This window comes from Patella vulgata, chromosome 2 (assembly GCF_932274485.2).
Source record: "Patella vulgata chromosome 2, xgPatVulg1.2, whole genome shotgun sequence".
Classification (NCBI taxonomy): Eukaryota; Metazoa; Mollusca; class Gastropoda; family Patellidae; genus Patella; species Patella vulgata.
In genome coordinates, this window is record NC_065880.2 from 53,732,759 (window position 1) to 53,804,847 (window position 72,089).

The following is a 72,089-nucleotide window of genomic DNA, read 5'->3' on the forward strand; positions in this document are numbered from 1 at the left end:
TCCATATAACTGTGTTAGTTCAGTTTGTGATGTACAAGGTCAACTGCGTTTCTAAAGTCAGGGATAATTGATTTTAAGAATAACAGAACACAATTTTTATGGGAAACAATCACTGGTTTTATTCTATTAGCACGACGTTTCGACAAGTATCCTCTTATCGTTATCAAGCTTGATAACGATAAGAGGATACTTGTCGAAACGTCGTGCTAAAAGAATAAAACCAGTGATTGTTTCCCATAAAAATTGTGTTCTGTTATTGTGTACCCCAATCACTAAATGCCACTTAAAGATTATGATTTTAAGAAGATTGTTATTTGGTAGATCTTCCCAGTATCTGGGCGGTCCAATTTCTTAGCATTTCTATATTACTTTTGCACTTAAACAAAAGTTTATCCATGTTCAAACTGTGTATCTGGCATCCGTCGAAATAAATATCAGTAGATCGAGTTAAATTCCTTGGTGGAATAAAATTTTATCAACCGAACCACATGCTTCTAAAATGATCTTTTATTTTGTGATCAGATGATTCGCAATTACATATTTTTAAAGCCGTCATCTGAGGCTAGTAATGCCGATAAACTAGAAAGCTGTGTCAGTGATAGACGAGAATGAATGAAAATTAACATGCTTAGACTTAACGATAACAAAACGGAAGTTATCAAATTAGGTCGGAATAATCAACTTAGCAAATAGTGACTAACTCAATTAAAATTGGTAATTCTGACATTCCTTGTGTTCAATCTGTAAGAAATATTGGTATTCAATTCGATTCTAACATGTAACTATCATCTTTATAAAATAGGTACATTTCGTCCATATATCGATTTAGAAGCTTGCAAAATGCTTTTGTGACATCAAGACTGGACTACTGCAAATCGATGCTCTATGATCTTCTAAAGACATCTATCCAAATCCTGCAGAACATCAACCCCAGGACACACCACTCCTGTCTTAAAGCAGTTGCAGTCATTGTACGAAAAGATTTTAAAATATTGTGTCTAACTTATCAATGTGTGTAATTGATCCCACTTGCCCGAGTACTTGTCGGGGGTTATCCACCCACACATGCCCCCTCGTTCTTTAAGATCTGCTTCCAATAATTTGCTTGTAACACCAAGAACTTCACCGGTAGTTTGCTAATAGGTCCTTCACTTCGGCAGCCCCAAGTCTGTGGAATGCTCTAACCCAACAAACTAAAGATAGTTCTACCTTGGAAATTTTAAAAGCTAGACCCAAAACCAAACTTTTAAAATAATAATAACTTTTATTATCATTAATAACTTTTAATTATTGTTTTATTAAGAACTTAACACTGATTTTTCTAAAGCCATAATATCTTTAATTATCGTTAATAAATTTTAAATATTGTTCTATGTTTATTTATTGAAAACTTAATATTGAACTTTTTATAAAAACTTCTTAATAATATTTAGTTTAAATTTATTCAGGTTGTTGTCAATCGAACGAAATATCAGTAGATCGTAGCAACCCTGACACCGTAACATCCACTAAATATTTCTTTCGTTTAATACTAAGTTTAATATACTCGTCTCTTTAATATCAGTTGGTCATTTCTTATGGAACTGTCATTGTATTTTATCACCCAATAATACATTCTACAGTAGATATCGCTTGTGTGACAAACTTCATAATCTACTGCGATATGAATTTGATTGGTCAATCAAAAAGGAACTATTTTTTTTTATTTTCAAAGAACAGTTCATTTTTTTTTTATTAAAGTAGCTAAGTCTCTAACTCAGTATCGTCCAAAGTCTTCGACACTCAAAACACGGATTATTATTCAATTTAAATCAACATTGATGTTGGGATCTTACAGTGAAAAGATGGACTTCTGATATCCAATATTTAATACAAAATCAACATTTTACCATTGGTACACGAATCGTGTACCATAATGCGTTTCAGCACCACTTGTAACAAGGGACTCGACGAACGAGGCTAGACATTCCACAAGTCATACCAAACGGCGAGAGAATGCACAATAGACTGGAATAACCAGACGCTCGAGATTGCTATTCGATTGAGACTTATGGCGTAGTTCGCTGAACACAACTGATTTAAAATTAGAGTAAATACATAAACGATTGAATGTAAATCAGTTTGTATACATTCAGATTATATTATTATATCCGTTGTGACCCATTTGTGTCAATTTCTAGGTCTCAATTATTAGCGATTTATCTCCTTTAAAAGTAACTTCTTTCTTATTAAAAAGGAACTGTTTTTATTTAATTGACCTTGATGGAAACACTGGGTCAATATAAAGGACTTTGCAATGGTTGAATTGCTGTAAAAAGTGATGTATCACTACGCCATAATGCAATCAGGTTCAGTAAAAAAGTGAAATCTATAGTAAAGAATTACATTTATTTATTTGTGCATGTAAGAAGGGATTGGGTGATAAATAAAATCTCCTACTCGTTTTTTTTTTTACTTTATCGACTTGTGTTGATATTTTTTGATATCAAAAAGACTCGTAGGAGATTCTCTATATGGACACTGCTGAAATATTGAATGCTTTCAAAATGCTAGATAGCAATCGTTGGTTTAGATGTTCGATTCCAACATGGCGCTCGAAAGAAGATCAATCATCGAAATATCGGACGAGCAATTGGGACCGAATTTCAGTCGATTGATGCAAGTGATTGAATAGCAGTGTCCGTGTCCATTTTCAAACGGTAACGTTTGGCTGTGGAAATGCAAGTTTTCAAACATATCTCAATTCCGCAATATCTCGTAGCGAACACCCTCCATAACGAAATGGGTGGGTTTTTTTTATTTAAGGCACATCTATAAATTGATAATGCAACAATTCTGCGAATTTTTTCAGAGAGGTTGCCTTCTCTAGGGAACATTAGTCGCCTCCATAGCACACCTATGTTAGTCAAGGTAAAGTGTCGATTTCACGCTAGACCCCATATTATATATTTGCAGAGTTCACACCACTAATATTCGATGTACTTCTTCTGTATCCATTATATAATCCGAGATGGATGCGATGTCGTTAAATTATGACCATTTTCGTCCGCTGATTTGATTTAGATAGACAAGAGTGTACAAAATAAATTGTGATATTTCATGAATACAAAATACATGAAACAGTCGTTTGCAGTTTAGTTCCTCCTTGAACTCAGTCATGCCATTTGCTAACGAATATCTATACAAGTTAGAACACTCTATCTTAATTAGACGGAGGGGTGTTATTTTGCAAAACGATTGACAAACCCATTTCAATAGCACTCTTTTTGCTCTGATAAGCTGTGGAAAAAACCCCGAATCAACTATATGTATATAATGCCGTCTAAAGTCGATGTGGCGTCACGTTGACTTATTCAATTAGAGTTAAATATACTTATCATTAATGGATATTTAACGTCCACTCCTAATGATACCGCAGATTAACCTGTATTTTGCTATGCGAGGAAACCGAGGTGCCCTAGTAAGGCGCCAGCCACTAGGCCGCCCCGACCCCTTTCAAATCCTTAAATTCATTATGAGGATATTTATATACCGATAGCCACCGATATGATCTTTAACATGCGTTTGTTTTATATTTTAGCATATTAACTAGCTATAATTCGTGAACAAATTTTCTACAAAAGAGAAACAAAACCCAACCAAATGGGAGAAAAATGGCAAAAATATGACGGTAACATATTCAAATTGATATCTATGATAAAATTACCATAATTTATTGTTGATTACTTCATAATTTAACATAAATAAAACCTTTCGATCCAGAATTTTAGAATCTATAAACAAAACTTGTTACTTCTCCCAAACTGGATTTATACAGCTGTACAATATGTACACATTATAAATTAAAATAATAGTTCGAAGCAATTATTCTTATCGCAACGTAGTCAAGGTCACTATTTTATCTTCATAGAAATTTAATAAAGAAAAAACTAACATCCAAGGAAATCGAACGGAATATACAAAACTATTTGTAAATAAAGGCCCCATTAAAACCAGTTTATAAAGGATTATAACAGAAATAACACGTCCACAGCACCGGGAAAACCTGTTGGGGTCTTTATCATCTACATATACTCAATACTGCGGTATTAATGCTCAATATTTCCTTATTACACTAGTGATATTAATTACATACTAAATATGATACGTTTAGAAAAATCATTTTTTCTGGCAAATACGAAATATAATATTTAATCTGTACATCATAAGTCATCCAGATTTAAAGGTTGTTCTGTAGCCCTCTTTCTTCGATGTTCATCGAGAGCTTTTTCCTGTTGTTGTAGCAGTTTTTTTAATTTTTCGATGCGAACTTCTTGTGGGGTTTTGGGTGTCGATGCGGGTGTAGAAACTGGGCTGTCAACTTTAGATACGTCGTCACACGAATCAGTTAATTCGTCGTCTATGGTAATGGTGTTGCGATCTGAATTTTCATTTGGTGGTAAAGTAATTTGCGGTTCTCCAAGATCTGGTGGACCTGGTGAAGACGGGTCCATTAGTTCGTCTGTATCCTCCCCGATTACCACATTAGAATCATCTTGATACGATGTAGATGGTTCTGTAGAAAACACGACACTCGGTTCCAAAAGAGGCGCGGTTCTTGTCATCTCCTTTTGAAAAAGCGAAGGTATTGTAGATTGTAAGGAACGCGAAACATGGGTTTGTAAGGCATTTGGAGAGGCAGCGTGGGTGCTAGTGTCAGCTGGCTTTGGTTTTATTGTCGAGTGGGCTATTGTTCTTACTGGTGGTGGAGGTACAGATTTAATTGTTGGTGATGAGAAGGTTGTAATTGTAATATGAGGAGTAGCCACAGTTCTAATAACGATTGGAGACGATGAACTCACACTGGGGACAATAGATCTTATACCACAGGGTTGATGTATAGTCTTTAGTATGGGATTTGTTATGAATCGTGTCTGCGCTGGTGGTCGTGTGGCTAACCCTTGGAGTAAACTTTGCATGTTAGGTGTAGTATATGTAGTACGACTGGCGGAACTAGTAATTGCAGTTGATAGTGATGAAGACCTTGAAATCTTAGGGGGCGAAATTTCAGGTTCATCGTCCCCATAACCACGTGTGACGGGTTCCTTCTTAATAACAACCCCAGGAGGGAGAGGGTATCTTTCAGCAAGCGTTTTCTTTCTTTTCCTAGCTGGGGGATCATCTGCAGTTATCGGTGCTGTCGGACTATTTGTCATCTTGTTGGTAATCTTAGTCTGTGTTGCATTAGGACTTAGGTTTGGAAGAGGTAATTTACCAGCTGGTTGAATTGAAACTGGTGGAGATCCTGGTGCTGGTAATGCAATCTGCTTTTCGGACACTACAACTTGTCCTATACTATTGGGTATGGAAGATATAGCTGATTTTGTAGTAGTAGTTGTCGTTGAAACAGGGAAACTCGAACCAGAAATGGAAAACGTCGCAGTGGTTGTAGAATTTTGACTGCTGTTTATCTTACTATATGTGATGTTGGCTGGGGTTAAGACGGATGTGCCGTCTTTGTTTGGATTTAATACAAACGCCTTGCTATTTATGCCCGGTTTTTCTGCAGGTATAAGCACACTTTTACCACCCACTTGCATCAAGAAGTACTTGGTGCTATTACCAGAAGCCGATGGACTAGTTAGGGTACTGGTTTGATTTTGGGATACAGTCCCGGGCGCTAAAATGACATTCGGTTTTATTGTTTTGACTAAGGCTTTCGGTTGTTGCGGCGTTGGTACTGGTTTCAGTGAGTTTATCCCAGTACTAGAAATATTCACTATATGTGGATATGTAGTTTTGACGGAGGTTCCATTTTGTTGCGACGATGGGGCCGTTTTAATAGTGTTGTTCATAGAAATATTGACCACATGTGCGGATGACGTGGCGGATTTTGTAAAATGACTAGTTGATTGACTAGGTACAGTGGTGAAGTGATAATTCTTAAGTAATGAGTTGGATGTTGTAGGAAGAATTATCCCCAAGGGTTGTGATGCGCTCTGTTGAATTTTAGCACTTTGTGTTACGGCTGTTGTCGCCGTAGAATTAAATTTCAATGTCTGAACATTATTTGAAAATGTTACATTTGGAAAATGTTCGTTTACCGGGGCTTTAAATATTATGTTAGTGGATTGGTTAATTTCAGAATTGGGAGTAACTTGAACATTCTCCTTATTTTGTGTCTTTTGCCCGATTGAACTTTTCGCTGAACATGATGTATGTTCCGTATTGTTATTCACACTGGTTATATGTACAGCGTCAATAGGCACAGGGGGTGGGGGGTCTTGTAAGCTCACTTTACTGCGTTTTACAACTGTCACCGTTCTGTTTTGATCGGGATGCTTGCAGTCTAAAAGATTTATACCACACATATAATTCAATGTACGTTTTCGACAATGCTCACTACACTGCACCTGTAGCTTGTTTTTGATATTGTTTTCTTGTGAGTGGTGAAGTCTTTCAAGAACCACATAACACGGTTTACATTTAACAGTTTTAAAATCTAGAACTATCTTATACGATTTCTTCATTTTCTTTTTCCTTTTCTTAGTTGGCTCATTTGAGACATGATCCACATTTTCAGTAGCTGAAAGAGAAAACACAGAGTCTATCCGAATACTCAGGGGAATGTCCTCACAGGGAGGTTCTTCGGATTCAGCTGTAACTGGTGAGTTTTGAACTGTTTGTGGTAAAGACGACTGTCGTGGGTTTTCATTTCCTGGAGCAGTTTTCTGGATTATTATAGGCTTCGTTTTATCAGCGTTAGTTTTTACTATAAATGATTGTAAAGCTTGGCTTACTGGATTCTGGGAAGGGGGCCAAACCTTTGGTACTACTGAATGACCCGTGTAAGGAGGACGTAAAGGTGGTATGCTTGGGTTCTTACAGTAATATGAACTAGTAAAATTATTCTTTCGATAATCCTTAGGAAAAACAACTACAGGAATTAAACTACTATTTTTCGACTTTGAGTTCTCATACTTATCACTACCCATAGAAGGGAATGAGGCTTGTGGCTTTGCACTAAAACTTGACAGGGAATGAAAACTCTTTGATATAGGTTGGTGATTCGCTTGAACAGGTGATATACGTATTGTCTGAGGTGAATTTTCAAACAACTTCTTTTTTTCTGTATCAGCTACATGTGCTGCGATGGTGCTGGCAACATCGATTATGTTAGCAAGAGGGTCTTCTGGATCTGGAGTAGCAGTTCTGCTACTGTTGTTAGAATTGGACACTTGAGATTGCTGGTTTATAATCGTATTAAGTTCAATTAGTTTCCCTGCATTCAATTTCCCAGACGGTGAACTACTTAACTTCACGGCTGAGTCTTTGGAGAAAACTACAGCTGGAATCAAATCACTAGTATCACTGATGTTGTTTGTAACATCTTTACATTTTTCCAGTGGCTCTTGTAAGGCGTTTGTTAATTTGGTTATTGTGTCACTGTTAGAATTATCAGAAGCTCTCACAGTTTTTTCCAATAAAGATACATTGTTAGCCAACGTTTCTTTTCCCGGCCACGTTTCCGATATCAATTTAACTATCGGTGGATTGGGGTGCCTTTTTGCACCCAAATCTAACTGATTTTGTTTCTGGATGATAAGATTTGTCAGATGACTGTTAGTACTTGGCTGAGTAACTGGAATACTATTGAAATTACCGGAAAAGAATTGGGCTCCTTCAGAGTTTGCTGTAGGCTTCAATAGATAGACCTCTGATGGGTTACCGGTTGGTGAATAATACACATTCATTTGTCCATTATCAGAGCATGCCGCGAATAGCTTGTGACTGTCTTTTAATCCTGGTGTTGGAAAATTTTTAGGATCTGCCATCAACCGAACAGTTCCATCCGCGTTGATCAGTAACTTGGCAGTACCAGTCCTGAAATCAGAAAAAGGACATAAATGAACTGTTTAAAAGTACTAATACGATCTGGATGTATAGATTATACAAAGGTCTGTAAATGACGTGTTAGGTGTAATGGTTGGATTTTAAAATTCGCAAAATTTACTCATCTTGGTGGTATTATTATATCTACTGAAGGGAGGTTGAATGGCCGAATGGTTAGCATGTGCGCGCTGAATCATAAGGTCTGTCATTGAGTCAGGTGGCGTGGTTTCGATTCACCGGTTGTACGTTACAACGAGTAGGGTGGCCTGTCTGTTTTCTCCGGGTCCTCCGGTTTCCTCCCACTGCTAAAGACCCCTACGCACAAGCGAATTATTCAAATAAAATTGAACCATATCTTAGTCCCAAAATGGCCTAGTTTGTGTCGAATCTCTCTCTCTCATAGCTTAATATTATTTTTGAAATATTTTCCACGTTACTTACTGCCAAAATGTGATGTATCGCCACGCCGTAATGTAATCAGGTTAAATTAAACCTATACCAAAGAATTATATTTATGTATTTATGCGCGTAAGAAAGTTTTTATTATTATTATTTTATCGACTTGTGTTGATATTTTGTTGGCATTAAAAAGATTCGTTGGAGATTCTCAATATATTTTTAAACTATAATACTTTAGTTTTGAGGATGCAATACTTAAGTTTTGTGAATTAAATACTTACTGTTTTGAGGATGTGTTGGTGGCAGTTACTGGAACAGTGGTCATCTTTAACAAGTACTAAATCTGAAACATTTCAAATAAGACTATAATTAATAACCAAAACAAGCCAGAATTTAGTTCTTATAATCGTTTTGAAAAGTACAGCCGTTCTTCTGCTTCTTGGCATTAACGCTTTTAACCAGCGACCATTCCCTAGTGAGTCTTGCAATACATTTAGAATCTTTGATACTTCAAAAGATAGGTTGCCAGGCAACGAAACATACCCCCACCGCAGCTAAATCGTCCGGGCGTCAACAAGAGTTGTCGCATATTTTTACTTCTGCCGGTAATGAAACATTTATAATGCACAAAAATCGGATTAAGATTAACAACTCATTAAGTAATTATCAGAAAATCATTAGAATTTGTTTGGCTTTTATAAAGTTCTGCCCCATGCTAACGTTTAGTATACGAAACATTTAATATCATGGATTTAGCTGTTCAAGTTATCAATATACTTTTTCGTCTGAATACCCTAAACTCTGTGTATCAATCTAAAGTGAGTCTGGCGATAACTTTAGCCTGTAGAGCGTCCACAAGATATTTTAAAGTGATCAAGTTCCATAACTCTGGCAGTAGTTATCGGAAATCGTTGAAAATCAAAAGAATTCTTCGTCTCATGACCTCAAATACTGCGCATGCATTAAAAGTCAATCGGATAATAACTTTAGCCTCTACAGCGTCCACAAGATTTTTCAAAGTGATCAAGGGCCTTAACTCTGGTAGTAATTATCGGATATCGTTGAAATTCAATTGGATTCTTCGTCTCATGACCTCAAACACTGCGTATAAATTTAAAGTCAATCGGATATTAACTGTAGCCTCTAGAGCATCCACAGTTATCGGAAATCGTTGAAAATCAAAAGGATTCTTCGCCTCATGATCTCAAACACCGCGTATAAATTTAAAGTCAACCGGATAATAATAGCCTTTAGTGCTCCCACAAGATTTGTTCAAAGTGATCAAGGGCCATAACTCTGGCAGTAATTATCGGAAATTGTTGTAAATCAATAGGCCTTATCGTCTCATGACCTTTAACACCTTGTATAAATCAATTGGATATTAACTTTAGACTCTAGAGCGTTCACAAGCATTTGTGGATGCCGGACGGAAGGACCGACGACAATATACGGCCACATTTCAATGTGGGTGTTTAAATAGGTAACTTCTTTATTTAATCAGCGTTATACACGTCGAATGTTTTTCGACAGGAACTAGTCCCCATGCTCTAATGATCTGGTTCATGGGGGTGACGCGTTTACAAAACGCCAAAGGCTCCACCAATTTAAGTACGATCGGCATGAAACTTGACACGCTTGTTCCTTGGACAATTTTAGTTAGCCTGAGAGGAGCAGTAAACTGGGACACTCGTCCAGGGGCTCGGGGTCTAGAGGAGCCGGAGGTATGCCGAGCATTTTTTTAAAGAAATTTTTTTTCGTTCTAATTGATACACCTGATACCCCCCCCCCCCCCGCACACACATACACTATTACTCGATCGTAAAGTAGATGGAAACTGGTGACTTCTGCAGGAATAGAATCCGATTCTGTCAGTCCACTTGTTTTTGAACCAGCGGCTGTCAGGCAGGATACGCCCACATTTTACAAGAGATGCATAGAGAACAAGGTAAAAACAAACGCAATTTTTTGTACAATCAGGGGCAATAATCCAGAAAGTTATGGCCTGAAATGTGCAAATATCAAAAGGGGCTGAGATCTTTGGGATATAAAGATATATTTTAAGTTTCATCAAAATCGGATAAAAATTGTGACCTCTAGAGGGTCCACAACCTTCGTATTACACACTTCTACACAATTTGCGTACACAGAGCGGCCATTTTATCGGGCAGTTTCATTTCGATTTTCCCGAAATTCGAATTCAATCTTCATTATGGTGAAATGGTGATGCATTAAACCGGGTTTTAAAATCGGAAAATAATTGTGACCTTTAGAGAATCCGCAAGCTAAAAATGCAATTTTTTTTTAACAATCAGGGGCCACAATCCAGGAAGTTAAGATCGGGTATCCGCGATTATCAAAAGAAACCAAGATATTAGTGTGTAATGGTGATACATGTATATTCACACGTTTTTGTAAATCGGATAAAAATTGTGACCTCTACAGGGACCACAAGCTAAAAATGTGATTTTTTGTTCAATCAAAGGCCATAATTCAGGAATATCGAAAGGAACCAATATCTTTGGGTCATAGACATGTATTTCAAGTATTTATGAACTCTAGAGGGTCCACAACATCGATTTACCAGATGTATACACTATTTACGTACGAGGGGCGGCCATTTTGTCACGAAGTTCGAATTCAACAAACATTACTGTGTTACGGTGATATATTCGAACGTTTTTTAAATCTGATAATAATCCCTCTAGGGGGGACCACAAGCTAAAAACGCGATTTTTCGTTCAATAAGAGGCCATAATTCAGGAAGTTAAAATCCGATATGCATTTCAAGTTTCATCAAATTTAAACTTAGACAAAATTACGGTGTAACGGTGATATAATCGAACATTTTTTTTTAAATCGGATAATAATTGTAACCTCTAGAGGGACCACAAGTTAAAAACGCGATTTTTCGTACAATCAGGGGCCACACTTCAGGAAGTTACAATTGGATATGTACGAAAATCGACAGGAACCAAGATATGTGGGTTATAAACATGCAATCAAAGTTTCATCAAAATCAGATGAAAATTGTGACCTCCAGAGGGTCCACAACCCTGATACACAATATTTTGACACTATTTGCGAACGAGGGTCGGCCATTTTGTTCGTCAGTTTCGGTCCGATTTTTACGAAATTCGAACTCAACCATCCTTAGGATGTAACGGTGATATATTCAAACGTTTTTTAAATGGAATAAAAATTGTGACCTCTATAGGGCCCACAAGCTAAAAATGCGAATTTTCGCACAATCAGGGGCCATAATTCAGGAAGTTATGGCCCGATATGCGCACATATAGAGAGAAATCGAGATCTGCGGGTTATAAACATACATTTCAAGTTTAAACCAAATCGGATAAAAATTATGACCTCAATAGTGTTCACAAGCTAAAAACGTGATTTTTCGTACAATCAGGGGCCATAATCCATGACGTTACAGTCCGATACATGCCAATATCGAAAGGAACCGAGATCTTAGGGTAATAAACCTATATTACAAGTTTCATGGAAATCGGATAAAAATTGTGACCTGTAGAGTATTCACAAACAATTGTGGACGGATGGACGGACGGACAGGGGCGACGACAATATACGTCCACGTGAAAATGTGGGCGTATAAAAATTGATGAATTTAAAACTATAAGCCACCTGCCCGGGCCCGGACGCCTCCTCTTTCCGCTGTAGGCTCTCGTCACCGTCAGGGTATCCGGACCCCTTTTCCGTTTGAATCCAGTTCAATTTGATTTTGGGTATTGAAAACAAAAATTTATGTGACGAAAAAATTTTATTTTAGTTATTTTGGCGCCTGATGGTCACGGTTTTTGTTTTTCCATTTGTTTGTTTGCTTAAATGTCTTGTCAAAATCGTGTTCGTCTGATTATTATTACATCAGTAAAACTAAAACGTAGAACATGATTTCGGTATGTCGTGTTAAAAATCTCAGTTTGTATTTTAGCAAAGTGACCTCTAGTTACCCCACATATATGCCAAAATAACGCTAGAGACCATGTTTCTTTCAAAAATGTTCGAGCTCAGACGGAGAGATAGTACCTTAGGGTTTTGCAGCCTGATTCCTCCATACGAAAGTTATACTGTCTGTCGGTCTACAATTGGCTCCGCCTGAGAACAGGCACTAAGCTAACTGACCGATGTTAATTTTAGTCGTAACACTAAGTATACTTCAATACTTTAGAGAAATGTTAAATATGGCTTCCATATCGTGAGATAGGTTGCCAGGCAACGAAACATACGCCCGAATTAGCTAAATCGCCCGGGCGGCCAACAAGGGTTGTCGCATATGTATTCTTTTGTAGGTAAGTGGGGGCATTTACAAGACAATTTCATACCGATGACATTATAATTTTTTCGTTTGCGGGTTCACGGGGTTCTAAAAACTAAAACAAGGGCCTTAACTATACAGGCGTTTTCGTTTTACTAATTCAAACAATGCATATCAATTTCATACAGATCGGATAATAACTTTTGTCGTTCGAACGTTCACAACGTTCAGCAAATTATTTAAAACAAGGGCCATAACTCAAGAAGTAATTCTATGGGCTTCTTCGTTTCACTAATTTAAATGATGCATGTAAATTTCATAAAGATCGGGTGATAACTTTTGTCGTTCGAACATTCACTAGGTCCAACAAAGTGAAACAAGGACCTTAACTCTAGAAAAATTATCGGAAATTGATGAAATTCTATAGCCCTTTTCGTTTTACTAATTTAAATAAGACATATAAATTTCATACAGATTGGGTGATAAATTTTGTCGTTCGAGCGTTAACAAGGTTCAACAAAGTAAAACAAGAGTCATAACTCGAACAGTTAATTGACGGAAATTGCTGAAGTACAATAGGCTTATTCCTTTTACCAATCTAAATGATGCATATAAATCTCATACAGATCGGATGATAACTTGTGTCGTTACAGCGTGCACAAGGTTCAACAAAGTGAAGCAAGGGCCATAACTCTAGACGTAATGAACGGAAATTGATGAAATTCAATAAAAACTTCTTCGTTGTACTACTACAAATGATGCATATAAATGGCATACAGATCGGATGATAACTTTTGTCGTTAGAGCGTTCACAAGCTGCAACAAAGTGAAACAATGGCCACAACAACAGACGAAATTAACGGAAATCAGTGAAATTAAATAGGATTCTTCACCTCACTAATGTAAACAACATATATCAATTTCAAAACAATCAGATAATACATGTAGTGTATAGAGTGTTCAGAAGAAATTGTGGACGATGGACGATGGACGGGCGGGCAGGTGAGACGGCAATAGAAAATGTTTATTTAGTCGTTGTGTGTATGAAAGATATAAAACTGCTTAGAACCACATTTCAAAATAGTATACTAATTTTTGAATCTGATGGCCATTCAGAGTAGAGATAGTTCACTGTGTGCATAGGTTTTTTTTTTCTCTTTTCAGCAGCGTGTACGCAAAATATCCCCTGGCAATTAGGCGGAAATTAGGTTTGCTGGGCAAAATGACTCCCATTGTACACTGCATGACACATTCCAATTTTCATTCCTCGTTTTAGTGCAGAAAAGTGTAACGTTAAACCACATTTCATTTCGTTTCTGGTGGGGGGGGGGGAGGGTCACGGTAGCTAAGTGGGTAAGACGCTGCCTCGCTAGCCTGGAGGTCGGGTGTTCGATCCCTGCATTGGCGAGAAAGTTCATCCAAATTTTCCGGCGTGGCTCCCCCTTGTCAGTGATGCAGGACGGAGGGCCTAACAAGGACAGCTGTCTAGTCGTTCGGATGCTGCGAAAAACCAAGGTCCCGTGTAGACATTGACGTGCACGTAAAAGATCAATTGACAGTTGGAATTCGATATAAAAGTAGGCCGTAGTGACGCTGTCCGGGCAAAATTTCACTCATAGCACACTGCATGGCGTATGTCCGTCTTCATTAGCCCAGTTCGGAGCAGAACAGTAGGACGTTAAACTCCATTTCATATCATATCTAGCCAGGTCACTGAAAATCGTTCCATATTACTGCCGTTAAATCGGGCTTTTAAAGATAGGTTGCCAAGCAACGAAATATACGCCAACAGCAGCTAAATCGGCAGCGCAGTCGACAAGGCTTGTCGCATATTTATTCATTTGTAATTATAATAATAATGATAATAATGTATATTTGTAAAGCGCCAATCCATCCATAAATGCATGCTCTAGGCGCGTACTATGTACTCTATGGTTACTATTTGTAGGTAATAAGTGTGTGTGTGGGTGGGGGGGGGGGGCATTTACAAGACTATTTCATACAGATCAGATTATAATTTTCATCGTTTGTGGATTCACAAGATTCTTCAAAGTGAAACAAGGGCCTTAACAGAAATTGCTGAGATTTAATATGGTTTCTTCGTTTCACTTATTTAAATGATGTTTATAAGTTTCCTACAGATCGGGTGATAACTTTTGGCGTTCGAGCATTCACAAGGTTCAACAAAGTGATATAAGGGCCGTACCACTGGAAGTAATTAACTTAAATTTAGTAGGATTCTTCGTTTCACTAATTTTATACAGATGGGATGATAACTCTTGTCCTTAGAGCGTTCACAGGGTGCAACAAGGTGACACAAGGGCCATAACACGAGAAGAAATTAACGAAAATTATGAAATTAAATAGGTTTCTTCATTACGCTGCATGTGACGCAGAATGTCAAAGAGACTCGTTCTATTGACAAGTGAAACAATCAGATATTATTTGAAGGAAATTACGAAATCCTACACTGTAGAGTGGTTACGTTGCAGACGGGTGGGCAGATAGACTGGGGTGACGACAGTATACACCCATTTAAAATAACGGGCGTATAAAAACCTGCTAGGCATACTCCATAAATGGCATTGAATATACAATTACTTCAGTGGCCTTGAACTTTAGGCACGTCTACGTAACAGCCAGTTCTATGTTGACTAATAATCACCGATTTGTCTGTAAGGTTAATGTCGAGACAAATAGTAGTGATACTAGATCGATTTATTTTAACATCCAGAATAAGAAAAGCTATTATAAATATGAGAATTTGTCTTACCAAAACGTATAATGGATCAAATGTTATCAAAATCTGCCAATTCTTACATATTACATACAATGACATTCACATTACTTTCTACTGATTTCAAGTCGCCATCTTTAATCGAGGGGACTGAACGATAACTCACTCTATTCACTCTATTTACGAACATCGAAGCCAAATGGTACTTAATATACAGTGTTTGGTGTAATCGTCTTAATTACCAGCATCCCTTATTTCTGTTAAATAAGACAAATGTTTATTGTGTCCTTTAGGACGAGTCTTAGATACTGGGTATCAAAACTCCAAAATGTAAATAGGCTAAATACGGTGTTTCTTGTGTCTGACACATCAGCTCTAAATAATGAATATTTCCACAGGGAAATTACTAAGGTTATATTGGCGAGGGCTCCTTTGCAGTCATACTTGGAAAAAATCGAGGTTTACAAACACTGTGCCCGGGCCAAAGAAAATGCAATACGTTATTTTTAATTTCAGAACTTTTGTTATCTCCAATGTTTTTGTTTACAAAATGAGGTCATGTGTATCTCATCTGTTCAGGCTATTCATAGGAGCATGACCCCCGACCTTTGCATAAAATAATCTGATTATTTGGTGACGGGGAATGCTCTAACTCTATACAAGTAAACGGGAAGTTTAATTTACTTTCTGTTATTGTTTTTACATTGTGGCGTGTTGAAAGAAAAATTAGTTTTATATTACCTTTGACAGAATCTAAGCCTCGGAATGTTTACAGATGCATTATGTAAGATTTAGATAAAAAGTTGACTGTTTTATCGCTATAATAGTTTAAAAAAAACAGATAATGAAAAGGGGATATGTTGAAAATTTCATTCAAATTACATCATTCTGTGTCATGACCGTTCGAAGAAAGGTATAGTCTCGATTGTCATTGCTATCGTTGCTACAATTATAAACACTGTTACGATTATCCATTTTTTAATTATTAACTGGCAATCGTGTTGAAATCCGTTAAAAATCGAATCCATCCGATGGTCCAGAGAGTTAGTTTAGTTTAAACTATTATAATAATGCTTATTAAGCACGTGAGAGAAAATGTTTAGTATTGTTTTGTTGTTTTATATGTGAGCATGTGTATACCTGTATTCAGAAACAATATCAGATTGTATAATAAGTAACGGTTTTGAATTACTGCCAAAGAACATTTTGTCACAATCATGCAACATATTCTTCGCTCAAGCCATTAAACATTTGGCGTCAAAAAACAATTCCAGAGTAAACAGCCATATTAGATCCCGACATGGATAATAATGGTACGTTACGGATCATGAGGGTATGGCGGCGGGTAATATAATAGTAGTACGTTACGTATCATGGCGGCGGGTAATTAGAGACAGTGACTTTTATTATAAATTATGCCCATTTTGCCGAATTTTGTATTTTTACCAAATAATATAATGGGTTTCTATGATGTACTTTTCTGTGCCAACCGGGATAATTATGACAGACATACACCATGCAGCATGAATTTTACCAGGCTAGTGGCGTCTCCGCGTGCTCTTTCTTGAATCCCAACAGATACGGTGTTCTTTAACATTTACGCCAACGTAAATGACGTTGGCCCTCGTCCGATTCATGTACCACTGGCAAGGGGGAAACCAATTTGGACAATCTCGAGGAGCTAGGGGATACCACGATTGATTATCCAGTGGAAGAACCTTGGCAAACGCTTTGACCGAACCCGGGACCTGGTGTTAGTGAGCTAGTCACTGTGATTCCCGGTCCTAGGCCTACTATAATATAGTATGACATATACTTATAAAACACACCCTCGCACATAGCTTCGTATTTGGAATTGTCACACATTCAAGTTCAACAAGCATGGACAAATAAGTGTAACTAGTTACAAACATTTGTGTAAATGTCTGCCTACTTTACTTATGCCATTTCAGGAACCAGCATTCATATTTTAAGCACCTAAGAAAAGATTTGAAATTACCCCAAAATATACATAATTTTAATTTTCCTGGAAGTTATGAAATAGACTACTGGCTTAAAAATTCACCTGTAACAATTTGGTTTCAATATCTAGCCTACTTGAGAGTGATTAAATTTCACACATGCGCACTGTAACAATAATATCTAAGTCAACACATGTAGGGCCTATTATTGCATTATAAACTTTGTCTCTGGGTACAAACTTACTTTCCACACCACATTACAGAACTATGTAAAGAATAATTTACATCGTAATAATAAGCTAATACAAAACTCTCTAATGTCATATAGAAGTCACAAGTTCCCAACCTCGAAATACGTTCCGTACAATCGTAAATCTATAATAACACAAAATGTTTCAAAATAAAACTCATTTTATGGCATGAATAGGTGTTTATCAACATTCGATGGAAATTGTATAAAATTATTCGTCGTACTTACGCTTGCATTAAAACTTATACGTTATATATTTCATCGTTTCAATTTCTTCTCGAACATTCTAAAATTATTTTCTCGATGAACAGAAAAATGGCGCCCGAATTCCTACCCACAATTCTTTAGCAATCCGGATGTAAATTAACAAACACGATCATTTTACGAGGGGACGCCACTCCCCTGAACAAGCCTCGTTTTCGCGTTTTCTACGCACTGACTGTGACGTCAGCAAAGCTTAGACAATATGGGGTAAATCGGTAAGAGACAAGTAAATCGGCTCGTGTATCGATCGCCAACATTTAGCAGGTCTTTCTGGTAGCTTAATATTGAAAGTTAAGAATATGCTGTAACCCAATGACCCCACTTAACACTAGTCGACAAGTCCCAACCAGTTAACATGTGTGTATCAAGGGGGTAGTAATGCACCATATGTTAATAGTATATAACAAATGAACTAGGACAAGAAGGCTGGTTAGAGTGAGCGTAATGTTTACTTCCGTAGTATGATTCGGCGCACTCGGAGGTCGCGTGAAAGGGGAATATTAAGCCCTGACATTGCATATGTGGGTCATTTCTCATTCGGTGAAGTAAAATAACAGACTGGTTATTATTATTTACTGAGTACTAGAATCTCTGAATCATACCATGGCTAGTTTTTATGCGAGGATCGAAGCTCCTTTTAAAAATATTAATTCACACCCTTTTAAATCTTCAGCATAACAGTTTAATTTGGAAACTATAAAATTGGCGAATGGAATACCACACCAATTATAGGCCAATTATCCCACTCTTTTGAAATGTGAATCGTGACTTTAAGGTAGATACAGTTCTCATATTCAAATTCTGAAATATGCTAAGGCCTATTGCCATTTCTTGCAGAAAAAAAACATTTGGTTGGAAATTAAACTGAAACTGAAACTATTTGTGTCGTTTATTCAAACACGTAGTAGCTTGAAGTTGTGCCCATTTAGCATTGTTCAATCACGTTGTTTTATTAATTTTAAAAAATAAATTCCACACGACACGAGGTTCGAACATGTTCGGAGAATTCGATGACTTTGCATTGGCAAATAACAAGAATACCATATCTATATGGCGTACCATATTTGAAATTATTAAAATTGAAATAGATGGTCTGTACCGTATACAGGTACACCATTTTATTTAAACCAAGGTTACTCCCGTTACTTGTATGCACATTTGTAGCCTACATACACTTATCATAGTCTTATTTGTATCAGGGGGGTAGATACTTGGATGACCGAATGGTTAGCGCGTACGCGTTGTATCATAGGGTCTATCATTGAGTCAACTGGCGTGGTTTCGATTCCGCGGTTGTAGCAGTGGGAGGAAACCAGAGAACACGGAGAAACCCCACGAGGTTGGACAGACGACCCTACTCCTTGTGTCGTACTACCGGGGATTCGAAACCACACCAGTTGATTCAATGACAGGCCTTATGATACAGCGCGCACGTGCTTACCATTCGGCCATCCCCCCCCCCCTTGTACGTGACAAGGTTTCCTCCCACTGCTAAAGACCCCTACGCGCAAGCGAATTATTGAAATAAAATTGAACCATACGTTAGTGTCGAAATGAACTAGTTTGTGTCGAGTGGAAGTTAAACCCCACCTCTCTCTCTCTCTTTGTTTCAGCCTGGAGGTCGGGTGTTCGATCCCTGCATTGGCCGAGAAAGTTTATCCAGATTTTCCGGCGTGGTTCCCCCTTGTCAGTGATGCAGGACGGAGGGCTTGGCAAGGACAGCTGTCTAGTCGTTCGGATGGGACGAAAAACCGAGGTCCCGTGTACACATTGGCGTGCACGTTAAAGATCCCTTGACAGTTGGCGTATGCCCGTCTTCATTAGCCCAGTTTGGAGCAGAACAGTAGGACATTAAACCCCATTTCATTTCATTTCATTTCTCTCTGTTTCAACAGATTACGAAATTCCAATCTGCTCTGGAATAGTACTAGTTATCCCCCCTTAACACATAGAAAGAACCAACAAAATGGCCCGACAGACGGCATGCTCTGAGCATAGAAAATGGTAATCCAACATAAACAATACATATGATGAATTGAAAAACATGCACATAGATTAAGAGTCTTGGTTAGACCTGCCATGTACATAGATTACGAGTCTTGGTTAGGACTGCCATGTTTATAAATGTCTAAATAATAAGTTAGTTTCGAAAATGTTCCGTTATATTTTCTGTCAAAATGTTTGTTTTGTTTTGTTTTGTAATTTGATAATTCGGATTCGTTGGAAATAATTGTTGGATTAGATAATTACGTTGTCCAAGTTTTACACGGTACTACGCTACTAGGACTGTAAAATCTGAATATCGATAAGTTTTTATCGTCGAGATCAGGTCATACAGTTAAGTTTTTGCATATGATTGCCAAGGAAAATAGAAATACAGGTAGTCGCTTTTCACAGAGGCAGGGGCGGATTAAGACCCAAAGAGGCCCTTAGCACTTACAGGATTTTATTACCCTGAAAAGGAATATAATATACAATTCAAAATATTTTAAACAGTATTAAACCATAAACAACCACCAAGCACGTGATTGGAGTTTTTCTGGGGTTTTATTACACGTCATTATTAATTGCGACAAAACAGGTCACAGTAAGAAAAGGCAAAAACCTTAAATTTGGTAGCATACTAAAGCAGACATCCTGTGGTACCCCCATTCCCATGATGCCCTAAGCACTTGCTTATTTGTTTAAAAGACCAATCTTGATTATACTTTGGAGAATAAAACTGCTTAATTTTGTGTTAAAAGCCCTTAAAATCCTCTACCTTCGGGCCGAGCAACTAACTGAATATACATGATACGTTTTCAAACAACTTAAAGGACAATACGAGTCATACCTCTATATTACTGACTGATGTGACGAGTGATAACAGATACACGGCCGAATTTCTGCTCAATAAAAATTCCTGAGCTGAAATTTTGAGACATTCATCTATATGTTGGCGCTTAAATTTCATATGTACACGGACTTTTATTTCTGAGACTCTGTTAAAATCGGGATGGCCCCTTTAGTGGTTAATCCAACCCTGTTCTTATATTTAGAAGAAAAACCCATGCCCTTTCTGTGCGACGAAATACTAAGATCCCAATATTTTGCACTACCAGACTGAATCCCCATACTTTGAATGTCAAATAGATGTCCAGGTATATATTACAATCTTTAGCCAGATAAAAAGGTTTGCAGCTTATAGTTTTAAATTGATCTTGTTCAGAATTCTGTGTTCAAAACATCGCTTTAGATAGCGGTAATTAGTGATGGATGTCGGCAACTGGGAAGAGTATGATTATTCTTTATAGAACACTTGTTTGGGTAATTCACATAGATAACAAAGTTTGTTTACTTTTGATATTAGAACATTTAGGACATGTAGTGCTTTTATCAGGTCACTGTCACCTTGTATATATTGCTTACAAGATTTCATGTTAAAATCGGGGATCACGTGGCTAAGTGGGTAAGACGCTGGCTCGATAGCCTGGAGGTCGGGTGTTCGGTCCCTGCATTGGCCGAGAAAGTTCATCCAGATTTTCCGGCGTGGTTTCCCCTTGTCAGTGATGCAGGAAGGAGGGCCTGATAAGGACAGATGTCTAGTCGTTCGGATGGGACGAAAAATCGTTGAACTCCAATGTCTCGACCAATCAAATTGCTTACCGCTCTGCTTAATCCGAGCAGAAAATGCTCATTATCGAACTTAGTCACGGTATTGATGTGATGAAACTATACATTTGTACAATCAAGGGCCATAATTAAGGAAGTTACTATACCATATACGCGAAAATCGACAGGAATCAAGATCGTAGGGTTATAAACATGTATTTCAAGTTTCATCAAAATCGGATCTCTAAATTGGGACCTCTAGAGGGTCCACAACCTTGATATACCAGATGTTTACACTACATGCGTACGAGGGGCGGCCATTTTGTCCGGCAGTTTTGACCCGATTTTCACGAAATTCGCACTCCACAAAAATTACGAACGGTTTTTAAAATCGGATAATAATTGTCATCTAGAGAGACCACAAGCTAAAATCGGATCAAAACCAGGCAAATGTGTTTATATAAAAAAGTAAAACAAATACTGGCAACTTGGGAAGTGGTATGAGGTATTTTGGAAAGAATAAGCCTAACCTACCTCGTACACAGCGCCGATCGGACGTTGATTTCAGAAGCCGGGACTACTACCCATCCGGCATACTAGATAACATTTCTCTGTAAAACCACACCCACGAAAACAAAAATTACAAAGGGGCTTAAAATGTGAAAATCGGGTCTGAAATAAAATCTGGATAGGCTACAAGTTTGCAAGAAATAAAGCTCGCGTTCATAAAGCCGTACGAGGAATTGCTATTTCTAATCTACGTATAGTGTAGCCCGTAGAAGTGCCTTTTTACGCAATCGGCTAAAAATAGTATTTTCGCACAGTTTTAGATCAGAACACTAAAATTGACATATACTATGGTAAAAATGATAAAATGAACAAATATAGTGTTATGTTTTCTAGCACAATATACATCATTAAATAGGCCAAACATTACTAAACAAGCCTATAAACTGTTTTCTCTCTGGACTAGTTCGCCGTGTTGCGATTTTTAATCCACGAGGCGGAGACAGTTGTTGTTTTTAAGAAAAAAAAATAATAATATGACTTTAGTTTATTTATAGGGCTTCCGGAATAAACGATAATTATCGCTTCAAATTTGTAAGTAGAGGATTAATAGAAACAGGTTAACCCTTTCAATGCTAGACGTAAATCCACTGCCTGTGCTAGACCCTTTTTTGAGGAAAAAAGGGAGGTTGGAACTGAATGCCAAGCAGTACTTATGGAAGCTTTTATGAAAAATCTTTTTGTCTGTTGGGATGGGCATGAGGTTGGGCTAAGAGGAAAAAATAGAATTTTGGAAATTTGCATAATAATGTAGTCACGTGACGTCATGGCGGCCATTTTGGATTTCTCATTTCACACTAAAGCTAACACGAAAACGAATTTTTCTCCATGAAATACTTAAAAGATATTGTTTTTTTTACTGGATTTTGATAAAGATATATAAAATGAACAAAAATATCAATAGCAGCCATGAGCAATGCCGCCGCGAACACGCGCATCACGTCTCCCGCTGCCATGACCACGTGCGGATTGCAATACCTTGATTTTACTTTCACTTTCACTTTCATCCCCAAGTCCTATATCATTATCAATATAGTCAGTCAATAGATCTACACGTTCGGGAATCAGGAATTACCTACGTATTTTACGATCCAGCTGGCCAGCATTATTATAAACATCAGAATTATTGTCAGAATCTACTGCAGACACAGGGCTAGCGTGTTCACATTGGGCTTGTTCATCATGCACGGGAGACATAGCTAGCCATGGGCGGAACGTCGCGCAACAAATCACACACTTCATAATACCAATCACTGTCCTGACTACTATCATTATCAAGTAACTGGAAACGAATTATGTGTATCACCCGCCTCGAAATTGTCCACATGTTGGTCAGCAAGACGTCATTCACGACTTCGTCGAGAGTGCATCGTCTACGTTGTCACAATGCACTCCGCCATTTTACGGTTTGCCGCTTTGAAACACGTGGAAATATGTTCTAGTGTATAGAAAATACAATAGACGGCACTTGCAGTTACGGTACTAATTTTAGCGAGGGCTTTACTGAGTACACGGTAATACCGGGTACGGGCATTTTACCGACATTTTATAATACCCGGTACTACCGGGTATACGCAGTGAAAGGGTTAATCCACGGACTATTTGTATTATTCTCGCTTTCTCTTATCTAGTGACAGTCAATTCTTTTTAAGAATTTTATTGTCAGATTCGAACAGATAGTGTCATAAGACAACCTTTCCTTTTCATCTTCAAAGAAATTATGAGTGAGCTGAACATCGACCGTGTATCTAGTATCGCTCTCTACTCCAGTCAGTTATATGAAACCCTGTGTTTTCCGTTTGTTTGCGTCACTTCCCGTTTCTTCAAATCGTCGTTACTCATCTACCGTAGCAATGATCTCTGTGTTAAAATTATATTTGGAATGTGTTAAACTAGTTCTACCCCATATTTAATATTGGCTAACTCGTACATTGTCCTTTAAGATGTGGTAGTCGGAAATTTCTTGACTGATTTCATCCATAACTTATTTTATCAAACGATTATCAAAGACAGTCTTTTCTTTTATCTACTAATGTAAGGATTGGTAACATTTTTCTCAATAGAAGATACTTCCCCCAACGTCCTTTCTTTTTGTTAAAAGTATCATATTTTATCTATGTTAGTTCGTTACATTCATACATTTACATATTTTCAATTCATAAAATGGATCAAGATCCTCAACCTACGTTGACCAAGAGATGGACTATTTATGATCATAGTTGTAATTAAATGACCTGGAAAATCATAATGGAAGAACTATGCATTAGTGAACAATTTGACGAAAGAAGTACAATTGAAGCACAGTCCCCCCTCGTTTACTATCAAACAATATATCTGAAAAGAATCTATTATTTTTTTCTACGTTGGTATTAAGGTGATATAAGTTAAAGATAAGACCCATTAAGGTCATTAATACCTAAATAGAATACCAGCATTCCGAGTCATTGTTGGGTCATTGTGGTTGCTAACGAAGCGTAATAATTTGAATTTGGGCTATTTTTACCCCGAAAGCGCCAGTCAGGCAATGGAGCGCTACAAGCTTGATAGTATAATGAACAGAGATTACTGCGGACTCAATTTTCTTAATCGCGCGGAAGAATATTACAAAATAATAAGGCGACAAAATTTGCGCGGGCGACCGCAAACATGGACCTGGGTACCCTCTTTGAACTCTCGAGTGGCTTAACAAATTTAAATATGCTAGAGAACAATAGACAAGTTTTTTACCTATACCGCTATCGTTAATGATATCTTGAAAATAGCTTAAATAAAACATTAAAAAGCTGAAAAGGCATAGTCCTTATTGTTTTGATGATATATTTAAATTAGTTTATATGTCAGCAACATAAATACATCCATTTATATTTGATAGATGTGTTTAACACTACTTGTTTTTTCACTAATTATGTATAGTATCAGCCAAAATTAAAACGGAAAAAAGTTTATTACAAAAATGCAGTATTTTGTAATTTATTTGGATACTATGAATATTGTTTTTGTGCACAATCTCCATCATTTAGACAAATGTGTATTCATTTATACTTGATATACGTGTTTAACCCTACATGTATTTCATTACTGGGGTGGAATTGTGGCGTCGGGTGGTCGTAAGGTCTGCCATTGACTCAAGTGGCGTGGTTTCGACCCTAAGCTTGTGAGTGACAAGGATCGGGGTCGCCTGCCCGAACCCTTTGTTTTCCCCGGGTTCCCCGCTTTCCTCTCAGTCTCACTGCCAAAAAACTCCAGTTAGTCCCGAAATCACCTAGTTTTAAAAATCAATCTAATTTAAGAAGAACACAAATGGGGTTTTACAAAAATGTTTAGTAATTCCGTTGGTTGTTGTAATAATTGTTTTCATGTACTATTTTCATTTAATCAAAAGTAATACTTTCAAATTTTTCGCATGGTTATTGGATTCGGATAAAGCACACATTTTCTATTTACATGTTTCGATATCAACTTTATTTCTGACGAAAAACCGGCAATATTTTTTTATCATGGTCTTTCTGGTAGTTTTTGGCACATGTATGTCTGTTCATTGTATTGTTTTTTTTCTAAAGCGATTCCGAAATTGTGTTGTATTATGAACGATATTCAATCTCAATGATCTTGCCCAAGATTTAAGGGGGATCACGTGGCTAAGTGGGTAAGACGCTAGCTCGCTAGCCTGGAGGTCGGGTGTTCTATCCCTGCATTGGCCGAGAAAGTTCATCCAGATTTTCCGGTGTGGTTCCCCGTTGTCAGTGATGCAGGACCGAGGGCCTGACAAGGATAGCTGTCTAGTCCTTCGGATGAGACGAAAAACCGAGGTCCCGTGTATACATTGGAATGCACGTAAAAGATCCCTTGCCAGTTGGAATTCGATATAAGAGTAGGCGATAGTGCCGCTGCCCGGGCAAAATTTCCCTCATAGCAAACTGTATGGCGTATGCCCGTCTTCATTAGCCCAGCATAGGAGCAGAACAGTAGGACGTTAAACCCCATTTCATTTCATTTCCCAAGATTTAAGTTTAAGCCAAAATAAACACTATATTGGGTTGATTTCTGAAAACCTATACAAGAGTTGTTTCCCTTTACCTATGGGCTGATAATCAGTAAACGATATCAAAAGGTTATTCAAATATATTCTTACTTCATTTCAAAAGGTTAGTATTTTGATAAAATCACAGGGAAAACAATTCAAGTTATGAATTCACTCTTCAGATAAATTACAAAAACCGGGTTTGGGTTAGTTTTTTCGGATAATATAACTATTGATCTTGAGGAAAAGCATAGTAAAAAAGGCCAAAAGAAACCAACCATGAGTGACAATTCTACACAAACATATTTTAAATCCTTTTATATTTTTTTGTTTTATTTGTTTTTGTATCTTAGCAATATCTTTAACAATGGTCATTTAAAATAAAGATGTTGCAGTAATTGTGAAATCAAGTAATAGAAATAACCAAGAACTTTATTTATGAAAAAAGTTTCAGATCGTTATTACCATAAAATTTCAAATTCAAATGACAAAAAATTTGAAATTTAAAAAAAATTCTTGTATATTTTTCTTTCTAATTTTAGTTTTCCTTAATTTAAATACAGATGATTTTCACAAAAATTATAGAAATAACACATTTCAAAGTGTCAACGCCGACAATTAAGAAAAGGGTTATAGCTATTTTCTTATGACACCTTCACATACCTGTACAGGTGCAAACGATCAAAAGATCAATTAATGGTAAAAGTTTTCAAATAAATAATGATATTTATACATATCTTTAAAAATCTAATTCTGTATAATATAATAAAGGTTTTTGATTCTAACCGCAGTACAAAAACGTTATTATAAGACTAACACACATCACAGAAATACTATCCTTTACATTAACCAATAGACCTAATTATTATGTTATTCGAATCTAATAAATAATTGTTTCCTACTGCTGTGATTGTCAGGTGTTTTGATTCACAAAAGATTTTTTTTATACACAAATATTCGAATTTTGTTAGCAAGTGTTCGGTCTTCTATAACTGGGTAATTTTTAACGGTTATGAGGTTTAAAAACGCGAGACAATAGATCGCGGTATATTCAGACCGCCACATTTCAAGCTCAGGAGTCGATTCTCCGCGCCCGGGACTATGTAAGGGAATGCGACCACAAGGAACAAAGCTAAATTATGAGATGGATGGATTTAATACTCTTTGTTATCGAGGGACTATATCGTTAACCATGAAGCCCGATTCAGTGATTCAACATTGCTTCTTATAAAGATAATATTGCCCATCTGTCAAAAGACTGGAGAATATTTTACATTTTAAACTTAGCCAGATGGCAAAATATAACAGACCCTATTCTAACCCTCTTCTCCTTCACCACACAAATAGGTCACCAACTTTTTCAAACTTGAATATTTACACCTTTTGCATAATTCCACCTTATTTTATTTCATCTAGCAACCGGGCCTTCATTTTGATCCCCATATATTGATTTTTCAAATCGTGTTCAACAGTTTGATAAGACCTGATAATTTTAGAAACCAATAAGCAGTGTTTGGTTACATTTGGTAGCTGAGATTCTACAAAACCACAGGTGTTTCTGCGGTATATAGGACACGCGCTACTCGCACGAGCCGTTGTATGATTGACAGTCGGTCACGAGCCAGTTGTTGGTGAGAGGAGGGGCCAAGACCAGGACACAGTTACCTTTATATATACCTGTGCCTCACTAGTTGTCATTTGATCGGCGGTCACAAAGCGAGACCAGTCACGAGAGTTCACCCTGTTCAAGAGGAAAGTGTGCAGACGACGCACACGACAGACACGAGTCAAAGCGCGAAATATTAGAGTACTTCGGACAACCAGAGTCAAAATCTGTCACCATGGCATCGTCAATGGTACCACTGCAAGCCATACCCGTTAGTAATAGCAACCGTGTTATTGTCACGGGACCGTGTATTTTATTAAAAACCACAACAGTAGCACAGCAGGTCCGTGCCTTGAGACCTTTAAAAAAGCAAGAATCAACAGAAACATCACCAGAACCAGAATTCCTCAGATGCAAAAGACGAGCGGATTTCAGTAAACTGGGATTAAACCTACCCAATGTTCATCCAGTGGCATCATCTCGCAGAAATGCTAGAGAACGCAACCGGGTGAAGCAAGTTAACAACGGATTTGATACCCTGAGGCAGCGGGTTCCCAACGGCAAGAAAAATAAAAAGATGAGCAAAGTGGATACTTTAAGAGCGGCTGTGGAATATATCAAGAGCTTACAGGATCTTTTAGATGGAGGCACCACAACAACGAGCTCGTGTGAAACGAACATTAAAAGTGGTAATGAAAACTTTCATTTAGACAATGAATCACATCCTACACAGACGGTGTTAGTTCAAAATCATGAACATCAACAGGACAATATCATACATTCCCCAGGACCCAGTGAGTGCTCAGACTCTTGTGAATCTTCTGTGAGTTCCTATGAAGACCGGGACCTTTCCGAACTAGCAACGTGGATAGATGCATTGGTTGGAGTTAATATTTCTTGATATCCCTTGGTAAGTGAAAACCGCCTTTTGATTTGTTCCCGCTTTCTGTGAGCATGTAAATTTGTACGAGTATGAATGGGTATCGTAGAGTCGTGAAATGAATCATTTATCAGTGTGGTTTGTATCACTGAGACTCACTAAAAGGGGCCATTCGTATCTGTATTAGTATAGTATATCTTTGTAGTTAGTGAATATACAGCAGCTTTATTATAGATATATCGTGTCCCGGTATATGGCCTGATTCAGCTCGAATTGAAAAAAAGTAGACATTACTTTTGTATGACATTAATATTGATGGATCGAGGCGCGTTTAAATAAATCAAATAAAAGTCTGACTAATATACTACCTCGGGTCAATATACATTATATTGAATATACCGGGTGGATATTAGATTTATCTATTGATTTTCAAAATATTTTACCATTCCCAGAATTTAATTAAATAATAAAACATATCGGTAAAACGAGTTGATTAGTTAGATATGGATCGTTATTTAATAGTCGATCAATGATGACTCTTAGGGATTGCGTCCTTTTTGTACTTTGTGCGCATGACTTTAAAACAATTTAAGAATTTGTAAGTTAAATGCATTTTTTGAATTTATGAATGATTTTATTGTGGGGAATCGTGGGAAATTTTCTTTCTTTTAAGCCTTCTGTACTCGAAGCATGCTGAAACATTTCCCATAACTTGCTTTCACCGAATAATACATTTATCTTAAGCTTGCTTTTATGTCCTTGAAACGCTCCGGGATGTGATTATGTATAAAAACTAGGTGTATGAGAAAATCACCAGCTTGGGCTATTGAGAATATAAGGAGTTGATTTATTAATCATTGTTATATATGAATGAGGCTTGAGTATATAAAGTTCCTGTGTTCGTTATCTAGTTTATGTATTCAATCCAATCTACTATCAATATGCATTCATGTAGGCCTACCTCTTACTAACTACAGGACCCTTAACATCAATTTCCGCCTTATGGGTTCGCCTGATATCGGGGTCCCAAGGATAAGGTTATTGAAAGGGTAGGCTTTTCTCTGGGTCACGCCATGTCGAGATTTAGACTGGCAGTGTACTCTAGCTTTGGGTAGGCGGGGGATAACAAACAATCGCAACCCGAATAGTATAATAGTCTTCAGCTGGGGTGTTCTCAAGCTCAACAATGCTTCATGTAAGACTGCCTTACTCTGATCACGTTTTTCAACTCCGTCGCAATTCATCTTGAAGAACTATGAAAATATCTGATTGAATGAAAATCAAACATGATCGAGCGGTGTTGTAAAGGCGCGACTAATGTATCAATCGTGTGCTACTAAATGTCCTATAATAAAAATAATTCTTTTTTTTTCATGACCCTTTCTTTTTGTGATAAACGTTCAGAAATACATTATGTTTTTAACCATTAGACTTGGGTTTGAAATGTGAGCGTGTTGCTTATTGTGTGTTACTTTCTTCTTTTTTAGGATCGTACTGAATGGACAGCGTTAGAACTTTAATGCAAACATAAAGCTAAACTTCGTCACAGTGGCATTACCAAGCGATGTGCATCCACCATGAAAAAAATAACACCATTCACAACTGAAAAAGAGAGCGTTTTGTCCAATGGCTGCCGTTGATAACCCGGAACTATTTTAAAAAGAAAATTGAATGTCTGAAGTCTATAATAATTGTGTGATATGGAAGTATATTAATAAGATCAGTTGTAATTGATATTTATGGAATAACACTTAAATGAAAATTATTATAACTATGCAAATCATATCTATTACGACTTCCATAATGGACTTCTCATAAGTCTGTGTTCTATTAATAAATCATTGTCTTCCATAAATTTTACTTGGTGCATACATTTTTATATTAAAGTGCTCCATTTGTAATTCAAATGTTAGTTGTTATATTATTTCTACTAGGTAGAGTTGTATTTATTTTTTTTGTACTAAAGTATTTTGTATATTGTTATCTCTTTTGAGAACTATCACACTGCCAGATCATAATGCATTTCATCACGTGTCTTCTATTTTACCACAGTCAAATTCTATTATAATGAATGGGTATGTATAATATGATGACTATGTTTTGTATATAGATAAGAAACCAATTGTTAAACCTCATAATATTTTTGTATATTTGAATAAACTATTGAATAAATTGAAAATTATGATTATAACGACTTAACAAGTACGTCATTTTGGCCAGACTTAGCCGATGGGTAAAACAATAAAGGGAAGGGGGGGGGGTCGAGGAGGAGGTGTGGCTCCAATTGCAACTCTATGTAGACAGGCAAACCGGATGTTCATTGCCATTCTTGTTCTCAGCCAAAATATTGTTTGCACATTTTAAAAAACAACAGTAGTTTTGTTCATGACTTTGGCTGTGGATATTCAATTGTTAGGGGGCGTTGTACCATAAGGCGTGTCATTGAGCCAGTGGCGTGGTTTCGATTCCCCGCTTGTAGGGTCGCCTGTCCAACTTCGTGGGTTTTCCTCGGGTCCCCCGGTTTCCTCCTACTGCCAAAGATCCTCCGCTATGTGCAGCGAATTATTGAAATAAAATTGAACATATATGAGTCCCGAATAGTTTGTGTCGAGTGGTGGTTAAGCACATTTCCCTCTCTTTTTATGGTTAGGTGACATGTTCAGATTGTTCTGGATTCGAATTCCGGCGAACACCTAGAAGAAGCATGGGAGTCTGGTAGTCCGGTGTACCTATTGGTAGTGTAACGTACATGACCCCTGGAATGTGAAGAAGATTTTGTTTAGTCGCCAGAATGGAACGTAAAACAGGGTCTAGCTATGAGTATTGTAGGTAAATGACTCCTGGATTGCGAAGAATAATTACGCTTACAGCCTCACCCGGCGTAGCAAGCGCAATTAGGATTCAGACAGCATGTCCTCTGGGCGATATTTTACACTAATGAACACGTATTTCCAAATTATTGGGGATTGGCCAGAGACCAAATCGCATACAACCCCCCCCCCCCCCCGCACATTAATGTTTAAACACGCTTTAGGTAGAAGTAAATATATAGTTTTGTGTCTTAATGGTTTTGATAATGTATTTATTATGCATCCAATACTACATCAGTATAAATATGCTGCAGGTTCAGATAAGAATTCGTGATAGATGTCCTTTCTAGCCGATAAGTTATATACACAAAGCTACGCACAGAAGGGTCATTAGCCCGCTTTTCTGTTATATATGTGTTTCACACTACATACAAACTAGAAAATAGTCCCCTGCTGTATCATTGAATGGTTCACTGTAATACAATAGTCGACCTCCCGATGTAGGAACACATGTATTTTCACAGATATTTAATCATCTCGAGACATCTCAAGCCTGAGCTCGAGAGGCAAATCAGTGTCTGCTTTATAGTCAGATAGAAATAAGATTTTGATTAAAGCTAATTGGTAATGATGTTTCAGTGTGTACATGCAGATATTCCGATCCCGAATTCCTACTGTCATAGTGGTAGAAGATAACGATTAACATCGGCTTCCATGGAAGTTAACGTCGCAGACAAATGTTTAATAGGCTAGCCAAGCATGCGGGGTGGAAGGGGGGCAAACAGAAACTCGCCCACGCGAACCAAGTAAATAATGGCGTAAGTAATGTACGTAATCAGGACCGCTGGGATATTGCCGATCCAGGGAGGGTTACATACATAAAGGTGTCGGAGGCTGATAGGCTGATAAACAGTTGGGCGCTCAATCTGATTAAAACACGGATCCTATTTCGTTTCGTTTTTATAGTTGAAAATTTCGTTTTACTTGTCTTTACTACACTAGGATCTGGAAGAGTTGTTATCATTGATGTGTCCTGAATGGTGTGAGGGCTTAGCAATGAAACGGTCTGTTACGGCGAGCTTTAGGCGTGTTTTGCACGGAACTGTGGGTTATCCACTAGTAACATCAATGCTGATTGATTAATCAAATGTCTGATGTCATAGGGTCAAAAGCCGCTCGTATGACCTCTGACGCGACCTATCGTTACAACCAGTCAGATCTTCATGTAGTGTAGGCGATCGAAAGTATAAAAAAAACGAAACGAAGTATAGATCTATATTTTAATCAGATTGTTGGGCGCTGAGGCCCAAAATACTGTCATACAGCGAAACTCTAGATTTATTTTAAGAATCCAACCACCAAAAATTAACAGCTTTGTGTTGTCAGTCTAAAGGAGCTTAATATACAGGTCACAATAATTCTATCAGGTAAAACACAGTATTTGTCAAGTTTTCAATTGTTTGATGTTATATACAGTTTGGAAACAACTTCCAGCAATTACAGACCATTTCTTATATTCAACATAATAATGACCTCTCCTAATGACCACCAAATTTCAAGTCAATCTAAATATGTTCGTTGTTGAGTTATGGCAATAAACATTCCCCAGAAATAGCGTTATACTGTCTCACTTCAATAAAATGTATTTTGAAACTCAAATTAATATATTTTCTGTGACTTTTTTTTGGAAAGGATATAAATACATGCTTATAGAACATTTTCTATAATAAATTTTGATAGTTGAATTATACAAATAGACACTGTATTAAGGGAGTTATGACTAAATTACAAAAACATGTGTTTCTGTCAAATTATCGGATCACAGTGGACATGTTTTGTTATGTGTATGAAAAATACTGAAAACTTTTCAGTTTACAAATGGCTGTTGTTTTTTTTAAGGCTCACTTTTGATCAATGTTTGAAATATTGTAGCATCATAGCATTCATGGATCACATATTTTAAAGTTAGGGCATTAAAAAGCTCAAAAGTGCAAGATGACTAATCTGTAGTATCCGTAACCATGGAGTTGTATCTTAAGGTATATTTACAATACAAATGTGATCTTCGGTAATATTTTCAATGTGCAATTTTAAAATCTAAAATATTTTTTATTCATCTGAATTTAAAGTTGATTTTTTTTTTTACTTTTTAAAGGTTATGGGCACTACATACAGTGATTAAAAAGCTACACAAAAGTGTATTTTTAACAGCTGCTCAAGCAAAAAAGGTAAAAAGTTTAATAACCAAAATATTGAACTATTCATACTTAGAATTGCAAGGTACTGCAAGAAAATTTATTTTTTCACCCTGATGAGTTATGAGACACTTTTGTAACAAATACTGTGTTTTAGCCGTATGGAATACAATTGCTGGTTATTACTGAGCGACGTTTCGACTAGGCTTCTCTAGTCATTATCATTGCTTGATAATGACTGGAGAAGCCTAGGCGGACGTCGCTGAGTAATAACCAGTAATTATATTCCATAGAATTGTGACCCGTATATTCCAGTTAAATTACTAAATGCCATTGAAACAATTAAAGGAGCTTGACTTACACAATAAGCACTAATCTCTTCTGGAAGGTAATTAATGTATTTTATAATGTTGGATAATAATGGACTGTGAATTGAGTTACTGCCCTTACAATTTGAAGATGACAAGTCTCAGCGCCATAATGTAAACCGTCATTCCAACAAATAGTTATAAAAATATTATTATCAACACTACTGTATGTGTATATTTAACATCATTAGCCACCCGTGTTTCTATTATCTTAAAATCAGTACTATGTTACAAAATTCTTCATCACATTTCCATCGATAATAATCAGAAAGTGACACGAATCAGACCATATCTCGTTTATAGGAGTTCCATACTAATCTTAATCACCAATGTATGATTTTGTTAACCTTTTCACAGTTTATTGTTATCTGTTAAAATTCTATTCCATTTATCAAGTAAGCGACAAGACAAACTGAGACAAGGATTAAGTGAAAAATTTCAAGCCTTGTTTAAACCTCCACGCGAAGCCATTAGGACGGTTCTAAAACGCTGTCCTTTCCCCATGATCTCACCCACCCACGACGCCATGTCCATTTGGGTTTTAACCTGTTTTTAAAAATGTTAATCTTCACATGGCCACTATTCATTATCAAACATGTAGATATATCTAGGTATGACCTCTTGTTAGGTGACGGACAATAGGCGCACTTTAAATCCATAATAACCCTGAAGCTCTGAAATCTATGGGTTTCGATATCCCGTGGATCAAGTTAGTTATCCTCGCCTTCAGCGGAGGGATAAACTATGGGGACGGGATTGGTGGATGTCATTGTACACTATGGGTAATCAGACAGTCCTAATTTGTCAATATTCACCACAATACAAGTACTTATAATGGGACATTCTACTAGCTTATATTCGTCTTGGTGATGTATCAATGAGAAATCTTTACCGACAATCTAAACGACCAATTATTTTAGAACTTTATGAAGAGTCAGCTTTATTAAACAAAACACAACCGCGCCTATTTTTTTTTTTTTTAAAAATAATCTTTAACGTGAAAATTATACCGGTTGCGTCTGGTCGTGTGAACAGTTTGATTGAGATAAACGTACTTGATTTACTAAACATGTACAGTTATTTAAAATATAACTGAACAATAGGTATGGTGATATTAAAGTTATTAATGTTGATATTAGTGTTGAGGACATATGAACTACTAGTTTCAGTAAAATGTCCCTTAAAGATTATTTGGTAAGTGAAAGTTTATATCGACAATCCATTCATTATCAGTTCAATGTTTTATGTTTTAGTAGTTGGAAACTTTTAAGAATTAAATCTATTACAAAAAAGATGAAACCAACAAGCCCAAATCGAACAAAAAAAAACGTAACCCCCGCAAGAAAACAACATTATTTGGGCGCCTATCCCTCGACCATAATCAGAATATTTACATAGATCTACCATTATTACAGACCTATAACTCAAGGTCAATTCATCATAGGAAATGAGTAATTATTATACAAATCATATAGTCGGCTTTTTTTTTCTTTTTTTTTTAATTTCATATTCGATGACACATTTAGATTAAAAATATAACAGATGAAACGAATATATCTGCGCAGAAGATTTTTATTTTGTGCATAATATGGTGTGTCTCTTTGGGTTTGTAAAATAATGTGTATACGTGTGCGGCTAATTTCTACAGGCGCGCTTTGCTTTTTACATAAGTAGTTTTATTAAATTCTATGAAAAGATAGATATAAAGCAGGTAAAATATATACAGAAATGGTTGAGTGATCAAGTGACAATGGTTGTATATATGAAAATGATCTATGTTGTAGATGTCGGGATTTTTGGCAACTAGGCGAAAAATAGGCGGTGCGACAACTCAGCTTACAAATTGAGCAGTTTATTTTTTGCCCATGATGCAATATATTTCGTAGAGATCTACTACCTTTAAATTTATGTAGGTCACAGTATTAAAACAGACATCGTTTTATCTACATTATACGTTAATAACATAGATAGGTCTACCTAATTGTCTCCAATCTATTTATATTACTTATCCTAAAGGTCGGTGCAAGTAACGCCAGCATTTTGCAAGAGCTAAAAAATGATTTTTCGTACAAGCAGGAACCATAATCCAGGATGCTACGGTCCGACATGCGTCAATATCGAAACGAACAGAGATTTTAGGCATATAAACATATATTTTAAGTCTCATCAAAATCTGATAAAATTATGATCTCTAACACAATCTTGGTATGACATACATTTGCACTATTTGCGTACAGGGAGGGGTTGTCATGATTACATGATGAAGTTTACATGACGTATAAGATAAAATGTAATATAACGATTACATGACAAAGTACACGTGTATGTGCGTGTATATGATAAAATATAACATAATGATTACATGAACACGTATGCATGTATATGATAAAACGTAATACAATGATTACAAGATAAAATATACACCTATGTGTATATGATGAAGTGTAAGATAACGATTGTAATTATAGTGTCCAATAATATTATAGTCTGTTATAAAATTGGCTACTCTATGAAGTGTAACTTGTATTTATGACGATTATTTGATAAAATTCATATGATAACCTGTAATACATGACAGTCTGTAATGGTCATAAAGTGTGATAAATTACAATGTAATGATTATAATATAGTGTAATATCATTGCTATGATAATTTCTCCTTCTACGGCAGGTTAACCAATATATGAAAATAAATTCATCTATTAGTTCATACTTGTTTAATATTTTGTTTTGGTCGTATTTCCCTTTAATTTAAATGTTGTTATTTTTAACATTTCATTTCTAGACTCTTCTGCTTTGAGTATTTATATGATGATTACTTTGTTCTGCCCTTATTTTCTTGGTATTTTTCAACCCTATGATGAATACCTATGATGACATATGGCGCTAACTATAATTCATTTAATCTACCCGCATACGTCTATAGAAAACTCAAAACACTAATCTATTGAACTAAATACGTTGATTTCAGGTAAAGTAAAAGACAAGGTCAAGATCAAGCTCACACGAACCGCATTGATATATAGAAAAACAATGTCTATATAGTCAAAGTGCTTTTTTCACTCTCTTTTCTAAGTTAGAAAACTGTGTTATCGGTTATATATTGTCATGCTTATTGCCTCGTACATGGTCGACACTATTTCTATGGTATATAACATTGACTAAATAAAAGGACGACCATAACAGCTTCTGAAGTCCTTCTTAGTCAACATATGGCGGATAAAGATTACCCAGGAAACGTAAGCGGCCATTATCGCAATTGACACCCGAATAAGTCACGCGTATTTGTCTGTCTTTCAAAAATCATTTGTTGCTCCATTGCTTTGCCTTTCTTTCTAGTTCATGGTTAGTTAATCTCCAATTTCTTGAGTGAATGGATATGTAAGCGAAATAAAACCAAGTTTTATCGGGGATTTTAATAACCCCGGTTAAGACAAAACATTTCACGTGGTATGAATTTCGGAGCCCCACAGTCATGCCAAATAACCTGTAAAGCGTGATACGGATTTATATCCAATGACATCAGTATCTACAGGGAATCAATCTGCTAACTCCCCTACCTTTATATTAGAGAAGGTACGTGTTAAAAGATACTCTTCATGCTATTGTATTTGTTTCTCGTAAACTGTAGTACGCTATTTACGTGTATTTCTCTTAGTTATGATACTTAAAAGGCTTTGACCACAATTTCTACATATATTTATATACGTAAACTACACATATAGGGTGATAAACCATCATGATAAAGCAGTAATATTTTGTTAACTGGCGAACTTATATCCTTAAAAAATTAAAATGGCTTTAGCGACAAGAATCAGTGAGTATTTTGCTTTAAAATTACGTTTTTGTTTTGAATTATGTCCATTGTTTTTTGTTTAAAAAGAAAATGAACTTCCCCGACAAAATTGTCTTTGGTTTCAGAAAATGTAAGCATATCACACCCCATTCATAAACACCAGGGCAACTTTTAATCTAGTAAGTAGCGGAAGAAATGCTCCCAGATAAAACCAGCGGTTGTCAGGTAAGATACGCCCACATTTTGCAGGACATGGATAGAGAACAAGCTAAAAACAAAAGCGATTTTTCGTACAATCAGGAGTCATAATCCAGAAAGTTATGGTCTGAAATGCGCAAATGTCAGAAGGGACTGTGATCTTTGGGAGATAGACCTATATTTCATGTTTCGTCAAAATCGGATAAAAATTGTGACCTGTAGAGTGTCCTCAAACAAATTGCAGACGGACGGACAGGGGCGACGGCATAATACTTCCACATGAAAATGTGGGCGTATAAAAATTACCAACTTTCCTCTACAAAACAAAGAAGCAATGGGAAAATACCGATGATGTTTGCAAGTAAAAACCCACATTTTGGGTACTATTTGAGAGAGGGAAATATATAAATAGACACAAAGTACATGGCGTTCACATCCCAAAACAATGAATACCAATTAGACCAGAATCAAAATATGAAGTGAGATTATAATGTATCTATGTTGAATTATGACGTTGTGGAACATGGTTGATTTCTATTATCCAAAACAGTGTTGAAGCACGGTTTAGAACGATTACACGGAACAAATTACGATATAAGACCAAAGGTTGTCGTTTTATATGAAGACAATGTTATTTGAGTAATTTACTTGTGAATGGTGTCCGATATGGTGTCACACTCACACAAATGAATTTGTATGTCGGTATGGTAGATAGATAGATTTATTTGGCATAAAATTATAAATTGCCGAAAATTTTATGTTCCCTTTGGTAAAATCTACCGTAACATATGACATTTATTTAAAACTGATGTGGGACCCTTTCAATATTGAGGCACCTGGCTGCAGCCCAGTCAGCCTCCACCTTAATGTTCACTTACACAAGTGAGAGAATACGCCATGAAATGTGTCTTTCCAAACATTGTCGATACAGGTAATAACAGAGCAAACACGTTTTGGAACGACGATCATGTATGGAAAGAAGATAATTTCTCTCTGAACACTAGTTTTGCGCCAATTCTGATCCAAAAACTATTGTTGATATTTTTGTATACAGAGTTAGAATTCTTCCCCAGACGGAAATGATTTTGGCGGTACAGTTTATGGAATCAGCAGGTGGTTAAACAATTGTCGATGTCGTGTAAGTAGCTGCAGTCAGTGTCACTTAAAATATAACCCAAGGCCGCCAAGACCTATGTCCATACATGCACCCTTGACATCTTATAAGCATCAACTTGACATCTTCACGCTTTCTTCATTTTAATTACTGCACTTTGATATTTAATAACATGTACCATGTGACAATAATTAGCCAATAACCTGTGCACAACTGTTGAAATCGCGTGATGTCACGCTCATTAGAATACCTGTCTGTCATGACCCCGAGGTCATTTGTTCTATGCATTAATAACGCTTCTGAATAGTGAGCATCTGCAAAACAATGCGACTGTACATTGGGCCATATTCCGTTTTCTGCTGAATAACAAAGCATTGTCATCAGATGTTCTGTGAACTGATGGCATCTTAGAAGTAGTCGACATATTCTGATAACAGGTGGTATTCATGGCAATATTTAGTCATCGATCTGAAATATGATACCTTCGAAATAGACAGATGATTTTACACTCAATTTGTTTCAAGGTGTTTACTTTGATGGTTGTCCAATAACAATTTTTGCTCGATGAAATCGGATTTTGCGCAATAGAACCCCACCCATTTCCCGAAGAACCTGTACACATTAATAAGTGTTATTCTTATATGAACGGTTAGTCTAGTATATTGGTGGTGGTAAACTTGTTAAATAAGTAAAAGAAATTGGTGTTTTTGGGGAACATTTTCAGCATGAAAGCGTATAGTAGAAGGATGTGCGCTAGTTTTAATGATTCGAAATATAGGAGATATTACAAAATACGTTCGGGAAAACGTATTCATAATGCGTGGGTCCTATGTATATCTTTACAGATCCTTTTGAAACTTTGCATACCTATACCTTATACCCTAAGGATGATCCTATTGTTTTTGGTGATTGCCCGACCCCTAGGGGCTGAGTCACACCCATTTTGGCTTTGTATGTGTGTGTTGCCTACAGGTCATAATTTTTAATGGATTGTCTTGGAACTTGATATAAGTATTCTTTATAGCCAAAGGATGGCAACTATTGATTTTGGTGCATGTTCCAACTCCTAGGGGCAGAGCCACGCCCATTTTTTTGTGTTTAGCGTCTGAAGGCCACATTTCTGTATGGATTATCTGGGAACTTAGTATACTTTAACTATTGATTTTGGTACATGGTCCACCCCCCCCCCCCCTTGGGCGGTGCCACATCCACTTTTTGTTAATATTTTGTCTGTAAATAATATACAGGTTGCAATCATTAACAGATTTGGATCCAATTCAGTATGATCCATCATAGGATTGTCCCTGTTTATATTGGTCCATGTCCAGCCCCCAGGGACAGAGCCACGCCCAATTTTTGCGCTTTTTGACTACAGGCTGGAATTCTGAAGCTGAATGGATCATCTTGGAACTTATACCGTAGAATAGCAACTATTTACATGTATTTTGGTGCATTTCCCGAACCCCAGGGGCGGTGTCAAACCCATGTTTTGTTAAATTTAGTCTGTAAATTTGGCAAAACAAACCCAATGCTTAGCCTTCTTTATTTCAAAAAGTACCATATGAATCAAAGCAGGAATGTGGACGTATATTGCAACGATAGCGGTGCTCTCGTTTACCACTGATGGACCCCTTGGGATCTTTTATAAATCTTCTAGGCTCCCCAAAACCAGCCTGTTCTTGGACTTCTATGTCATCTGAAAATAGAAATGTTGTCGCAAACCTTGTTCATGACAGCATCTACTGGAATACCAAAAATGTCATGCTCAATTTTACTTTTTCATTGATCCACTTCTCTCCCCGTAGACATCCAAAATATTATCACAGATCCCCAAAGGTTCCGTGAATCCCAAGTTGGGAAACATTGCTGCTGCTGCTGATGATGATGATTCTGATGATGCGGAGCTGAAAGATGACAGGGGGTAACGATGAAATTGTACAAATGTGGGAATGACAACATTTGTCATTGAAAAGACACGAAGCAAACTAGAAACATTCCATAAACCCATTGAATAGTTTATACTTTATTTAATGTCAATTTCTGGCATTTAGTATCCTAAATTTTATTAAATAACATATTAATACGTATATGATAAGTTTGACCGATTCAATATATCTAATACACTACATATAGTTGACTCGCTCTTCCTTGAACTACTATGTATTCAATAGACAGTCTTGTTAAACTAGATGTTTCATTGAAGTTGATCATATTATATACACTTTTAATGTCTCTTTAAATTCAATAATTTCAAGAAATATTAAAACTCGGGACTTTGATCTCCAGGTAGGAAATGATTGGGCATATATAAGAATTTCAAAAAAATATTGGACCGATTTATTATATGATTTTCCATAGTTTTCAATGTGACTCATCTATAATCTTTATCAATAAAAGTATTATTTTCATAAATCCAGCCTTGTATATATAAACTTAGATAAAGAGGTACACCCTATATACCTATGTCCATGTTTCTGAGCTATATAAATATGCGTGATTCAATGGCTGGGTCGCCGGGTACACGAGCATATTGTACATGCGCATTCCGCGTGGTTCTTTTATAGAAAGGTGACCAAAAGATGTATAATTATATTCACAATACTACAAATTAATAAATCACCTGTACTGAATCTAGTCTATAAAGCTCCTAAAGATTCTATTTTATTGAGTTATTATGAGAAGCATAACTATATATTAAGCATAACACACGTGTATATTTGTGCACGTGCTAGGCTATAATTTAACTAATAGATGGGTTTGTCCAACTTTCAATACAAATTTGAATTATGTCAATAAAAAATCACGATTCTCGCCTTGCTCATTGAAATTTCAATTTCTTTATAACCTCATCCAGGGTTGCATCACTAACTTAGCGACAATGTATGAATATTACTGGCAAAATCGTGAGCTGTGTGAACGTGCCCCTAAATTGGGAAGTGGCATCGGTTGTTCTACAAATAGAAGAAATATCATACAAGAAAATCATCATTTGGAGTCATTGTGTAAATTATATATCTTCAAATAAATAGTTTTGATGTATACTGATTAATTCAAAACAACATTTAATATAGTCTTCATAAATATTAAAGTCCCAGTAGATGGGATAATGTGATTCCAGTAGGTAGTGGTCAAATAGGTGAAATAAAATGAAATGGAATTTAACGTGTATGAAGACGGGCATACATAGTGTGCTATGAGGAAAATTTTGACCAGACAGCGGCACTATGACCTACTCTTATATCGAATTCCAACTTCCAAGGGTCCCGATGAACTACTTCGGCCAACACCGGGATCGAACACAAGGCCGTCAGGTAAGCGAGTCAATGTTTTTCTCACTGGGCCACCGTGGCTCTGCGATTCCAGAATGTAATAATATTCAAGTGAAGTAAGTGTTATTGCCATGTGTATGCATTTCTGTAGACAATGGAAAGAAAATTGAGATAGATATTGAATAACGATGAAAAAACCACCCAAAAACAACAAGTAATTGTATTGTTAGAAATTATGTTTTGAAGCCACAATAATTCGTTCATTTTGCGACTAACACATGGTTTGAAAATTTATATTATTGCGTATTCTATATTGAAGATGATTAGGGAAACTGACGTTTCCGTCTATTCGTCCCCAGAGCATAACTGCCCAACTCGCACGTGTTGCCCCAGACAAGTGAAACCCGGACTTTAAAAGGATTCGAACCAAAGACAATCTTATCTTGAATCCTGGGTCCCATCCGCACGACTATCGCGACTTATGATTGTTACATTGTGTTCATATACCACTGAAAACAAAGCCAGACGTTTATTTTTATTATGAACAGTTAGTGAGAAGTCTCAAAGGTGGGCAAATTGTACCATAGAAACAATTACGGTGCAAGACGAATGTGATAAGTGCGCTCGTTGTCTGCTCCAATATAAGCACAAACAACACCATAAGCATTATGAATGAATCACCGCAAAAAAGAAATCCCATTGAAAACACTATGAATGGTATATAGAGTTATATCATTCATAAATTTATATTTCTTTTCATAATAACCTGTCGTCCGCATGAACACGATGCTCACGTTCATACTCAGTAGGAGAAGATATGCTATTAGATTTCATAAGCTATTCTAGATACTATTATACATTTCTTTTCTCAATGAAAACATTTAGAGGAGACTTAAGAAAACATTATTATGCAATGATACACCTTTTGGTTCGTATCAATATCAGATTTTAATAACAGTATTGACATAACCTTTTATCAAACCGAATTTCCTTACAAATTCTTCTTTTTGGCGTTCTTTAGAAATCTTTCGCTTTTATTACCTTTCGAATATGAACTTTTATGCAAATAAAGTTGTCTGCATCGAGTGAGCTATGTAAGGCACGTTGGTTGGTTTTGAAGTTACCCACGGTCTAATATGAAATCACTGAAATAATCTTGTACTATCTTTATCGGTAACGAGCTATTTATGCACAGGTAAGTATTTTAGAAGCCCGCTTTATCTGATCAGATTGGATGTTTAATTATAAAATAACTATAAAGCTACGACTAAATACCGTACGTACGTAGTACGAGTTGTTGAAGCGGATCCGCTCGATAAAACAATATTAAAAATTTCTCTATTAAAATTATGAAGTATTATTGTCCCTTAAAGATGCAGTATGTAAGAGCCAAACCTGTCTATTTGCAGGTCTTTCTTTTGTCACCAAATGTTATATAAATTATTGATTGTACATTTATGCACATGGCAAGCCCATAATGAAGTTTCTAGACCAAGGGATGGTCATTATTTTTAATGGATTGAAACACGGTTGCCATTTAATAATTTAATTTAAAAATAAAATGGATAATCGAGACTTTGTTTATTATCGTAGCAATGTCAGCAATGAAAATTGAGACTATGCTCTACTTATCAAAAATTTCAACATTCAAAATTTCGTTTAGAATAAAGAAATGTAACTGAAATTTTCGATGTATTCCTTTCTTATTATCTATTTTTAAACTATTAGAGCGAGAACTGTCAGTTCATAATCTAAATCTTACATAATGCATCTTTATCCCATTGTACCCTTGTTAACTATTATAGCGAGAAGTGTCAACGAATTATCTAAATCTAATATAGTGTATCTTTAACCATAACTATAGTTGGTAAACTACATTAAGAAAGTCGTAAATACTTTTAACACCGATACCATGTTTTGCTAACTACAACGAATATAAGATATACCGCCCGCCATTTCTCTTGCCCACTTGAACAGTTTAACACTACACCTGTACCTATGTCCAGTTATAGCGGTCAGCCACTTCGGCCATTCAAGATTTCTCAATGACCAAACAAGTCGTAAATCAGGGGCAATGTCCGGCAGGAAATTGCATGTCAATTTTAAGTAGTGTTTAACAAGTAATGAAATTCACGTAAAATCACCATGTTACAGCAATTTTAACTAAGTGGTGAATGGCTGAAAGAATTTGTGGAACAAGCGTAAAACATGTCAACGTTAAATAATGATGCATCTGGAGAGTGTCACCAATAAAACATAGAATTGGTTTTCTGGTCTCAAACAATTACATTACAAGTTAACAGGTGTAAGTTAAAAAATAACATATTGAGTTTGGTGGGGATTTTCTTTAACGATGATGCGATACTTAAAGATCTTATGTCTAGACGCAGTTGTACCATTAATCGCAACATTTTGTTGCAACCAATTTAGACACAACATTTTACTGTGATTATATAGTACAGTTACAATACTCCAATCAGTTACAACATTGTATTGCGATCAATTTATTAAAAGTGGTCTAATAAGTTTCAACATTAATTTTTACGGACAAGGTCATTACAGTAGCAAACTCAGTTGTAACATGTTGTCATTCGCAGTATTTTGATACGACTAGTACCGATACATTTCTCCACTAAGTCGAAACAGTTTGTCGAACCAGTAAATTTGAGACACCAATGTGACATATTCACTAATTCAGAATTAAGTCAATATAGTATAGGGTATTTAAGTTTATTCAAATCTTCAAATATCAGAATTCAAAACGATTTTTAAATAGAGGTAAAATCTTGTCAAATATCAACTGTTGTTTTCCCCCTAAAGAAATATTAAATATACTCGTTCTAAATTGTTTTGCCGGTTCAAAAACATCAAACAGACCCCAAGGTCCAGGCTAAACGACGCCATAAACAATATACCAATATCTATTTATATATGTTCAGCCTTTAATCTGCTTATCATTCCTAGATAGTATACTGAATACAATATATATCATATAATAAACTATTATAATAATCTGTTTGATCCTTGATGAAATAAAAGGAATCTGCTATCCATCATTCATCAACGTCTTCATCGACCTCTGGCCTATACAGGAACAAAACCACGACAGAATGACAATACTCTTGATCATTACTGAATGAAGCACATAAACTGTCAGATTTGTGCCAATATTTGCCAAGTCAACAAATGTCTTTATGACATTTTGTAAATCCGTTTTAAATGATATGATAGCCACTTCCTCACTCGCCTACCAAACATGCTAGAATAGCTCCTCCTACGTCTGTCATGGCGAAAACCAATACAACACTGTTTACGTCTCCGCGTTCCTAATTCAGTAAGATATTTGTTTCCCCTCTCCTAAATCATACTTGTCACCAAGGCTAAGATGGTTAATAAGACACTTACCACTCAGATTAACAATTGGGTATATTGAAATTGGTCTTAAAATGAAACAAATTAAGATTTTAAGGTACAAAATCAGTACTTCTTATTAAGGGTAGTTTTGCTTCTTGGGTGTTCAAGATATTTATCACGGCATGCGCTAAAACTTTGGAAAATAAAATAACAGACTGGTGGTCGTTACATCTAATGACATAGTTATAAAAGAAAAATGGTTAGATTTTTAAATTCAGTGAAATTTGTTTTTTACTCTAACATGTTTTTGTTAAAAGCCCACTACCGTTTAAACGGTATCAAAACTCAAGCATCATAAGGAGGATAAAGAATGACAGACAACAAAGCCAACATTCTAGGGTAATGATAACGTTATGAAGACTCCAAATTATCACTATAGAAGTAATATAATATCTCAAACGTTATAATTTAAGAAAGGCGAAAATCGGTCAACAACTTCAGTTACAATCTAAACGGATTGAATATGAATAAATTTTGACGAATTGAAACTTTGAATATGGTTCCACATTTCATTTAAATGCCATAGATTAATAAGAGGTACAACAATACAGAGGGATTTAAACGATAATTGATCTTAAATTTGCATAGTTTGATGAATTGTTACGAAGATACGCCGTGTCAGCTTCAAAATTTACCATTACACGAAGAATTTACGAGACAATTACGGCCTATAATCAAAATCTTGAAAAGGATTTTAGCAATTTGACAATTTCGTAATATTGTAATTTATTCAAAAAAGCAGACCTTGCCTTATAATTTAGCCTGTCGAAAACATCTCACTTAAATCAAACACTATAAAAACGTCTTTCGTGAACTGAACACTAGTTAAGAGCCATTAACTGGAAATTATTATGTCGTCTGCCCGTGAGGAGTAGCAGCAGGCGGGGATCAATTCCCGCTTCTTTTACTATAGCCAGTCACAGGTTATTGATTTCAGCCATTTCTGTATACAAAACAGACGTTCCGTAAAATAGGGGACAAGATTAACAAGCACGCTAGGTCAATTAGCAATCACCAATATTCTTATTACTTCTATCTGTATTGTCCATATCTATCAATGGCATTTAGACTACTAGTTTTTCTTGTTGACCCAATGGTCAAGATAAGCCATCGGTCATCTTGACCACACGGCCCAGATAGCTGGATTATTTTAACATTAGGGCCGTTTTGAAATCTGAATTGCCCATATAACCATATAATAGTCATATATTATTCACATTGTTATGGATAACATATCATGACTTTAAACGGTGTTTAATTGTTGTAGATTACATGAGCTCCATAATAAAGCTTCATCTGGCAATATCCGTTTTCCAAGCACGGATGCAAGAATATTTGGACCGGGAGGAGGGGGGGGGGGCACAAACTTTAAATGGCACGGGCAAAACAAAATATCTCACATGAAATAGGCCGTTGGCCCATGTAATTAACTGATTTTCAGTAAATAAATTTATTATCTTTTCGTTTAGTAACACGTGTGCATAAAAAGGAAGAGGTGGGAGGGGTTCCCTTAGTTAGTGCCCCCCCCCCATGTTTCGCGCCACCCACGTGTTATGTTATCGCATTGGCTATGTTTTAATAAAACATATTAATCGAACATATTTAAATCTAAAGACAAACGTCACGATATTTGATGGAAGGTTAATATTAAATTATTTTCTGAGGTATATTTATAATGTTTTCGTGTTCTATAAAGATGTGGTCGATCTTAACTTTATTTTTCTTCCTTATGCCAATATCCGGCGCTGCCATATTCATTCTGTATTTTGGAAGAAAGCAGATGACAATATTTGCTGCAGAAAATGTCAACTGCCATGATTTTTGATTGTGTTATCACATCGTGACCTACACAAAGCCCAATAAAGCGAGTTATTGGGTCATAATGACTCCGGTGTTCATCTGATCTCTAATTAATGGTATAGGATATATTATTATTGTAAGCGAGAGATTCTGTTCAACACGCGTGTTAAGAACCCAAAACCCTTTTGGCTGATGCTCGTAAACACCCCGTGTTAAAATAAACAGATTATCTAGTATTAACCACATGCTCTTTTCTCTATCATTATTTTCAACCCACATTGGATATTTTTACATTGTAAAATTACAAGTTTTGTGTGTTAAATGGCAATAGCTGAACTAATTTGGCTATCTTAGGGTACAAACATAATAATACAATTGTCTTCTATAGTCGGCGAACTTTCTCAAAGCAGTTGCTAGTTACTATACCTAATACGAAAGTACAATACAATTTGGTTGAAACATCTGCAATGAGTATTTTTCGAAGATTGAATGCCATAAAGACTAAAACGCTAAAATTCATAAAGGCTAACACTCATAAAGACTAACCTACTACAATTCATGAAGACTAACCCACTACAATTCAAATTCAAAAAGACTAATAGCCAAAATTTCATAAAGACTAATACACTTAAATCCATGAAGACCAGCATACATACAGACTAACACATTGAAATACATAAAGACTGACACTCATAAAGTCTAACACACTAAAATTCATAAAGACTAAGACTAAAATTCATAAAGTCATAAGGACTAACACACTAAAATTCATAAAGATTCAAATTCGATATGCCAACCTCTTAAAACAATTACCTGGGTTATACTTGTCCTTTCTGAAACATCTGATACGACTTTTACTTTGATAAGTTTATAATGCTATTAACCATTTGGGGAATTTATATAACTAACATCCCATAAATAATGACGTGTCCATTCACTGGACAAGGTATGCTTTCTCTTTATTGAACACCTGGCACCACTTTTTATTAGAGGAGTTTACAATTTGGTGATATGGTGTTTTTTAGAGTATTATTTGCATAGGAAATTAGTATAGTATACCTTTAAAGAATTTTACCTAACATACAATTAATATGTACAATTTTTTGCATGTACTTGAACTTTATTAGACAGTAGATTAAACGTCTCGCTAAACGGGGTCTTTCTAAAGATTCACGTGATTTTCTATACTCCAGGTTGATCTGGATTGAACAAATCACATTTTGTTTATTAATGAAAATACGTCTTTTGGCCAAGATAAGGTGAAGCAAACTGAAAAGTAAACGGGACGAAATGTTGGTATAATTAGACTGCTGGTCTATGTAGTATTATCTTAAATATATCTAACATCTATCGTCATGAACAAAAATCACAGATCTTTTCTTATAAAACATCAATCCATTCCGGAACATCCAATTTTTATACGTTTAAAAGACATAACATTTTCTACAAAAATGTCCCATTCCTACGATAAAGGTTAAAATAACCTTTATCTTAGATTCCTTCTATTTCTAGTAACATTCTCTTTGACCATTATGTAAGTAATTGTATATTATTTACATTAAACATATCGTATACCTATTATTAACCGTTGTCATTAATCATTTTATATATCAAATACCTTCAATCTTTCATACATGTGTGATAACAACTTTCAAGTACGGATGAATAACTTATCACAACATTATGAAATTACATATAAAATAGGTATATCTCTGAGAAATCAGCTTATATACAGGTACCATATGAATGATATCTGAAATTTATTTACCTTAGATCATGATATATGAAGATAAGTAACCAACTATAAAAGCAGGTAGAAGAAAACTTGGTAATTTTATCTCATAAACAAATTACCTTATAGACGTATTCCAGTTAGATATTTTGACAAGCGTCTTTCAGAATGTAACTAATGACGGTAACGTTGCGTGATCCGTAGGGTCGTAAGTCATCTTGATGCACGATGTATGGGGTTCTAAAAGGGTAATTTCATGATAAGTAGTACTCATGTATTCTTATATCTACATGTATACACAAAACATGATAATCATTGAAGGTTAGGGTAATAAAATATAAATGTCAAATTCTGAGGATGATGGTTATCAGTTTCAATGACTATGAAAGAAAACAATTTTGGAGAAATTTGATTGAGTAGGTAGAAGTTTTATATATACCGCTACCACGTTTTGTTGAAAAGTGGGTGTTTGTTTAAAATACTAAATACGTATAAAGACGTTTCCATTAATTGAAAATATTAATGGGAATTTCACTATTTATGAAAAACATCTTTTCGTCTAACGATAACGATACATAATTTCATTCCCAATAATTGAGTATATTTATGGAAATTTTACTATTTATCAAAAACATTTTTTCGTCTAAATTTCACACCATTGTACTGTTAAGAAGATATTACCCATCTTTGGTTATTGTTTGTATTTTTTTCATAAATTTCTTATAAACTGGTGACGGGCTTAACGACTGATTGATTATATTAATATCTTTATACAAAGAATCGAGATATAAATATGAGAATTTAATGAAGTCTCCGTTTTCTGCAAAGAATGGGATTTCAGTTTTCGTCAAAATGTCAACTGCCACTTATTTAGTAAGAAAATATGCAAATACCAACAACAAAATGTGCTCAATGATTCGTATGACAATTTTTTCCGTGCTATCGACTTCCATTGTACTGTCAATCCGCGTTTATTTACATAGGTCACAATTTTGTTTCCCCTCCTCCAAAAGACATTCTGTCAAACGGGATTATGAAATGACCTGCGGACTATTTTATTACGCGTCCCCGTAACGCTGGAGCAACGAGATCACAGGGGTTATGACCTGTGTTTGTCACATGACGACCGCATGAATGAAGAGGAAAAAGGCGTGTGAATTCTTTTGCAGTTCAATATTGGAAAAAAAGTCATTGAATATTTTTAGTGGTCAGTGACGTGAGAATGTTCATTTAATGATGAATTAAAACTCCTGGTTACGGTTTGGTTATTGAAACTCGGATGACTGCATCTAGACTTGACGTAATGAATAAATGCCCAGTGCTTAGTGTGCTCAGCCTATCTTGTAATCGGATTAAACCATATTATAAAAACTGAATTGCTTTAGAATAGGTTTTGTTTGTAACCAATCCTGGTTAGATTAAAAAATTGAATTGTGCCTTTCTAGGGAATAATGGGTTAGCTTTAATACGATAATGATGATAAATAGTTTAGTAAAGAATTAACATTTTTCAAGCGCTTAATCTGCATTTCAAGTCTTTCGACATGGAGATATTAAAAGTCAACAATGCTATGATCAAGTGTGTGAGAATTGCTCTATATAATACAATCATTCTACATGCATCGATCTTATGTGATCGACCAAGCATTTAATTTATTTGGTTTTTTAATTTTTTTTCTTTTTTTAGGGGGGGGGGGGGGCGTAATATGCGAAACCAAAATGTCCATCCCCAGAATATGAATTTATTAATTTTCACATTTTATTGCCGATTTGAACAAATAGGTTACTATAAAATTTATATCAACCAAATTGATATAAAATATAGTAAGTGCAGGAGGACCGCACTACACGCAAAACAAAAATCTACAAGATAAACCTGCGGACAAGACAGAAAATAGACATTGCACCAAATAAACAAATATCAAATCAAGTGAATGGAACCGGGGGCCAGCCGTAAACATCCACTGCGCTGTACAGTCCCGGGCCTGTAGTGACACAGACTTCACTCAAATTTGAAAACAATCAGGAATACAAAAAAGACGTAACAGAAATAATGCGACCAATATTTTAAGCAATATCTACTCTATATATTATATTATTTATTATGATCTGGATCAAAAGTTAGGAAATATAGAAATTTTGAACTTCATATGATAATAAGATAAAAACGAATATCGTAGATCATATTCCATTCATATTTCATCGCCATGCTCTTTAATTCTTATTTTTAAGTTGATCTATTTGTAAACAAGATGTTCGAATCCCACAACCATTATGTTGAAAAGCAGCAAAATTATAAAGAAAACTCAGAAGTCGAGAATGAAGCGATTTAAGTCAACATTAAACATTAATATTTGTAAAATTGACAAAGTTCGGACAATAATTAAGATTTAAACATTATAATTTGGTTTAAATTATATTTTATGCCACCCTTGTATCCGCCAGTAGACATATAATCATGCCGTATGGTTTGGCCTGAGGTGATGATTGGACAATGGCTATTGGGGTGTCACTGGACTGTCCACATACTCGTATGGTCATCGTACCACAGCTTTCGTCTCGTAAAATCATTTCTAAATACTTGAAGTCCACCAAGTTCTTTTAAATTACTTTGTATTTTATTTACTTTTACTTTCGAAATCTTAAATGATGATTTGAACAAATATAGTAATTGGAAAATCGACCAATATTCAAAATATATATGAAAAGAAGCTTAAATAAATAAAGTTGTCATTTCTCTAGAGGGTAATTATACCCAGTCTTAGCGGGTGCTGAAGACTTTATTAAGGAGACAAAGTTACAATTTAAGCAAATTACCGTTTATCAACTGAAAACAATTGCCCTCATGTTTAACCCCACACACAGTGTTCATAGAAAATGTAACATGTTTTTTGAATATGTGAACAATTACCCAAATCTCAACTTTTGTTTATTTTTTTATGAGTTCTTCTAATCGGGCAGGTGATGAGAAAAACATTTTGAATAAAAGGAATTGTTATTGTTGATACAAAATAGTTTTAAATATTATTGTTTTCATATTGTCTACCCAAATCCTTTCATTATTGGATTGATTTTTATATTAGTGTTAAAGGTTGACATTCCGGGTTTTTTGCGGATTAGATTCTTGCACTGTGTATTTTTGGAGCAGAAACAAGGCCCCAAGCGCCTTTTTTTCTTGGGGCGACGCGCTTCGAAAACAAAAAGCCCATGTCTCGGGCAATTCAAGTACGATTGACATGGAATTTAGCATGCTTGTTTCTTGGACAATTGCGCATCGATGGGCTCGTTTAATTTTTTATGACGTCGTACTTCTAAGATGGCGACCAGTAAAGTGTTGGTAGAACCATTCATAAGTATTGCAATAATATATCTAAGATTCTGTTGTTTCCTGTATATTATTGAAATTTAACTAAAAAAGAATCAGTAGTTTCTTAATCTTTTCAAATATTGCAGTATGCATCATTGCAGACATTTCAATTCAGATCGTCAGATATATTAATTCAGAAGAGTAGACCTAGACCTACCCCGCCTTTGTATCTACAAAGACCATTTTGAAAATTGTATTCACCATAGATTTTTAGCCCGAATTCATTCTATTGAAAATATGTTCCCTTCACATGATTTGCACCCTGCTTGGTTTATTTCCATTGTTTGTTAACCTAATCTTTAAAATCTCTGCAGCATATCAGTCTCCTTGTCGTCTTTATTCTGAAATACACAGTTATCGCCTTTCTTAATTAACTCAATATCAATGCTAAACAAAGTTATGGTTTACAATCACAATATCCAAGACCAAATAAAGACTTCCAGCCTATGCTCATTAACAATTAGTCTTATTAGTCTTATCAAAAAGAATATTGGTCCAAAAATTATCAAAATCGAACAATCTCAACACATGACCATTTAAAATTGCCACGTGTTCCCATTATTTTACTTTCTGTAGATTTCTAGAACATCGGTCATCTACTAAAGAATAACTGGTTTATATCTATAAACAGTGTCCATGTACCAGGATCTGACCGACTGACAGAAACACCACACACTATCTATGAATTCAGCATATCGAGCCACACCAAAAAGATTAATTATATGAGAAATATTCATAGTCCAAAATAATACTGTTTTATTCAAATATACCAAAAAGGGCATGCTTCTCTTATATTATTATTAAAGCGCACATCCTTCACCCAATGGTTCAGAGTTGCTTTACTTTCGATATATTTATACTCTTCAAAAAAAAAGTAGGGGATATTGAAATGCAAATACCTATGCAGGTTGTGATATGATAAATAGTCATGGACACTTGACATGCTTTGAGAGTATGTTCACAGATGAAGAACTTATCGCCCCAACAGAACCACTGAGCTGCATGTGCGACACGCAATAGCGCCATACACGTGGGAGGGTTTCATTGTCAAATTTGACACTTCAAGGAAGGGTTGATGAAAACTGCCGTTTGCTGGTTTATCCTATCCATGTTTGCTTTCCTATCGGTTCTTGCATAAGATTTACTGTTTAGCGTATCATTGCTTTAGTGTGTTATGTTTAATTTGATCAGGAGACGTGTTCGTCGACGTCAAGAGAGAGAGAAATGGGGATTAACGTCCACTCGACACAAACTAGGTCATTTCGGGACTAACATATGGTTTAATTTTATTTCAATAATTCGCTTGCGCGTAGGGGTCTTTAGCAGTGGGAGGAAACCGGAGGACCCGGAGAAAACCCAAGAGGTTGGACAAGCGACCCTACTCCTTGTCACGTACAACCGGGGATTCGAAACCACGCCAGTCGACTCAATGACAGACTTTATGATACAGCGCGCGCACGCTAACCATTCCGCCATCCAACCCCCTCGTCGACGTCAACGTCAACTGACAACACTGCAAGAATTGGCCGTGGCACTGCAAGAGGAGTAGGTCAGATTGCCCCAAATCGTGATTGGACGGTTGATTAGGAGCATGCCACGACTAATTGCTGAATGTCTGAGGATTGGTGGAGCAATTACTCATTATTAAGACAAAAATCAAAAACGTCCATTTTCACTTTTGACAGTGTATCTCTTTGGGAGTAAAATGGGGCCGTCAGATAAGTCGCCCATATTAACTATTTATGTTCACGTTTAGGCAATTGGCCTGTTGTTAACTTATACTGGTTACCTCTAATAAAAACAGCAATGTATTTCAGCAGTTTTGTATTGTTTCTGAATATCCCCTACTTTTTTTGAAGACTATATTAAATAATGATATAATGACTTGAACCAGAGTTGAGATTTGGTTGTCAACACATTAAAAAAATAACAACATATTATATAAGCTGTATCCTGTATCCCTTGCATATACCGTCCTGTATACGACAACCGTCGTTACTTTCAGCAATCCCGTCTTCATTGTCCCAGTCGGAGCAGAACAGTAGAACGTTAAACCTATTTCATTTTATTTCACAATGGTTGGATAATTGACAAATTGCTGATTTGTATGTACATTATTGCTAAAGTCATTTATTGGTAAGAATTAACACATTTAATGCAGGAAATATAGATGTTATATATTATAACGTTATAAAGAGAAAAAACGTTTTTCTGGGTGATGTATGCCACTCTCTTTAAGCTAGGCGTAGGCACAGATTTCATCTTTAATTCCAGATCAGTTTAATTAACTCATGGGTATTACACCTGAGTGATTGGGGGCAAGAATGTGATAGCCACCCTGTCACGCACCATTGAAAACCATAGTTGACATCTCTATATATATGTAAAGTGCATTCATTGTAGGTAGTATGCATGTGGTAAAATTATAATTTACCGGATAACGCATATACCAATATTAACCTTACGCCCCATCGAGTCTTAACATGGTCGACGTGCTTTAGCTGCAATACTATATCATAACCCAACAACTTTCACATCGTCTTATTTTATAAAGAATTAATTAACATAATATAAGCTTTGCCTATGAAACCTATATTTAAATCCCGTGTCACTGTCAGGGCAGGATATACACATTATAATTATGATTTTATTTTAACTAATAACTCGTGCATGAGAGATAATTTATATATTGATAAAGTTGACATTGGTCTTTGTGGGGTATTAATTTCTAACTGCGGGGCATTCCTCCTCGACAGATAAAAAAGGTATGTTTCCGATTATTTATTTTTTTATTCGTTTAGAAAATATTTCGGTATAAATTTGTTATTTTGGATTAGTGTCACAGTGTCAAATAACTCGATGCGACATATTTGAAATAAGAATTATTATACTACCTTTTATATTTGTGGAATTTAAATTGAAATTCTTTAACATATTTTAGAAATCAAGACGTATATAAGGTGATCATCGCTTCTGATTTAGATATAATTATATATTTATAATTCTATATTTTGAGTCAAGTAGAAGACTCTCAGCTTTGAATGCCAATATATAGCCATCATCGTCGATTTCACAGTTCACAATCTCCAATAATCATCGAAGAGGGTATTTGGTATTTCTATTTGGCTCACAGACTTTAATCTGTTAGAAAAACTTGTTTCATTTCCCCTAAACCACTATACATTAAAGATTTCCCTTTACACTTGGAGCAAAAAAACCTACTTGATGGTTTGAGTATTTGAAGGTTGGAATGATTATGTTTTATTTGTATAATATAACGCTGGGTTTGTGAAAGCTTGCCAGTTCGTACCGTATCCAACAGGATATATTCGTTGCTTAAGATGTGCACCAGATTTAATATTTACAGCGAGATTCCTTTGGACATTTTAGTATGGTTTGAATTAAAACATCTGACATGTCTATTTAATTTTACCATTTCAATATTCATTCGTTTCATATCATCATTGTGACATCTATAATTTGTACACAGCTCAATGGGAAATTAATATTAAAGTTTATTTTTGAAATGAACTCAGGTCAATGAACATGTGTTTAGAGGGGAATACGACGATTAAAGCATGACAATGTTCATGTTAACACTTGTAAAGATAATGAAATGATCACGACTGATGAACACACAACACCGAGAGAATTAATTCATAACCAGTCATAGCAAATAAGAGAAAAGCCATATTTCTTTTAATTGTTCTGTCCAGTTGTAAGGTCAAACGTTAATATCAAGTGGTCACCGTCTCTTGAAGACAACAATCACCACCCCTCCTTCTTATGTCCAAACTTTCGCCCTCCTTACCTCGCCAACAAACAATTGACCGTTTCCCAGGGATTCTGGTCATGTATGGTCAGTTTCATCCATTGACCACGTCACGAATGATGGACACATGTATCGGACATTATGATCAAGCCTTGTCCAGCGTGTCAAGAGTTATCCGTCAGACGTTTGGAAACCTTTCAACACCGCCTCTCGACTCCCTCCATTGTTCTTCTATGACACTTGTAAAAAAGAAAATAATTTTTCATTTCGCATCCTGAAAAATGATTACCACAGAGAAAAGAATGAGATATTAAGTGATTAAATTTGAGTGATATTTCCGAGTATGAAAACAATTTTTACTTCATCACCTTCAATGGCAATAAAGAATTACGCTATCCTTGATTTTTTGATAAAATGACCTTCGACCTAAAACACTTAACCGATTCACTTGAGATATATAAAGGAGATGTTTTATATAGAAAACTAATGAACTGGTTAATTGCTTATTTTATAGAAATTTTTTAAAAGCAGATCCCGATTTTGGGCGATAAATTTTATCTAGATAACAGGAAGACATATATCATTGAGGATTAGCAAAGAAGGAAAAAGAAGTGAAGGATTTTTGTAGCCAAGATCAAAGGAGCTGAATCTCATTAATTATCGCCAACTGTTCCAGAATATTGATATTAAGATAAATTGTATATAGAGAACTTACTTTTTTCGTGGGATATTGGTGAAAAACATCTAGAACCTTATACATCTGGAACACGTCTCATTATTAAAATAATATAATGTCTCAGTGCATATTGTTTTAAAGTTTATAAATTTAAGAATGGATAATAATAACTATGGTTCGGAATTAAGACCGTACGGAAGCCAACCCATATTTCTGAGCTACTGAACACAAGAGACTAAATATACTCTTCAAAAAAAGTAGGAGATATTGAAATGCAAACACCTATGCAGGTTGTGATATGATAAATAGTCATGGACACTTGACATGCTTTGGGAGTATGTTCACAGATGAAAAACTTATCGCCCCAACAGAACCGCTGAGATGCATGTGCGACACGCAATAGCGCCATACACGTGGGAGGGGTTCATTGTCAAATTTGACACTTCAAGGAAGGGTTGATGAAAACTGCCGCGTGCTGGTTTATCTATCCATGTTTGCTTTCCTATCGGTTCTTGCATAAGATTTACTGTTTAGCGTGTCTTTGCTTTAGTGTATTACGTTCAATTTGATCGGGAGACGTGTTCGTCGACGTCAACGTCAACCGACAACACTGCAAGAATTGGCCGTGGCACTGCAAGAGGAGTGGGTCAGATTGCCCCAAATCGTGATTGGACGGTTGATTAGGAGCATGCCACGACGAATTGCTGAATGTCTGAGGATTGGTGGAGCAATTACTCATTATTAAGACAAAAATCAAAAACGTCCATTTTCACTTTTGACGGTGTATCTCTTTGCGAGTAAAATGGGGCCGTCAGATAAGCCGCCCATATAAACTGTATATGTTTATGTGTAGGCAATTGGCCTGTTATTAACATACACTGGTTACCTCTATTCCACAGTTTTGTATTGTTTCTGAATATCCCCTACTTTTTTTTGAAGAGTATATGTCAAACCAGATGAAATACATTTTTTATTCAAATTAATTACGACATCTTGGCACACCAAAGTTAACAGCGATAATTTCAAATTTCTTAGAACTTAAATTTTCACTCTTTGATTCGATGACAAAACCCCCCACCCCTGCCCCAAATTGATGCCATGAACCACCGCCCCTACCCTTCTCTGCACTCCACTGTCAAGTTTCCTTTTTTATTCACCCCTTCTTAATATTAAAATTGGTTCTTTTTACAATAGCTCCTGGTTGTGATTTATTGAACCTATATGTAGTAATGGTTAAGATATAAATGATATACGGCGTCTGTGTTAGAAAGACTTAATGATTTAAAACATTCATAATTTGTGCGACATAAAACCCCAGTGAAATTATATGGGTCTGTATGCGGAACATGCATCATTATGCAAGACATCTGCTTCATAATCATAACTTGGCTTATTTATATTTAACCGCCCTTATACATGATATCTACACCAGACAGTTATTACCATAAGGAGCCCCATGAACCTCAATTGTATAATTCCTTGTAGGTCTATACAAAAAGTTCATATGGTTCACTTAGTAAATAATCTAGGTAAACATCAACAAAAGTGTGTTAAGACTGAAGTGGATGTAATAATATGAGAGCTGTGAGTCGATTACCTGCATGTTATGCCATTAATCATTCTTTAACAATAGTTGAGACGAAGAAATCTCACAACTCAACATTAGGTGTAATCTAATAGCGATGAATTAGCTCCCTTTGTTAGGCCGTCTTTTGATGACGTGTTAACACATTATTATACCATCGTGCTAACATTTGATATGGAATGTATTAAAGTATACAGTTTTGCGACATCTAGCCACTAATAGCCTTCCGATAAAAAGAAAGAAAAATATATGTGTATTGGTAAGAGATGATAAAAATAAATACATTTAGTTTTTGGGGACGAATCAGGTTTACTCTTTCTGATGATGCCACTTCTCAACTGGAGAGTCCACAAAGATAACACATCTGTGCCGTATGTTCGTTTAGAGAAGAAAAAGAAATTCAGGTAGACTATATATGAATATATTTGGATATATTTTGTACAACCTCCAGACAAATCGGTTCAGGTAATTAATGTAAATTCATCCGTTTCGGCGAACACAAAATCTATCACACCTATCCAATCTTTCAGTGTTCAATTGTCACTAGTCGAAGTAAAAAATAGTCATTAGTTTGCACAAAATAAGTCATCCGTCAGTGAACTGTGAAATCATTTCGCCAGGCCTTGCAACACAAAGTGGAAGGGGAGATAATCAGATACCTAAGACGAAATCATGAAAACCTACCATATATGCTTTGTTTTTGACTTGATGTATGCCTCATAACACTATTTTGATAGTCTGGTATAAACATATTCTGATTAGTTTTGCGTAATATCAAGGTTGTGCTACAGTTTTAAGTTATTGTCATTTATACTGTTATTGATAAATTCTGGGGTATTAATTTTGTATGAAGAGGGCTATTTATATACAAGCAGGTACTTTTTCTTAACCCTGTCCTTGTGAATAAAAGTAACAAAAATTCGCATTAGTCGAAGTCCATTTAAACGGAACGAAAATGTAACCCTACAGATTTGTTATGAACGAACAAGAGAGAGAGAGAGAGAGAGAGAGAGAGAGAGAAATGGGGTTTAACGTCCACTCGACACAAACTAGGTCATATGATTCAATTCTATTTCCACAATTCGCTTGCGAGTTGGGGTCTTTAGCTGTGGGAGGAAACCGGAGGACCCGGAGAAAACCCACGAGGTTGGACAGGCGACGCTACTCCTTGTCACGTACAACCTTATTATACAGCGCGCACGTGCTAACCATTCAGCCATCCAACCCCCCATGAACGAACAAATAATCTAATTAAAACAGTTACTACTCTTATATATGGCGAACATAAGACTGAAAACTAATTAATAATATCCCGAGCCCTAGGTCTGATAAAAAATATCCTTTCATGGAAATAAGGGACTTATCAGTTACCGAATGTAAGGAAGTCGAGACCTACCTGTATACTAACCAGACAGACAGAGACTGGTAATTTTAAATAATTACAGTGCCACACTATATTATATCACCTCGTGTGACCTCAGTGACACAAAAACTACCTATAACAAAAGTACTCTGTGGAAGGTAGATCGTGTATTACAAAGGCCGGTTGGGATTTACCGACTCCTCTTACCTCAAGATATATTGCGTAGCTCTGTGATACATCACTCGATGGTCTACCTGCTAATGTTCTGTTGAAATCCCCTATAGTCTTATAATTATACAAAAAGCCGATATCGGCCATTGAATAATGTAATATACCGACGAGTTAAATTTTTATGGGGCAAATTTATCATTGTCAATTAATCTTTGTACGTGTGTTTCTTTCTGAACCTATAATGTGTACCTCCGTAGACATTAAGATCAGAAGAACTTTGCGTTGTTTGGCTGAAGGAAAATTAAGGATTATTGTTAAGTATACGGTTCATATGCGGGTGTTTTTGTTGCTGTCAAAATAATGGGCAATGATATTAGATTGTTGATGTATAATGAAATTAAATTATAATTTTCTGCGTTATATTATACTTTAGCTTTCCTGGATAATATAAAAGTTTCGTTTCAAGTTTAAACCTACGATGTTTAAAGGATACAGTTTACTTTGACAATAGATTTTTTTAAAGTGACATTGACCCAAATCAAAGTTTACAGTTTATTTGTTTTTCATAATATTACTGAGTATAATTTGTATAATATTAATGTCTTTTAATATTTTTTGGACGGCAGACAAAATATAGCTTTGAAATAAATGAAATGGGGGTTAACATCTTACTGTTCTACACCGACTGGGCTATTGAAGAGGGAAGTTTTGAAATAATAGGTTGGAGAAATAAAAAATGATTTGTGTGAAATCATATCATTTGAATTAATACAAATTTTATTAGAACCTGCCGATAAGCAAACTGGAGATATTCAATCCATTTTTATATTTACCTTCCTCGAGGTACTCACTTTTCAATGGAGCCGTGGAAGTTCAGCAGTCACGGAACTGGATTTTTGATTACTTGTTTTTTTCGGTTTTTCTTTTTAAAAGGTACAACCATACCAATGTTACTATTCTTATATCTAGACATACTTGTAGTTCTTTATGTATTAGAAGCGATATTTGGTCTGTACTATGTTGAAAAGGGTTGATTGTTTAAATTAAAATTTTCAGACATTGTCAAATGGAATGGATCCGAGTAGCTCCATTTTTTCTGGTAGGTGATCTGATAATTTTTTTTTAAATAGTGAGTAAAACTGTGTCGGTGTCTTTGTTGTCACTTCTTCTCATGTGAAATGTAGAAGACCATCTTACCGTGGAGATCAAGAGCAACAACTCAAGGCGGACATCATGCCGGTAGCTAGTAAAATATCTGACCATTACTGATATAGAAAGACAAAAAATCTTTAGTGTATTAATGTCGATCTAAAAGCAGTAGAGCGTAGATCTTGGGGATATTGTATTACCATATATGGCACATTGAGATGGCGTTTAAGACCTCATGATTGACATTTCAGATGAAATTTTCTGAAAGTTAGTAAACGCGTGAGAGATCTTTAAACATGCTACCACATTTATTTTTTCATTTCAAATCTATTAGCACGATATTAAAAACGTAATCTACATTCAAAAGGACTCTGAAAATCAAGTGTATGTGAAATATTCGATTGCAGTATAAGTTAAGTGTTTATCTTATAGTGATGCTGAATGTTCCTAATCTGTAGCAACACGAAAAAAATGAACCAAGATGAACCGTCATCAACTGTATTAAATTCATACATAGATAACATCTATTTCATCGTTTCACTTGTTTACCATGTGCAGCCAATCAACAGATTGATTACAACACGGATATTGATAGAAATAATAAAACTTACATTATATCTAGTTCAACGACGCTGTTTTTTTTCAACAGGATGTCGAAAAAAGAAGGGGGCTGTTAAAATAGGTTCCTACTAATCACCGACATGTCAATAGCGCCCAGACTTTTGCAAAAGTGACCGACAAGGAATTACCAATAATTCATAACCAATATTTGACACATGATTGAAAACTAAAGCCCCAGTAATTCCATTAGAAATTATGATACATCTATGATTAGAATTATATGGATATACTATGAATCATTTAAACTATATTTACAGTTCGTATCATATTATAAGCGGTTTGAGATACAATATAAGCCAATGTATATACGTATATGAGATGGCATTACCCACATTATAATAGGCGTGAAAATGACTCCTAAAAGAACGGCTTATTTTCAGAAATATATTTCTTATAAACATGCCGACACGCCTGTCTGTAGTTTTAGGATAAGTATATACATGGCAGTATCAAATACCTATGTCTATATACATCATTATGCTCTATTTGACCCTTTATTATATTTAGTTTATCTAGGTGATCAAATACAGAAAAGGTGAAAAACAATTAGCTGGGAGATATTACATTTCCTCTTTATTTATCACCGCTTAAAGACTCAATTTGTTCTTGAATACGGTATACTTATACATTGTTTAAGGTGGACCATTTCAACTTGAAAATGTAAATAATTTAAAGACATGTGCCTACGGCATATACTTAATATTATACTCGATACTTCCAACTATCGTTTTACTTGAAACGAGGTAAGTGCTTTTAGTTCATTAAACTCGTATATTAAGTATATTAAGAAGAACGTTGTGGTTGTATTGTAAAGGGTACAGGGTAGATATGCTTACCGAATATAGTTATCAGTGTCCACCGACCTCACTTTTATCACTCAGGGGTGCTGCCTTGTCAAAGATTGACTTTGACAATCAGATAGATGTTCGTTATTATATTTTTATTCTACCATGTTCTTCATACCGAAGTATTGTATCGTACCACACAAAGCAATAAGTCTCTTGCCGTACGTGTATACCACCCGCCCCTCCCCACCCCCCCACCCCCCCCGTCCACAGAATTTAGACATATGTTATGTTTATATGACTGTAAATGTTTAACGTATCTACTAATCATCTAATATATATATATATTTGTATTTCATTTATTTATCGTTATTCGATTCCGACACGACGTCTATTATATAAGGCCACGTAGCATCATATCAACAATTCGATGAATAGGCTCGGATGAATATCAAAGGAGACTATACTTAATATCATCAAACATAATAAAAATGTAACTTACAAAAAAGACAAATGTAAACAATCAAATGGTGCGAATATAACACGTTTACAATTTTTGTATATTTTTCTAATTTTTTTTCAAGTTGAGCAGACCATTATCTAAGAATTGATTTGCTCCGAGGGCGAAGATAAGGGTCAATGTTTAGGGCCCAGCATCTGGGTAAATAGAATTAATCTCCAGTAGGAACAATAAGTTTGTTTACACGGATTCAGTGAGGGGACTTAGAGTGCTTTAGGCACGTGGGTAATTTTAATCGCTGAGAGCTGCGATTTTCAAGTTTTTTTCTGCCAGAATACAAGAATTCAATGTAATTCTGTGCTGGGGCAATCTGTCCCTGGTGTTGTGAAAGATTTTCGCCATTGTTCACGTCACGAACTTAGTTTCTAATCTTCACTAATGAAGGCTTAACTTAGATCTTGTCCATTCACTACAGTAACTTGATACTATTTAGACATTTGCATGACATAACCTGAAGATGAAATTAAATGAAATGGGGTTTAACGTCCTACTGTTCTGCTCCGAGCTGGGTTAATGAAGACGGGCATACGCTACGCCATGTGTGCTATGATGGAAATTTTGCCCGGACAGCGGCACTACGGCCTACTCTTATATGGAATTCCAACTGTCAAGAGATCTTTCACGTGCACGCCAATGTGTACACGGGACCTCGCATAACCCGAAGATAATATCTATGACATCCTGGTTACCTTGGTGCATAACAATAGCTAAACAATATGTCAACAAATTTTATGTACCAGACTTTATAGCACTGGTACTAAACCGCTTATAGCATTCTGGTTAATGTTCATTACATTTATTTTAAGTCACTGCTTGGTTTTGCCATCAACTTTGACGTTTTTAATTGTGTTGCAATGTCTATTAATCTATAAAGGGAAATAATTTACAATGACCGAATATAATCAGTGACGAAGTTACAAAAACCTTTTGAAATGGAGACAGTGTTTGGAAAATGCAAGTGATCCAAACGATAATTATTACGATTGTGCGATGTTGGTAAGGTATTATCAAATAAAAAAATATGTTTTTTTCTGGCCTTTCGATGAAACTCATTTTTAAAACAAACTTGATAGAATAATCTTTCTTTTTCCCTTTGAAAACTCATTTTTAAAATAATCTCCATGAAATAATCTTTCCTTGCATTAAAATGATACCATATTTATTACTATCATCATGTTTGTTGAACTTTCTCCATAAATTGAAAGAGAAAATTGGTCGCTATCTTGTTACAGGAGCAATTGTTGCATATACATTTTACTTATATAAAGAATGGGTAGATCAGTATTCTATTTCATCTTATAATTATCTTTATCTGTATCACTGTTTTTCTCAACCAAGACCAAGGGGATTGACTTCGCATGGCGAATAAGGGAAATTTATGGTAGTAATCTGGCGGTCTATATCAGAGATTCGTTTAATAAGTATCAAATTTACAACCAGCAGGTTTGTGTTTTCACTAGTGTTCGCGAGGTTATTATTAATTTGTTTGAATATTGAATGGTATTCTTCATCCGTCTAAACCAATAACAAAAATACAGATATTTAACTTAAAAAGTACTTTGATGATAAAATTAATTTGATGTTTCTCCTGTAACTGCAACTCCAGTATCGGATTCTCACAGCAGAAACTGTTCAAAGCCATCATTATATCTTAAGCCCAATACAACTACTGCATTCGGATTCTCTGTGCAGCTTTTGTTCATCCCCAGACATCACTTTGTAATTTTCTTCCCGATACTGTCTGGGTAGCCAATGGTCATTTGTCAAGGTGATATTATCACACAATGTCTTTTACTCCGTATCACTAACGATTTGTAATATGGTCGTAGAAATCCTGACCCTTCTGACGTCACAGGTCTTGCCGCTTCCCCTTAAACCGTGTGAAATTTGTGCATTTTAAGGTTTGGTGGAGACAATGATATTGTTGAAAATGACCATTAATTAAACATCTCACTACTGTCAGCGGCTCTCTGGTGTGAATCTCACAATAAAATATATTAATCAATGCTAAAGAGTTGCTTGTCTCCGTGTTTGTTCAATATTAAAGTGGTTTCAAGAAGATCATAAAAATATAATTTGTCACGGCGGTTTTAACGATTTATTTTCTTAATATCCAGATGTTATATCGCCACTTTATTAATTAAATAAAACATCAAACTGCGCAAATCACTTCATTTCTCTGTTGTATAATTTTAATTAAAATGTTCAAAATTGAATGTAATTTGAACAATACCTCCAGCACACCGCTACCGTAGATATGTGTGGGCTTTTGTGTGTGTGTGTGGGGGGGGGGGGGTAAGATTAAAGAGTAAATCTTTATCAGATGCACATAATGGATAATGCAAAATTCATTGCTTCCTCAGAAGGTTTTCTATTCATAGACAAATTCGAGATAAGTGTCTTTACAATGATTAAGAATTTCACTCACTTATGCTTAGAATTTTGCATTAATTTTGGATGCAGACTTATATACACTTCAATGACTGTCATGAGAAAATTATGATATTAGTCGAGTCATTAGAATAAACCTTTTTGTTTTCTTTTGTTGGTGAAATTCGCAACTTACATGCCAGCTAAACTGGCCATAAATATATGGAAAATGAACACTTTCCATTTACCGAATCACCAATTTCTCGTTTTATAAAATCAAATAGTGTGGATTACAAGGGCAATTAACGTTGAATACAAACAATTTTAAAACCCTGTAAACAATTTTAATGGACAATCTAATTTGTGACCAGATTGGTGAAAGTCATAAAATTTCGGTTTTTTGTATTATTGTGACAATAATTTGATATCTGATATCTCTATATCTTCTGCCATGGCTAAGAATGTCGGACTGTGTGGCCAATAAGGTCACCGAAATCAATAGAGTATGACTGACTTGTGGATTAACGGTAAGATTAACACGGATTAGTGTCACGCCGGAAGTTCATAAAGTTGATCACATATCGATAGAAGAGGCGGGAGAGGTTGGTTTCCATCACATTAAGGGTTGACCTGAAACGAAATAAGAAAATATATCATTCTTTGCTTTGTATATTTGACCCTGTAATTACAGCGTCACCTTGAGTACCGGTCTGCATTAGTATACAATAGTACTACAATTTTCAAGCATGTGTTCATTCTTAAGCATGTATGTTGTGAGTATGTAAGGGGTATTCGAAATAATTTGTCAACATCCCATGTCCTAATTATAGATTTCTATGCAAGCACGTCAATACAGTTAATAGATACCTACTTAGATGGTGACTGTAGCTTAAGAAAGTGACTGGACAATACTTTTAGCATAAACCTGAACAAAATAGCGACAGTATTCATTTAAAGGCTATTTATATTAATCACATAAACTTAGAAAATTACAAAATTATCGAACCGGTTCAAATAGCGTTAACTTGGCAATTCACAAAGGTATTTCAATCATCCAAACATCTAGAGACATTTCATCCAGTCATTAGAAGTTCTTTTTTTGAAATACAAGAATTTTCCGCTCTTTTTTGTTTGTATTTTTCATAATGGTGATTCATTGCGTGTCAAATTTTAGTTTGATTGAATGTAGTTTTGGTTATTTGTACTGGAAACGTTTATAATTTAAAGTCCAGAAAACCAATACTTCTATTAATTTCGGCATCTCTTTAATGATTCTTCCAATCGATCACTTGCTAAACATATGAAAGGACTCTCCTTTATAACACACGACCAAGGTGCTAATAAACTTCATTTGAAAGTTGACCGCAGTTCATATAAATATCCGCATTCAACTATGTAATAGCCTTTGATGTGAATCAATCTTGTGAACATTCTTTTGTTTCTACCTTCATTACTCGAGAACCGTTGCTACGTAATTTCCGTTTGGGACATACGCCCCTTTGTATGTTTTGTAGCCTAGACAACTGTTACATACTTCCGGTAAATATTGTAAAACTAGAAAACCCAATAAATACTTATGAACTCTTTGTGGTTGGTTTAATTAAAGATATTGGAAATCCGGTAATTTAGTTTTAATGAACACAGTGTACCCTGTTTACAGTTCACACCTATACTATGTATAATCAATGTATGTTTGATCTGTGGTGCATATTATACCGTCATCGCATTATAATTGAGTTAATTCATCGGGTCCATTCTTTTTTGCCTTCTCTGTTGATTCTGTGGTTCAGAGTCGAGTGACTGGTAGAACCACGGGAAGATAATCGACTAAAAATGAAAAATGAATTAAGCTATAGATCTAAAATGACTATCGATGTAAGTTTATTTTGACATATTAATTGCATAGTATTGTTGTTGTTGAAACATACGACATTGTGTATTACTATACACCATATTTTTAAAAGATTGTACTGCAAGAAAGAGCATCCATGCAATTTGAATAGAACGGTCGATAACTGCTCAGGAATGTGAAACGCTGAACTCACGTGTTATTTTTTCTCTGCCAGAAATATTAGTTTAGTCTTCTTTTAATCTACATGTATTGTTTGCTGTTTCTGTTAGAGTTTATACGATTCTATTTTCAGTTATAAGAGGGTAAATTAACTATCGTTCACTATAAAACGACGGGGTGGCCACTGAGAGTAGGCGTTTCTGCACATTAATCTCGTAGATCTTACTGTGAGCAGCTATTATTGTCTAATAATTATCACTGTTAGGTTCTGCGTACATACATTTTGTTAGAACAACATTATGTCTAGTCACAGGAGTGAAGCTATTTGCCAATTCACATCCTATTGTGGTGCTCAATTGGTTAAACTGAATCATTTATCTGGTTTTAGAAATATATATTGCAAACGCAGTTTACAAAGAGGATGCCTAGTTCAGAATATGCATCGATCAATTGAAGCAAGTTTGGTTTTAATGTCGTTAATTTAAAGTTTTACAGCCGCAGTTACCAAAATTACTGGTAGGAAACAAAGGCAATTTGTTCAATTATGTCCATAAAATCAAGTTAGTTCATATTTGTCAACCTTTCCAAATGCTCTTGGGTATTAATTCACTTTAATTAGCTAACAGTAGATATGTTTTGAACTCAGTTTTTGATTGATCACGTGCCCTTGCAAAAAAGGTGTTAGATGATTATTAAGTTTATTACCCTAGTCTACACCACGTTGATAGATACAACACTTTACCAGAGTAATATAATCTGGAGGAATTACTAGACATTATTGTACGTGCTTTGATGACGTGTTAAGTAGGTAATTACGGTACTCTACCTTCAGGATTGGATCTATCGACACGGGTACACGCATGCTGTATGTACATGTTAAGGTAATAAACTGCCATATGCCACAAGGATCGCCATTCTGTCCATATTTATTGAAGATACCCATCGTTGAATGTAAACACCTGCTCTAATCTTATATGACAATCGTGGTTTTTTTTTTCATTTAATACTGCATAAGGAAAGTATGACAATAAATTACCTCAAACAATCTTTGTAAAATGGCGTTATATTTATTGAATTACTTCTTAGTTAGAAGTATAAATCAGTCTGACTTTATTTTGAAATGTTCTAATATTTAATACGATGCTCCTTGAAAGGACGGGATATTATGATGCATAGAAACAATATAATAGTAATAGACTGAATAAAATATATATATTATTGTTTCTGAAAATTCAATATTAATGTGCGGTTTGTTTTTTGTTTATTTTTAATTATTGTTATAAAAACTTCGTAGAACAGTTCATGGTTTCTATATTTCATTTTATTGCCACGACATTTGTTTAATACACGTTGATAATGTGTGTACCTTCGATATTAAATACATCGGGCCATTTCAGTGTACACTGCGTATTTATGAAAGACCCGTCTGTATTTATCATGTCCTCGTTACCTACATCACATATATTTGCATTAATATATCCTAAACTGTTGCTTATAATATCAACATAGTTGTATCTCCCTGTATGGCATCTTTAAATAGTGCAAGTAAAACTCATTTAGAAAAAGAACAATAATTTTTCGTAATCTATCAAGAATCAATGTTCTTCTATTGCTTGACAACCTTGTAGAAGCGACCTAAGATTTAATCTTGGTTGCCCTTTGTGAGTTCAAACTGCTCTTCAAAGGCAATCTGCAAACCGAATGGTTATATTAAAAATACAATTTCTTATGTTTCTAAGCCAGTATAGAATAGACGGGATTATGGTGATGGTGTTAAAAATCCCATTAAGAAATTGAATACAAAAAATGAGATCTCAACTTTTGATTATTTTCTGGTAAATTGCGACAGTTGCTGATCGTGCAACAGGTTGCTGTAAACTCCAACACTTGACTCAAAAAGCCAAAAGAAAATCTTTATCCTTAGGCAATGTGTCATAATTAGCAAAATCTATCTTCAACATAAATAATATTGTTGATATTACAACCCCCTCCCTATCCCACTAAAAAGGGACTTTAACCCTTAGACTTTTAATGAAGCGTCTACAAGTATCTGATTAAAATATTGCAAGTCGCTATCATCAACAAAGACCACATTAGTAATCGGCCAATCGAGTCACTAACATAAATGAGTTTTAAAAATTTAAGTGTAATTATCTGACGACCAAGAACAGGCCACGTGGCTAATTTGAAAACTTTAAATTATTCCTGTTGACTGCATTTTACAGAAATCAAAAATCTAAACATGACCAACTCATGGCTCCCATGATCATGATGACCCTCCGGGCCCAAAACATCAGAGCAACAAATTGAACAATGAACAATAGGATGTACCCAAAACATCGGTTAGTTAATATCAATGGTTTGTTTGATGTTACCGCTGTTGAAAATGTAATAATGATATCGACAAGTGAACAAGGTTGAGCCTTTAATTCTAATGAATAATTTTTCCAATGCAATGATTATTGTAGAGGAAGGATTTTAGTCCAAAATAAAAAGCTTCTCGAGCGATTTATTTAAAAATAATAGAAAGTGACCTTCTGTCAAGAACAACAGCCCAGGGTTTAATCCACCAACTGGACGATCTAATGAAGCAATAATAATTGATTTGAAGTTTAAAGGGATTAAACTGGAGTAATCATGACAATGTTAACCCCTGACCCTGTTATTCGGTGGTGAAAAATAAGGATGTAAGATCACGTTGAATAACTTCTTAAGATCTGTTAATGCATAAACTTCTTTTAGCGAATTCCGTCCAAAGTTAATTTAACTGGCAACCTTGTTTCTCATTTGAAGGAAAGTTATTGTCATCCATTTTCACCTTCCAGTGAACGAAATAGGCATACGTTATTGATGGAATCGATAATAGCCCAGTTGCATTCCCTTAAGAGGATATACTGATTCCAGTGTCGCGGTTTGACTCGGTACCCTGTTAGGAGTTGTAACTTATTTTCTTAGTGACCAAATATCGATCTAATTTACTTGACAATTTTACAAGTAAAATGGTGATATAAGTAAAATACAGTGCCGATATACAACACCAATTCAAAGATGTATATAAGAAAATCAACAACTATAACTGTTTTACACAGACTTTCTTTTATAAAAAAAGGAAAAAAAAGCATTGTAGAAATTCTAGGATGTCATGTTTCAGTGGGTGAAAAATATTTTCAGTCAACTTCTTAAAGAAGAAGACAGATAGATGTCAGACATATAAAACTCAATATAACTCTTTCGTGGCCTAGTGAGTGTATCATTATCCCGAGGAGGTTGAATTGTGTAAAAGGGAGACATCAAAGTCGATTCTATAGAGTATCAGAATAAGAGACACGGTGTAGTATTGCCATCTCAAGGTTGATATTCACTGTGTCACTCATATATTTAGACCTCATCCCTGGATGTTAAGAAAATATATAGTCGACAAACAATGCTGCGTCTACATAGCGTATGTAATAGCGAAGAGAATTGAATTCGTCACCCTTCCATTGTTTGTGGGTATTATCAGTCGTACCCTAAAGGTGTTATAATAATTTGTTCCCTTATTACATTACTTTTTGGAAATGTTCAGTGAAGCATCAGGAATGCGTGGCTCAGTCTTAATCAACACCAGTGGAGTAAAGTACCCAACCTCGTCATCTTGCTTGTCGTATTAAGACACAACTGAGTTGATTTTTATAGAAAATTATAAGTTGTTGTAAAGCTTTACAGTAACTATGGAGTTGTTGACCTACTTCAAAGAGATTTTTTGTACTATTTATTAGTGTCACATAAGGGTTCGCTACATGCCCTTAATACCAACAAACGATAAAGGGAAAAATTGTTTTGCTTTTAGTCCAATTAAGCAAACCTTAAAGAAATCAAGCAGATGCCCTCGAACCTGCTATAGGTGTTTAATAATAATAGACTATAATAGGTAGGCTTTAGTGTCTAAGTAAGATGTGAATAAATATGACAATTTAACCTGTTATTTACGGCGGGTTTTTATATAACAAGGGTTTTAAGGCGGAAGATATATTGTCTGTGGGATTTTCTGGTTAAAAGAATCGTGTCTATATATCTCGTTATGATCGACTTCAACCCTCCAGGAGAGGAGGCGTTATAGCTTCCCAATGTTTAGTATACAATTTGTGAAGAAGATTTGACGTGAATGGTATAGAAATTGGACTAAATAAACCTAGTTTATCATAATAAATTATCTTTTCATTTGCTGAAGGATGTTTTATCTGTTTTTATTAAACAGGGTGTAATATGTTTCGAAGGAATATGAGTTAAGTACAAGAATTTCTATTCGTTTTGCTCTAGCCTACAGTCTTTTATGAAAATTCCCAAAACTGTATTATTTGGACTGATAAAACCTTGTGGTCGTGCTACAGGGCGGAGAAAGGTATATTTTTTAAACGCACACGTTAAATTTGTCGTATATTGGCCTCACCCGTGTCTGTCGAAATGTATCTTACTCATCGTGATAATGATAGTCTGTATTGCTTTTAAGCTTTTCCGTTAAAAGACTTCAAGAGTTATTGCCCTTGACTTATATGACAATTGATAATCGTACTCACCTAAAAGAGTTAAGTTCTTGACCAA

General features: G+C 35.5%; 1 protein-coding gene and 1 long non-coding RNA gene across 2 annotated transcripts; one reads left to right on the plus strand and one right to left on the minus strand.

Moving 5' to 3' along the window:
* Window positions 1-1,428: 1,428 nt before the first annotated feature.
* On the minus strand, window positions 1,429-17,841 carry LOC126811908 (mucin-5AC). The gene is made up of 3 exons (XM_050537953.2): window positions 17,724-17,841; window positions 8,553-8,614; window positions 1,429-7,863 (listed from the first exon to the last, which is right to left on the minus strand). Exons 2-3 carry the CDS (start codon window positions 8,594-8,596, stop codon window positions 4,203-4,205), a joined length of 3,705 nt encoding a protein of 1,234 aa, XP_050393910.1. The 5' UTR covers window positions 8,597-8,614; window positions 17,724-17,841; the 3' UTR covers window positions 1,429-4,202.
* Window positions 17,842-17,934: 93 nt separating this feature from the next.
* Window positions 17,935-21,446, plus strand: LOC126811918 (uncharacterized). The gene is made up of 3 exons (XR_007675784.2): window positions 17,935-17,974; window positions 18,433-18,534; window positions 19,373-21,446. It is a non-coding gene; the product is annotated as an uncharacterized LOC126811918 (long non-coding RNA).
* Window positions 21,447-72,089: the final 50,643 nt, after the last annotated feature.

Bases quoted from the DNA above. Each gene is read 5' to 3' on its own strand.
- LOC126811908 (XM_050537953.2), bottom strand. From the start codon at position 8,596: ATGACCACTGTTCCAGTAACTGCCACCAACACATCCTCAAAACA. The intron at 7,864-8,552 runs GTAAGTATTTAA...TTCTGATTTCAG, and splicing joins ACCAACACATCCTCAAAACA to GACTGGTACTGCCAAGTTAC.